Source organism: Bidens hawaiensis, unplaced genomic scaffold (genome assembly GCF_021521415.1).
Source record: "Bidens hawaiensis isolate Kalapana, Puna unplaced genomic scaffold, B.hawaiensis_p1.1 tig00019447_1, whole genome shotgun sequence".
NCBI lineage: Eukaryota > Viridiplantae > Streptophyta > Magnoliopsida > Asterales > Asteraceae > Bidens > Bidens hawaiensis.
The window spans coordinates 158,563-230,651 of NW_027492955.1; the positions used below are offsets into that span (position 1 = coordinate 158,563).

General features: G+C 36.1%; 2 protein-coding genes across 6 annotated transcripts; one reads left to right on the forward strand and one right to left on the reverse strand.

The window, feature by feature from the left end:
• Nucleotides 1–21,585: 21,585 nt before the first annotated feature.
• On the forward strand, nt 21,586–31,336 carry LOC143558384 (E3 ubiquitin-protein ligase PRT6-like). 5 transcript variants are annotated; one of them, XM_077047232.1, is made up of 19 exons: nt 21,586–21,715; nt 22,261–23,349; nt 23,432–24,002; nt 24,102–24,489; nt 24,568–24,708; nt 24,792–25,035; nt 25,238–25,948; nt 26,023–26,217; nt 26,317–26,945; nt 27,035–27,086; nt 27,163–27,772; nt 27,850–28,058; nt 28,147–28,670; nt 28,752–28,856; nt 28,942–29,008; nt 29,186–29,263; nt 29,396–29,464; nt 29,576–29,682; nt 30,749–31,053. In XM_077047232.1, the coding sequence occupies exons 1-18, from the start codon at nt 21,632–21,634 to the stop codon at nt 29,648–29,650; spliced, it is 5,841 nt and encodes a 1,946-aa protein (XP_076903347.1). In that variant the 5' UTR covers nt 21,586–21,631; the 3' UTR covers nt 29,651–29,682; nt 30,749–31,053. The 5 variants fall into 5 exon arrangements, with proteins under 5 accessions (XP_076903347.1, XP_076903348.1, XP_076903346.1 ...); XM_077047233.1 differs by having other exon boundaries at nt 23,432–23,999; XM_077047231.1 differs by lacking the exon at nt 30,749–31,053 and adding an exon at nt 31,105–31,336 and having other exon boundaries at nt 23,432–24,489.
• Nucleotides 31,337–34,399: 3,063 nt separating this feature from the next.
• LOC143558379 (putative glutathione S-transferase) lies at nt 34,400–36,077 on the reverse strand. The gene is made up of 2 exons (XM_077047226.1): nt 35,581–36,077; nt 34,400–35,197 (listed from the first exon to the last, which is right to left on the reverse strand). Exons 1-2 carry the CDS (start codon nt 35,923–35,925, stop codon nt 34,856–34,858), a joined length of 687 nt encoding a protein of 228 aa, XP_076903341.1. The 5' UTR covers nt 35,926–36,077; the 3' UTR covers nt 34,400–34,855.
• Nucleotides 36,078–72,089: the final 36,012 nt, after the last annotated feature.

The window sequence follows — 72,089 nt, forward strand, 5'->3', positions numbered from 1 at the left end:
AGAAACTTCCATATTCTTTGGAAGGGAATTCTTCTTCTTCAAAATGAAACTCTAGAAACATGATATGTTGCTGTAGAAGGCTCTACTTCCTCATGGAAGGAACTTCTCAAATACTTCCTTCATCGGAAGGGGTTATTCTTCTTGAAAAATATGGAGGAGGTTCCTTTCCTTTGCCAAGAACTCCTGCCCAAATGATATTTTTCCTTCCTGGGAGGAATTTTCAAACAGCCAGTTAAATAACTAGAGGAGATTTTCCTTTGAAAAAGATTCTTGTAATATGGTATGGGGTTTTGTTGGGTCAAGAAATTGACCTAAAAGGGGGATTGCTAAGTCAAAGACTTGTTCTATGTGACATATGGAAGATTGGAATCTTCTCAACCTCCTCAGAATTCGCTAAGTATGGATCCGGGCACACCTTAGACCTCCGAGCAAGCTTTTACTTAGCCGGGCACGATATTTTGTCTTTCGGGCAAGGTTATCTTCTGGAAGTCTTCTTTTGTGAATATCCGAGCAGGGTTTGCAAACTTGGGTATTACCGGGAAAGGTTCACTAGTTTATGCAGATCCGAGCAAGGTTCACTTTATCAAGCAGGTTTGTTCTTCATAGCCAAGTAAAGTTCACTTCCGAGTAAGCTTTAGGCTAACCAAGCTCATGAAGCCAAGTAATTGGAAGACCGGGCAAGGTATTCATTAATAAGTATGGTCCAAGTAGGCTTGATAATTTAATGATATATCTCAAGTATGATCGGGCAAGGTTCAACTCAAGCAAGGAACAGTCCTACCAAGCACACTTTGCAAATAAGCTATTCTCTAGCAAAGGGTTGAATGGACCATTGAAGAACAAGGTTGCTCGTAAGGGTTTGTCTGGAAAAGTCTGACAAAGTCAAGAAGATTGAAGTCTACCCGATGAGTATTTTACTTGGTAAAATTCTCTTCAAGAAAAGTCTACCCGGAAACTGATCCCGAGCACACTTCTATATTACCAAGTCCTAAAGGATGGCAGAGCATACTTGGAAATAGAAGATTGATGCGAAGCCTACCCGGAAGATTTGTTTTACACTTAGGATTATTTCTGAATATTTAACTTGAATATGTCTTATCATTTAGGGTTTCTAGAAGGAATGACAGCTGTCATAGGGTGGCAGGCCTATAAATAGAATGTTTTAGGGCACGCCGCCCAAGGCAGACAGACACATTAATTGAGAGAGAATATTGTGTGTGACGGCTGTCTTAATATAGTACGAATAAAACCTTCCTTCAAGAAACCCTAAATCGATTGTCCACTTTGTATGATTTATATTATATAAATGGAAATCTTTTGAGTGAATCTTGTTTTGTGTTAGTTACCTTTGAATACTGATTAAGCAACCATATGTTTGTTATTGATTCCGCCTTTAACAAACGGTAATCTTTCTAAATATAGCAACCCATCATCAACTCCCTTGTCGACACATCTATTTGTGTGAGTTATGGCATGATTTGAGTAAGATCCAGCTGAAAATCGGGAAACCTGACAAGTGGTATCAGAGCTTGTTGCTGCTATTTTGGAAAGATTATTGTTGCTGATTGAAGATTTGAAGAAAGATGACGTAAGCAGACCACTGTTCCATTGATTCGTGACGTCAGCAGCTCTGTTCTTCATTTTTCTTCCAGATCTACAATCTACCGGTGTTTTCTCTTCCTTATTTCAGTCAAAGCTTTAATCTTTATATATAAATCTTGCTCTAATCATATCAGACACATCAGATCTGAACAACTTGTTTTCAGATCTGATTTTTTTAAAACTTTGCTTTTTACAAAGAAACTGATTTTAAGTCTTTGAAAATGTCTGGATATGAGGAACAAGAGGTGTCTACTAACAAGATACCAAGATTGTATGGACAGAAAAACTTTACCAAGTGGAAAGTGCTTTTTGAAGCAGCCGTATGCTACAATGATGTTGATATGTGGAATTCCATCAAGAATGGTCCACAAGCTGCAGTTGAAGAAGGTGCAAACACAGCTGGAACTGCTGCTGTAAGAAAAAGAATGAGAAAGGTGGATGACATGGCCTTAGCTATGATTAAGCTAGGACTGTCTTGGGAGATTTTAACCAAGGTGGCACATCATATAACTGCCAAACAGATGTATGATTCCATACTTGAGATGTATGAAGGGAATACTGAGATGAAGAACATTAAGAAACAAAGATTGAAGCAACAGTTGGAAAGGTTCAAATATAAGGAGGGAGAAAGGTTAAAATCAATACTAGAATGTTTTCTAGCTATTGTGAATGAGTTGAGGACAACTGATATGTAATGACTGACTTTGATTTAAATACAAAGTTACTCAACTCAATGCCAGAGGAATGGTATACTGCTTGCAAGTTCATTCTTCAGAAGCATAATTTCAATGAATTAAAATTGGATGATGTAGTATGCTTTCTTCAGGCTGCAGAACTTGAAATGATAGAGAATGAAATGATTAAGGAAGAAAGACCCTGTTTCAATGTTTCAAATGCATTGATTGCACCAATGGGTAACTTGACTACCAAGAATCAACAGCAAATTCCCATTATTGAAGAACTAGTTGAGCATAATGCTGATACTCCAAAATCATTCATTGGAGGTAGCACAAGTAATCAAGGAAATCAGCAAAGGTTCAATGTGCAACTGATTGATTACACTGATTCTGCTTCTATGGCAAGTGGGAATTTACCTCATTCTGGTGGTGGAAATTGATAAGGAAATGAAACACAGGCCTTACTTTCTATGTTCACTGAGTCATATAATGCCTTTGTTGCAAAGAACTTGATTCACACAAGTGTGGTACAAGATGACTTAGAGCAAATTGATGCAGATGATTTGGAAGACATGGATTTGAAATGGCAAGCTGCCATGTTGGCTTTGAGAAGTAAAAGGCTGTATAACAGAACTGGTAGGTCTCTGGTTTCTGGTCCTAATGATAGGATTGGATTTGACAAGTCAAAAGCAATTTGCTACAACTGTCAGCAACCTGGTCATTTTGCAGGGGAATTCAATCAACCAAGGAACTTTCAGATGAATCAATTCCAGAATCAACAGCCAAGAGGTCAGCAGCAATACCAACAAAATCAGCCAAGATTCAACAATAACAACTTCAATCCCAACAACAATTACAACCCCAACTTCAACAACTTTCAGCCTCATATGAACAATCAACAACAAAGTATGCAACAGACTCAAGGTTTTCAAATGAACAGCAATAAAAACCTTCAAGCAGCTCAAAATGTTCCAAACAACACTGTTCCAGCAAACCAAAATCAGAGTAGAAATCAAGGAAATGTGACAGTGACTACACAACATGAAGGAAATTTTGATTGGAGCAATCATGAAGAGGACATTGCAGATGACATCAAGAAAGCAAATGTGGCATTCATGGCCATAATTGAGAAAGAAAAAGGATCATCATCTCAGGTACACTTTGCTCCCACTGTTGATTTAAATGAAATTATCAATGAATTGAAAACAAAAGTAGGCAAGCTGGAAAGTGAGTGTTTTAGGAAACAAAGTATCATCAATGGGTATAAGGCTAGTGAGCTGATCAGTGAAGAAAAGATTAAAAGCCTAGAAGATGACTGTATGATCAGTTACAGAGCTCAAACCAGATACATCACTGAGATAGATGGATTAAAGAAGATGTTAGTTGAAGAAAAGGTGCAGAACACAAAACTGAAGGTTGAAACTGAATTTTTGAAGAATTTGGTCTCAACAGGCAACATATGTGGTATTCTGAACCAAGTAAAGGACCAAGACAAATACAAAGCACTTCCACCTCCATTCAACAACAACTTCATGCCAAAAGTTGACAAAGAGAAAAGAGATGCATACTTGCAATAATTCAGAGATGTCTTTCAAGACAAAGAAGAATTTATTGATTTATACAAGAAGGTAGAAGTTAATGAAGAAGGATAGTTTGTGATTAAGGAAGAAGTAAAAGATGATAAGTCAATTGGAGTTCAAGTCTCTGAGGATGACTTTGATCCTGTTGAATTGGATCAAGATGATTTGACTGATCTAAGTGATCAAATCACTGATGAAGAAATCAAATCTGCTGAAAGAGGAAGAAAATACAACAAACCAGAATCAGTTGATAAACTTCCAAAGTATCCAGCAGTCACACCAAGAATGAAGAAACAACATGAAAAAATAAAAGGAGAACATGTTTCCTTTGACATTTGTGAAAGGAAGAAGATAAGCTACAATGCAGTCAGGCCACCAAACAAGGCTGTATTAGAAAGGATAAAACAAAACAAAAAGAAGATGGTGACTGAAGAAGTTGATACAGAAAATTTTATCCCAGTTTATCCAATATTTTCTAGTCATGAGGTGTTGGATGTTGGAGAAGTAGAAACTATGGAAGAGTATGAGAAGAGACAGTCAAGGTTTAAAGAAAGTATTGATGAAGAACCTATGATTATGGAGAAAGTTGTCTTTGTCAAAAGCAAACTTGAAAGACAAGACATCAAGATTGGGGAGTTTGTGCCATTCTCAATTAACTTTGACAGTTTAAAGAATCAGAAGACTCTAGGAGTCAAGTCACCTAAGCCAAGTGAAAGATTCAAGAAACCAAAAGAACATGAAATATTCAAAGGCAAGGTATGGTGCAAGAAGTGTGATGAATATGCTCACCGCACAGACTCATGCAATGAAAGATTGAAATTTCAACCATTTCATGTCCCAGATGGAACAAAGTATGGCCAAGACTTTGTCCTGTATAAACAGAAGTATGATGTATATCTGGGAAAAGGAAAGGTGTGTGGAAATGAAACCATGAAAAGAGAGAAAACAAATCTGCTAAGGAGACAAGAATTGAAAAGAAAGCTGATATCAAAACAAAGAAGCAAGGGACTAAATCAGCAAGAAGAAGTATATCTCCTAAGAAGCATGAAAATGTTACCAAAAAGAACTCTCAGCCTTTGAGAATTAAACAAGATACGCAATCAGTTAAATCTGATGAATCTTAAGGATCACCTAGAAGTGAAAAGATAAGAAACAAAGGTGTATTTTCAAGAAAGAAATCAACAGAACTGACAGGTGATGAGAAGTTCTTATTGAAACATGGATATGAACCACAAGGTTTTCTTTGGAAACCTAAGACTGAGATTAAGGTTGAGATAGTTGCTGATGTGAGAGACTACTCAGAAAAGAAGGACTATGTGATTAAGGAGTATGCCACTGACTCAGCTGAGTACCAGAACTCAACCTCACTTGTTAAAACCCCAAGAGAGTGTGGTTATGAAATCGATAATTCAGACAACTTAGAAGTCACTCATGAAGATCCTGAACCAACAACACTCATTTCCCAAGCTGTCACAGAAACTGAAAATGATGAGTGGCAAGCTGTAGAAGCCTGCACTTCATCACTCAACTAATCAAACTCTTTCTTTTGTGCAGGAACAGTCCACTCCTCTGAATGACATATGGTATATGGATAGTGGTTGTTCTAGGCTCATGACTTGTGACAAAAGATCACTTGTCAATTATGAAGGCCCTGTAGCCTTTGGGAGTGATGAAAATGGTGGAAAGATTGTGGGGAAAGGAATCTTAACAAATGGAAAGGTTTCTTTTGATAATGTGTTTCATGTTGAAGGTCTTCAGTATAATCTACTGAGCATATCACAAATGTGTGATAAGGGATACAAAGTCAGTTTTGATGATTCCCACTGTTTCATCTTAAAACCTGAGTTTGTAATTCCACCTGAAATGATTATGATGATGGCACCAAGAAATGGCAACTTGTATGAATTGAATATGAAAGAAGCTGTTTCAAGAGGGGGTGCATGTTTTGTTTCCAAAGCCACTGAAAATGAATCCAAATTGTGGCATAGGAAACTATGTCATGTGAACTTGAAGAACATGAACAGACTTGTGAAAGGCGAGCATGTGATTGGCTTACCTACAAGAGAATTCAAATCGGAAGATCATTGTAGTTCATGTCAGAAAGGAAAACAACACAAATCTTCTCATAAGCCAAAGCTCATCAACTCAATTGATCAAGTACTTGAATTACTTCACATGGATCTTTTTGGTCCTGTGAGTGTGCCAAGTATAGGTAAGACAAGATACTGCCTTGTGATCATTGATGACTATTCAAGATATACTTGGGTTTATTTCCTAAGTACCAAAGATGAGACTGCAGAGTTAATTAAGGGTTGTGTAACAATGATTGAGAACAAGTTGAATAAGAAGGTTAAAATGATGAGAAGTGACAATGGTACTAAGTTCAAGAATGGAGTTATGCAAGAATTTTGTGCAGAAAAGGGAATACTTCAACAATTCTCAGCTCCTAGAACTCCTGAACAAAATGGTGTTGCAGAAAGAAGAAATAGAACTTTGATTGAAGCTGCAAGAACCATGTTAGCAGATGCTAACCTGTCTGTTACTTTTTGGGCTGAAGCCATAAACACTGCTTGCTATGTTCAGAACAGGGTGCTTGTAAACAAAAGGCATAACAAGACTCCATATAAAATATTCCACAACAGAAAACCTTATATCAAGTTTTTCAAGCCTTTTGGATGCAAATGTTTTCTTTTGAACACTAGGGATTATTTGAACAAGTTTCAAACAAAATCTCTAGATTGTTTCTTTGTTGGATATTCTACACACTCAAAAGCATACAGAGTATATGTCAAAGACCATTTGAGTGTTATAGAATCTTCTGACATCATCTTTAATGAGAATCAATTCAATACAGTTGATGGTGCAGCATGGCTGTTTGATCATGAAAAGTTAATAAGGTCTTTCAAGATTTATCTTGAAGACTTTGATGACTCATTCTACAAGACCAGTGTAATTGAAGAGAAAAAGAAGAAACCACTGGACTTAGAAGAATTGTGGAAAAAGGTTTCTAGAAAAGAAAAGGAATACACTTTTGTGAAAAATTCCTCATGTGATGTTGTTGAGCAAGTTTAAGAAAATATACAAGAAAACAATCACAGTTCTGAAAATGATCACACTGAGATCAATCAAGATAATCAAGATGTACACGATGTTCAAATTCAGAATGAGGGAAACACAAACAACCAATCAAATGAAGATGAAGCTGCATCTACTGCAAGGTTTCAAAACTTGTTTCAAAGATTGAACTTAGAAAACAATGGTGCATCTACTTCAGGACAAAATAATGAACAAGCACCAGAATTTCATGATGCAGAGACTGATTTGATCATTGAAGAGCCAGAACTCAATGAGTCAAATCTTGACACAACTGTGTCTACAGATATGATTGTTCAAACTCCTTATGTGGAAAAGAATCATCCTTCTGAAAACATCATTGGATATTTGCATGAAAGAGTCACAAGAAGTCACTCAGAAATTGCAAACATCTGTCTTTACTCATGTTTTCTATCCCAAATAGAGCCTAAGAACATTGCTCAAGCACTGAAAGACAATAGTTGGGTGGAAGCAATGCAGGAAGAATTGGCACAGTTCAGAGACCTACATATGTGTGATCTTGTTGATAAGACATTTGACAGATATGCAATAGGAACCAAATGGGTTTTTAGAAACAAAAGGGATGAGAGGGGTTTGGTGATTAAGAATAAAGCTAGGCTTGTAGCACTGGGATGCCTTCAAGAGGAAGGAATAGACTTTGAGGAAGTCTTTGCTCCTGTGGCAAGACTTGAAGCTATCAGGATCTTTCTTGCATATGCTGCCTCAAAGAACATTAAGGTGTTCCAGCTTGATGTTAAGTCTGCATTCCTAAATGGAAATATTAATGAAGAGGTGTATGTAGCTCAACCTCCAGGTTTTGAGGATCCAATGTATCCAAACAGGGTGTATAAGCTAAACAAAGCCCTTTATGGATTGCATCAGGCTCCTAGAGCATGGTATGATGAGCTGTCAAATCATCTTATTGAAAATGGTTTTCAGAGGGGAGCCATTGACAAGACACTCTTCTACAAAAGAAAGGGATAAGACTTGCTGCTGCTACAAGTATATGTTGTTGATATCATCTTTGGTTCAACCAATGAACAAATGTGTTTGGAGTTTGAAGGGGTGATGAAGTCCAAATATAGCATGAGCTCTATGGGAGAAATGAACTTCTTTCTTGGACTGCAAGTTCAGCAAAAGGCTGAAGGGATCTTCATTCACCAAACTAAATATGTGCAGGACATCTTGAACAAGTTCAACTGTCATGAGTACAAAACTGCTTCAACTCCAATGGACACCAAGGAAAAGATGTTTGCAGATGAAAAGGGGGAACCTGTGGATGACCATGAATACAGAGCCAAAATTGGATCTCTGATGTATCTAACTGCTACAAGACCAGATATCATGTTTGCTGTGTGTCCAAAAGTCTCCCACATGAATGCTGTTAAAAGAATATTCAGATATTTGAAGGGAAGACCAGATTTGGGGATTTGGTATCCAAAGAACAAATCTTTTGATCTGATTGCCTACACAGATAGTGATTATGATGGCTGTAACATGAGCAGAAAGTCAACCTCAGGTGGATGTCAATTCTTGGGAGAAAGGCTAGTGTCATGGCAATGCAAGAAGCAAACAACTGTCTCAATATCAACTGCAGAAGCTGAATATGTTGCTGCATCTGCCTGCTGTGCACAAGTTCTATGGATTCAGAACCAGATGCTGGATTATGGTTTGAATTTTCTGAACACCCCTATTCTTATTGACAATACTGCTGCATATTTTACTGTTAAGAATCCAGTCCAACATTCTAAGACTAAGCACATTGAAATCAGACATCACTTCATCAGAGATTGTAGTGAAAAAGGTTTGATTGAAATGCAAAGAATTGATACAAGTGACAATTTGGCTGACCTATTCACCAAACCACTTGATAGAACCAGGTTCAACTTTCTTTTGAAAGCCCTGGGAATGATCAACTCTGATGAGATCTGATTAAGGATGTGTGCTTGGTTGTATACCTCTATATGCCATCTGTTTACTTTATTTAGAGGTTTCACAAATTGAATGTTATGTGAATTTGCTTGAGTAAAATTCTGAGTATGTTACTGAATATGTTGACTGTTATGTGCTTTGACTGATTAATCTTGCAAAGAATGACATAAGTGATTTGATTAATATGTTTGCATGTTTATCAGTTAATGTGTGTTTGTGATGATAAGATAAGTTGTCTTGTTATTAATTATCTGCTAAAATACTTATCTGACATCACTGCTTAATTGGTTGAATATGTACTTTATCTGATCTTCTGATGTTATTAAGATAGGATAGACATTGAATGTTAGTGTTGTCTGCTTGTCTTGATGATGTTATGTTTGATTAAGATTTGATTATGTGCTGCAACTGTTTATGTCAAAATTAAGTGATAAAATGAATTTTCTAATGAATTTTGCATAAATACTATATTTTGAATCAAAACATGAGCATGTTGTTAACGGTGTTGAGACATGATAATACTATTCAGTTCAAGCTTTAAAGAAGCTTAAAAGGAGGATTTTTCAATGAAAAGTCTCAGGCTATCTTTGCTGAAAATTATGTCATTTGCCCAGTTGAAAGGACATGCACCTGTGTATGTTTGGTCCTTCAATCTGCAAAGATTAAAAGGGTAGCCATTAACCAGAAAAACTAAAAGCATTTGGGGCAATTATAACTTGTTTTCTATCCCCTCACTTAAAACTATGTCAATAGCTCTGAATTTGAAAGGACATATACTTACAATGTATGTTTGGTCCTGTTGACCACCTGTAGTCAAACAGAATAGCCATTTACCTGACAATTAAGAGACATTGGGGTGATTGAATATTAAACTGAATATATAGGGAAATGATAGTACATTGACTACTTAGCCAATCATATGGATTTATTTGGCTAAAAGGACTCTTAGTAAAGTCATTAACATGTATGGTTGCTTTCTCATGATATGTAAAATCTAAGGTGATATAAACATAAAGAAAAATGCTAAGATTTAGTGGAGTTACATTGTTGTCTATGCATGTTCCTAGATAAATCTTTTCAAATGATAGGCAGAAAAGTGATAAATCTAAGGTGATATAAACAAGCCTGTTGGTCTTTGGTTACCCAAAATGAAACATCTTTTAAAAGGAATGACAAAGAACAGTTGTGAACTAATTTAATTTCAAATGTTTATTCAACCAAAAGTTGATACATGTACACAAATTTTTATTAAGAAAATACAAACATGAGGGTTAATAACAGAACTACAAGGGTGGAGGCAATCATATAAGTCCTTTAAACATCCTGAATGAAAGGCCTGTAAGTCCGACTTGCGTGGCATGTAAGTCCAACGTTCAACCTCACATATGTTTGTAGATTTGAAAATAAATATCTAATAAATTTTCAAAAATATGTTCTGTCATTGACGTTTTTAACCAAAACCAGGGGGTCAAAGTTAAATTGAGGTGATCTGGAGAAAGCCAAATAAGCCTTGAGGATAGATAAGGAGCATCAGAAAACAATATGTGTTATCCATTAAATTTTCTGCAACTTAATTGAAACTTAATCATATCACCAAAGAGATGAAAATCATGTTAAGTCTAGACCTGCTGTTGACCTGTCTTTGTAGTCATAATAATGTTGAGAATGAAGTATTGAGAAAGCTACTTAGTCAATATGATCCCAAACCTGAGATCTTTTCAGTTTACAAAAGAAATTGTTTTGAATTGAAACATAACTGAAATTTGATCTTCAAATGCACCATTTGCTCTTAAACTATGATCTGAAATGATACATAACTTAGAAATGTCTCTGACAAGTGGTTTAAGTCAAACAGTGTTGCATTTTGCCTTTAATAGGTTAAATATGTAAGTTCGGGTAAGGTTTGATGTTCTCAAATCTTTCCGGGCACAAAAACAGTTGAATATGTATTTTCGGGTAAGGTTTTGTTTTATAACCTTTCCGGGTACACTTAGATGTTTTATCTAAGTTTACTATTTTCGGGCATGTTTTGAAGTATTTGATACTTTTCGGGTAGAGATACTATTTTAGTCACTTTCCAGGAAAGCCTGATTGTTTATAATTGCATACGTATTTTCGGGTAAGGTTTGATGCTTTATAACCTTTCCGGGTACACATAGGTACTCTTATCTAAGTTTGTCTTTTTCGGGTATGATTTGATGATTTGAATTTTCTCGGGTAGACTAAACTGCTTAATTTAGTTCCCAGGCATACCTGATGTTTGAATATGATTGTCCTAGCAAGCTTAGTGCTAACATAGGACTGTTGGGCAAGCTCTTTAAATTTTTAAACTATAGTACACTTAGGTGTTTTATGTTTAATCTATTTCCGAGCATGCTATGTGTTATTTGTGATTATGATTTCTTTGATATTACAAGTGTTTTCGGGCAGACTTTGTCTTCCGGGCACACTTTATATTCCGGGTACACTATTGTTCCCTCAATATACTTGGTAATTTCAAAATTTGACTTTCCGAGTACACTGTCTGCTAGATATTATTTCGGGCACACTTTATACTCTAGGAAGGTTATTCGGGTATACTTTGCATGGAAAGCCTGTTCGGGCATACTTTGTACTCTTATGAAGGTTGCTCGGGCACACTGTTCATCAAAGTGTGTTTGATTGAATCTGTTTCTAATTTTGATAGGGTTTATGCTAGATTGAGTTACTAGATTTATATTTGAGAAATTTATTTGGGTATCTTAATTGATTCCTAGCAAGAATGGTTATTTGATATTTTATACTTGATTATTTAACTTGTGATTATTTTCTCAAGAAATCAGATATTTCGGGTAAACTTTCTTCATAATATCTTGATTTTAAATTATCTAGCTTGACCAAGCAATGTTTGTGAGTAACAAGGAATCGGGTAAACCTTATAAGATTACGAGAAAATGTTATCAAGCAAGGTTTATTATTCAATCGGGTAAGCTTTGTGTAAGTGGAAGTATACCAAGTAGACTTTGCAAAGGTTTACTTTTCCGAGTAAGGTTTGCTAAGCCTAAAATGATAAAGAATTATATGTTTTAAAATTGATTTAAAATATCAAGTGGATAATGTTACTATTTGACAGCTAATAATTCACAAAATGAAAAAAAACATTTAAAACCCACTTTCAAAATGTATATAAGAGGGAGTTAGGCAAAATTTTCAACATTACAATTCCCTCTCTCTCTCTCTCTCTCTTTCCAGTGCAACTGCTTACTCACAAAGAAACCCAAACCGACCTCTCGCATTCATTAGTAATCCAAACCCTAACTTGAATCAGCCCTCTAATTCCGACTCGGTAAGCAATAATAATGTGTTTTCCGATCACGATTAGACTATAATGGGCTTTGATTATGTATTTGATTACTAATATTTTGTTTATGTGTTTAAGTTATAAACTTGTCGAATAACATATATGGCAGAAGAAGAACAACCCAAGTATGTTTTTGAAAAGAAGCATAACATGTGTGCACTATTGCAAGTCACACCTGACAACAAGCCGGTGGCGCCAATGATTACATGGATGGCTCGATTAAATGTCAGTTTTGCTTTCACTGAAAGCCCTGTCATCTACAGAAATCATTCACTGGATTTCTGGAGATCTGCAAGACTGGTTGATGATATTAATGGCGGAGAATCGAAGCAACAGTTGCAAGACAAGAAATACAGGTCACTGAAAGAATGATCAGACGATGCTTGCAGTTACACGATGATGACCATAATCATATAAACTTCAATACAACACACCTGATGAGAATATTTGAAGAGACGATGGGTTATCAGGGAACTGTACATGATGGGCAGTTTCAAAAGGGGATGTTTCCAATGCTGTATAGATTTCTCATTCATCATGTGATACAGGGATTTGCTCCAAGAAAGGGATCATGGACTCTGATGAGTTGTGATCTAGCAAATGCCACTGTGGGGATTATATATGATTTGCCATTCAATTTCTCAAAAATGATTTTTGATGGATTGGTATCAAACTTGAAGAAGGCTGAGGTAGATAGATTTTTGCAGTACCCAAGGTTCCTACAGATAATCTTCAACCGTGAATTGCAAAATCTACCCACTATTGGCACTACACACCTACTGCAGAACCTAGACACTTACAGAAGAATCAGAAATCCAGGTGTGGCCAATAGATTTGACTCAAATGTTCCATTTGAGATCTTGCCATGGCTGTTGGACCATGACTTGAATGTGATGCCAGTGCCTGAGTTAAGCTCAGAGGAGGAAGGAGGAGATGATGTTGAGAGTGATGATGATGGTTCTGATGATGAAGATGATAATAATGATGGAGATGAAGGAGGGGATGGAGGAGCCATGATTGATGATGCAGTGAATCAGGGGGAGAATCAACCTATTCCAACTCCACCACAATCACCATTACACATCGACCAACCCATTATACCATCCCCACCACAAACTCCACCACATCAAACCACTCAATCCCCACCCCAAACCCTAACCATTAGCCAACCTGCAACTTCAACACAAACACCACCAACATTTAGCCCAAGTTATTCTGATCCATTTATCCCAAACCAACCACATACACAATCACCACACCAATCCATTTTCCAAACTCATACCACAACCCAAGAACAAACTGAAAATGAACCATTTTCTACATCACCGCCCACAACACCACCCACTGACAATGACTTATTGACCTTGTTAAAAGAAAATGCTGAGTTGAAGAGAAGGAATGAGGAGTTCACTATGGAGAATGTCTTCGTTATTAGATCAGTTGGTAAGGGCAAGAGTAAGAATTCAAGCCCCAGAGCAGGAGGTTGAGAAGACCTCAGCTGCCCCAAAACAGGGGGAGAATGAGAATATGCCAACTGTCTCTAGTATAAACGTTGCTGAAACTGTAACAGTTGTGGAGACTGCAGACAGTTTGAAATTAATTATGATTGATTATGATGATGGAGAGGAAAGTAGTGAGGAGAGGAGGATTGAGGATGATGAATATGAAGGTGATAGATCAGATGTTGGAGAGCAGGATTATGATTACAATGAAGAAAGAAATGATGAAATGAGAAATGTGGAAAGGGATGAAGAGAATGATGAAGAGAATGTTGAAGAGAATGTTGATGAGATTGAAAAGACAGATGTTGAGGAGAATGTAGCTGCCACTGACATAGCTATTGATGTTTTAACTGACATAGCAACTGATGTCTCAACTGACATACAGACTGATGAAGAAACTGAAGTAATGAATGAAGACGATGCTGCTACCGAGGAGTTGTTACTCACTGAACCAGAAGTTGAACACACTGAAACCTCCAAGAATGTAGAGCATGATGAAGAGATGGATAGACTAGATAGAGATATTGATGAAACTGAGCCTGAAACGGAAGAAGAGATCCAGAGAAGGTTGAGTAAAGGGAAGGCTAAAGTGACTGAAAAGAGTCTGTTAAGGCATATCCAGAAAAGGATATTTTGTTCAGAGAAGATGATGAAGCTGCTGCTGCTGCTCTAAGGGAACAAGAAAATATTTTGAGAGAAACAAGGGACAGAGAGATACTGGCTCAAACCATGGACCCTGTAGAGTTGGCAGAGCAGGAAACTTTGATCAATCAAGCCAATCTTTCTAAAGAAATTATTAAAGAAATGGCTGATCAAGATGTGATTGAGGCTCTGATAGATCTGAAGAGAAATGAGGAAGTTGACAATTCCTTAGCTATGGTGGTTAGCATGTTTAAAACCCAAAGTCAACAAGAAACAAAGTCAAAAGAAACTACTGAACCAATGAATCTGAATTCTGATATGATGGTTGAAGAGGAAATTGGTGAGTCCATGGCCTCAATGGCTGCAAAGAAATGGGCTCAACAGATTAAAGATGACATTAGACAAAATCCGGATGAATGGGAGTATGTGGATAATCCCAAATATGGAAAGAAATACTCAAGAAAAAGGGATAGACCAGAAACATTTATGCCAGCTGAAGGTACTGAGTCGGCAAAGAAAGGAAGATGGGATGACAAGAACAAGTACTTTGTTGAAACTCCAGGTGAAGATGCTAGTCCTATCAGGGCAGTCCCACTGCAAACCTTGCAACCAGGTGAAAAGGTTCAAGGTGTCCCTGATGTACCTGTTCAAACTGAATCAAACCCAGAGCATCCAACCTCAGATGAACCAAAGATAGATGCAGTTAATGTATCAACTGAAGAGGATGATGAAACTGATAATTCTGATGAAAACAATGATGATCAAGGGAAAGGAGGTGAAGCTGTTAATTTTGAATCTCCACAAGTTGAAATGACTAATGAGTAGAGAGCCAATATTGAGTTAAGTATGAGAGAAGCTAAGAGAATCATCCATTGGTTGTAAAGTTGAGGAGGTATGGCATAAGTTTTGAAACTTTGGCTGATCTTGATGATGATCAGTTGCAAAAGAGACTTGACAAGGAGATGGAACAAAAGAACAGAGACAGCCAGAAATTCAGAGAATATCTCAGAAGGCGCAATTATTCAGAGAAAGATTTGTCTCACTTCAACTTTGATCAATTACAAGATCTGTATAACAGTGAAAGAGAAAAGTGATTGAAAAGTGTGTAAGAGAAAATGAGAAACTTGAAAAGATTGAAGATTTGAAGAAAAAGTATGGAGGCATGTGTAGTTATTTGCTAGAAAAAGGTTTGAAGCCAGAAATTGTTGAGAACCTATCTAGAGAATCAGTATTGGACCAGTACGATAAACTGAAAAGAAAAGAAAAACTGAAGAGGGTCCAAAATGAGAGCTCTACCAAACAAGTTGAACCATCTGATGAACATCAGGCTAAAAGAAGAAGAATTCAGACTTTGAGGGAGAAGATGAAAGAACAAGTAAGAACAGATGAAACCCCAATCCCTCAAGAAGTGAAGCCTGAACCTGAAGATGAACCTTTTGTCCCTTGAGAGAATGAAGAGATGATCAACATTCTGAGGAACATAATGATTACTCAAAGGGGAATAGATGAAGCCTATATTAATGCCTTGGAAAATGAGGATTTGAAATACCTCTTCTATACCCAAAAGGCTGAATGGGAGAAAGCTCTAACGGAAGGTGAGAACCCCAGATACTATGCAGATGGAAGGTTTGTACCTGCTGGATTGGCAAACACTCCTGGCATGGCAAAAATGTTGCTCCGTCTGAAAGAACAAGGAGAAAATATTGTTGAACTTGCCAACCTTCCAACAGAAATGGTGGAGGCCATCTACATTAGAATTTTCAACTTAAGGCCTGGAAAACCAAAGAAGTCTATTCCCTTTAGGCCTCCAATCTCAAGAAGATATCCAAGAGGAGGAAGAGGTGAATCAAGTAGTTCTGCACAACAAAGAACAACAAGACCACAGTCAAATGTGGATCTTCCAAGAGAACTTTACTATGATTCTGTATCTGAATGCTTGAGAGTGATTATGGAAAGCAGAAAGCTAAGAGAGATAGTTGTGAGAAGTGACTTTTATGATTATACTCAAGAACAACTAGAAAGAATGGCAACACTTGACCTGTATGATTATAGAGAAGGAAACAAGATGGCAGGTAGGCAAATGAATGATCTCTCAAAGTTTTTGAAGAAAGAAACTGAACAGGGATTCCGGTTCTTAAAAGAAAAGAGAAGTTGGAGAATGATTCAACTTCACAGATCAAAAAGGTCAGAGAAGTTGATAAAAATGGACCAAGTTGAATTGTACTACCAAATGAATGTCAGAGACAGGAATCCAGTGTCAAACTTGAATGCATGCTTAAGCCTTGGAAGAAGAATGACACGCACCAACTATATAGTTCAAAGAAATGGCATCATAACTGAAGTGGAATACAAAGAAGATGTTGACCATTATTTGCTGAGAAACTCTGATGGAAAAATACTAGGGATTATCAAGAAGGATGAAGACTTGAATTGCTTACATGATGAAGATCTAATGGATATAAGGGACTTGGTTATACCAGAAGGTCACACTCATTACCAAGCCCTTAATATTTTTAAAATGAGAGTTGCATCAGTACTAACAAACAGAAAGCAAGCCGCCTACAATGAATGGAAGAGACAAAATTCCTAGATTAGGCTGTAATGTCTTCGGACAACCTTTTGAATATGTAATTTGTTTATGTTAATTGATTATGTAATTTGATTTTGATTTGATGTGTATTTCGACTAAGTGTAAGTAACCATAGAAATGTTTTGGGTCAGCTGAGGTGTTCCAATCTAGGGGAGATTGTTGGGTCAAGAAATTGACCTAAAAGGGGGATTGCTAAGTCAAAGACTTGTTCTATGTGACATATGGAAGATTGGAATCTTCTCAACCTCCTTATAATTCGCTAAGTATGGATCCGGGCACACCTTAGACCTCCGAGCAAGCTTTTACTTAGCCGGGCATGATATTTTGTCTTTCGGGCAAGGTTATCTTCTGGAAGTCTTCTTTTGTGAATATCCGAGCAGGGTTTGCAAACTTGTGTATTACCGGGCAAGGTTCACTAGTTTATGCAGATGCGAGAAAGGTTCACTTTATCAAGCAAGTTTGTTCTTCATAGCCAAGTAAAGTTCACTTCCGAGTAAGCTTTAGGCTAACCAAGCTCATGAAGCCAAGTAATTGGAAGACCAGGCAAGGTATTCATTAATAAGTATTGTCCAAGTAAGCTTGATGATTTAATGATATATCTCAAGTATGATCGGGCAAAGTTCAACTCAAGCAATGAACAGTGCTACCAAGCACACTTTGCAAATAAGCTATTCTCTAGCAAAGGGTTGAAGGGACCATTGAAGAACAAGGTTGCTCGTAAGGGTTTGTCGGGCAAAGTCTGACAAAGTCAAGAAGATTGAAGTCTACCCGGTGAGTATTTTACTTGGTAAAATTCTCTTCAAGAAAAGTTTACCCGGAAACTGATCCCGAGCACACTTCTATATTAACAAGTCCTAAAGGATGGCAGAGCATACTCGGAAATAGAATATTGATGCAAAGCCTACCCGGAAGACTTGTTTTACACTTAGGATTATTTCTGAATATGTAACATGAATATGTCTTATCATTTAAGGTTTCTAGAAGGAATGACAGCTGTCATAGGGTGGCATGCCTATAAATAGAATGTTTTATGGCACGCCGCCCAAGGCAGACATACACATTAATTGAGAGAGAATATTGTGTGTGACGGCTGTCTTAATATAGTACGAATAAAACCTTCCTTCAAGAAACCCTAAATCAATTGTCCACTTTGTATGATTTATATTATAAAATGGAAATCTTTTGAGTGAATCTTGTTTTGTGTTGGTTACCTTTGAATACTGATTAAGCAACCATATGTTTGTTATTGATTCCGCCTTTAACAAACGGTAATCTTTCTAAATATAGCAACCCGTCATCAACTCCTTTGTCGACACATCTATTTGTGTGAGTTATGGCATGATTTGAGTAAGATCCAGCTGAAATCGGGGACCTGACAGGTTTTAATATGGATTTTCTGGGGGAAGTGTTTATGATGAGGGATTGTTTTGGATGAAACATCATTATGCGGAGATGGGGACCTAGTTCTGGGGAAATTATTTTGTAAGGGGGTTGGTTCCGGAGCAATTGTTCAGTAGGGGGCTTTAGAAATGCAAAGTGTTGCTGATGGAGGCTCTTCCTCTCTTTATGGAATGGACCTTTCTTAACCACCCTATCCCCTAAAAGGAGCTTCTTCTTCTTTAGATGAGTTCTTGCGATATGATGTTTGCGAAGCTTGTTTCTTTAAAATCTTGCGGTTATGGCACTAATAAAATAACACTTTTTGAAGTTACTTTCCATATCTGAAACCTCCTTCATTGCTTATGGGTCTTATATTATGCCAGATAATTTGGTTCTTGTCCTGTTTACCCAAGTTGGTCAACGAAGAATAATGATACGACTTCCTTCTTCAGGGAAGGGACTTTCCATATCCCTTGTCGTTTGGATGGGGTTTGTTCCCAACCTTAGGAGAAAAATTGCGGTTCCTCATGAGGGATTCTTCCTTCTTGAAAAAAAATACAATCGAATCTGTATAGGTTGTTTCTCAAATTCGTCTCAAGATTTCCTGTGCAACAAACTCAAGAATTGTCTCCCGTATGAGGGGTTTGAGTATGCAATATAAGTCATATAACATGCAAAAGTTGGTACGACTTTATAACCTTTAAACAGAAAATGATTATTAATTCGACAATTGTTTCTAATCATCTTGTATCATTAGCTTGTTTTTAATATCCAATATATAATTTCCTTTAGCATCAACATTTTTATTTGTTTATTTACCATTTCTTTTAAGACATGGTTATAAATCAAATATGTTAAAAACTTGTAATGTAAAGTGGGTAGTAGGGGTTTGACCCTAGTTTTATTCCTATGAGTTGTCATGTCACTTTCTTACTTTCTGAATACCCATGTGGTCATGCTTTTCAACCCTTTTATTATTATCATTTTTTTCTATTTTACCATACGTACTTTTATAGTTCCACAATAGATAATAATATAATATTAATAATTTTAAAACTTCTGTAAAGGATGTTCGAACATTGAGTCTAACACCCGAAACCCTAATTTTATGAAAAAAGAACTTATAATAAGCTTTACCTGGGTTTTAATTTTACTTTCGCATATTTCTAAGCACTATTGATAATAAATTAAAAATATGCTATATGATACTTGAAGCTCTTTGTAGAGCCCCAGGTAGACACTCATATTTTCTCTTTTGTTAAAAGATTTTTTTTCGGACTTATCGATATTCTATCATCACTTAATTTTTTCCTTTGTTTGCAAAGAAACCTGGATGAAGCTTGCTTCCTTTCATATTTCCCTTTTGACTTATTTTGACTCTTTAAAAGAAATTTTTTTTGATGTGGATTAGGTTCAAAGCTTCAACGGTGACTTTGAACAGTTTTTTATTACTCATATAAGATATTAAAGTAAAACAAATATTATTATAACAAGTATGCGACTAGCATAACATGCTTTAAAGATTTAGGATATTTGAAACCTTAACATGTGTAGATCCGAAGCTCGTGTAGATTACATGAAAAGAAACAAATTTGATTATTTGCAATTTTCTTTCCGCTTTTGCTCTTTGGTGCATGCTCTCCTGGCGTCTTCATATGTTCGTATGAACTTCGGGGTTAACTTTTCAATACTCGCCGGAGAATATTTCAAAATTCTTGAATTTAAAGAATATTCCGAATAGCCGGAAAAATATTCCGGCGATGGAGATAACATCGGGTTAATGCTTGTCTACGGAAACCATGGACTGACAGTTTCTTGAAACCTTTTTCCGGCAAGACAGCGACAGAGGTGTCTTCAAAATTTGACGATTGTCGACCATTCTTTAGAGTCTGGGGGTGGAAACCTTTCACCGGAGCTTAAGGTCCCACGGATGGCGCCGCCGTTGAAACCCTAATTGAACCGGATATGATTGTGTGAGAGTTCGATGATGGGTTTTAGTGAGAATGATGAAGAAGATAAGAATGACCATTTTTTTATTATTGAAGGTTCTTAGTTGATTATGTTATGAGATCACAGTGAGAGTCAAGTATCGTGTTTTATTCATGTTGTGCATGAGTGTTACAAAAGGGAATGTGTAGATTTATAGAGCCTCCGGGGAATCTTTCCCTGGACCATTACAACTAAGGTTTAGCCTATTATCCGGCGGTCTTTTCTTCCTTCTGACTTTGGCTGGGAGCTCACTATTATCCGCTGGACATCTCTTGGTTTCCTCAGAGTACGTATGTTTTAGGTCTGCCCCCCCCCCCTCTTCAGTCCTCCAGTCTGGCTTTGTCGTTGACTCAGTCTTGTGTCTGAATATGCTCTGGGCCTCCTTGGGCCGGTCTCTGTCTTGGGCTTTGTTGGGCCAACTCTGGGGTATCCTCTTCACGTATCAACCTATCATCTTCTCCACATAACTCTACAGGCCTCCATTTTTACTCATGCAACTCTTTCCACAACGAGGCTTTAAGATTAAAGTCTCCATTACATATGTGACAGTGATATGACATTTTAACATAGTATTTAAAGTCTTTTCACAACAAATAACCTTAATACACATAGAATATTATACAATACTATTCACTTAAAATTAGAATAAAAGTATAATTCAACGTAATAACACACCAAAATAAAACATAATCCATAAGAACCATAACACATAACTTTAATTAATAAAAATACATTAGGATATGTTTAGAGAAAGTTAATTCAACCAGGCAAAACTTCATTAAAAAAACAAAACATTAAAAGAGATGATAGAAAAAATGACTTCCATTTGTAGCAAACATACCTAAAAGAATAGTTCAAAGGCAAAGGGTGAAACTTGTGAAAATTACCGAAACAAGTTGTGGCGGTGACATGATTTAACTTTTTTAACAGCGGAAAGCAAGCATACAAATAATATTACATACGTAGTACGTAAAACAGGAAAAAAGACACCATTAGACGCAACTAGTCATTTCAGCACATCTAGCCTAGCCAGCCAGCACTCTCTTGTTGGTTGGAGAGTGAGTTCGTTTGTTCATTACTATCTCTATATCTATATATCTTGTACCCCAAGATAATAATAATAATAATAATAATAATAATAATAATAATAATAATAATAATAATAAAACTAACACTCAAATCTCCAACCGAAGATTACGATTGATTGATAGTCAGTCCTGTGGCCTGATATCGGCAACTGCTGCTATTGCGCCGATTGATTCAGGAATAATAATAATAATAATAATAATAATAATAATAATAATATGGAGATTGATTCATCTTCATCGTCTTCATCTGAACAACTCAAAAACACTCCTCTTCTTTCTCCTACAGATCGTATACTTAAGGTACTACTCTTTAGCCCTAGTTTTCACCGCTATTTGAAATGAATGTATCTCGTTTTCTGATTGTTGCTTCACTATATGATTAGATTACTTTGCAATTTGTTGAATTTGATTCATTTTTGCTCTAAATTTCACGGTCAATTTTGCACAAATTCACCTTTTGGTGACTACTGGCTGTGAAATTAAAATTAAAATCTCTCTAGTTGGTTTTCGGTTTAGATGTATTAGAAATAAAAATAGAGTGAGTTAGGTTATCTTATTATGTTAGATCTTTTCACTCTAATGTTCAATTTTTTGTTTCTGTATTGTAGTTTGTGGTTACAGTGGTACATGATGAGTTAGCTTTCACTGGTTGTATCATATTAATGAACGGATCTCTGGTTATCTTTTTAGGGCTAAACGTTAATATTGCGATTTTAGTTCTAAGTATACACTTAAAGCATACTTTACATGAAAAAAAAAGGAATTTTTAGATTCTGTTTGATTTTATGAGAAAAAAAGGTTTTGAATGTAATCATGTTAAATTTTTTTTTTTTTTTTGGTATCAGAGGTTAGCTCTAATAGACGTTCCTGAAGAGAGCCTTGAGCATCTGCAATCTGGATTAATCACATATGTTAAAAGAAACAATTCCAGATTACAAGAAGTATTCAATGCAATCTTACCAACTGACGAAGAAATTGAGACTGCCATTGAAGCACAATCAGACTCCAACGTTGAAGATTTGCTTCACGAAAGCATGGTATGGTTGCAGTGGTTGATGTTTGAAGGGGATCCTGTTGACATGCTACAACGACTGGCTGTGATGAATGCTGGCAAACGTGGCGTTTGTGGGTCCGTGTGGGGCCAGAATGACATTGCGTATCGTTGCAGAACATGTGAACATGATCCCACGTGTGCAATTTGCGTCCCGTGTTTCCAAAACGGTAACCATAAAGATCATGATTACTCTATTATATACACTGGTGGCGGATGCTGTGATTGTGGAGATGTGACAGCATGGAAACGTAGTGGATTTTGTTCTAAACATAAAGGAGCTGAACAGATACAACCGCTCCAAGAAGATATTGCAAGAACTTTAGGTCCCGTTTTGGATTATCTTCTTTTTTACTGGAAAAACAAATTGAAATCTGCAGAAAGTAACCACCAAAACAAGCCTACTGGTGACGATAATGCTACGGAACCAAAAAAGGTAGGAGATGTGCTAACATCGGCAGTGGTGGGGTTACTTTTAGAGTTTTGTAAGTGCAGTGAAAGTTTGCTTAGTTTTGTTTCGGGAAGATTATGCTCTGAGGTCGATATGTTGGATGTTATTGTAAGGGCGGAGATGTTTCTAAGTACAGAAGTTGTTCGGAAGCTTCAAGAATTACTTTTGAAATTGCTGAGTGATCCTTTTTTTAAATATGAATTCGCAAAGGCGTTTCTAAAGTATTATCCCACAGTTGTTAATGAAGCTGTGAAAGAGTGTAAAGATTCTGTTTTTAGAAAGTATCAACTGTTACCGACGTTTTCTGTTCAAATATTCACTGTCCCGACTTTGACCCCACGTCTCGCTAAGGAAATGGATCTTTTGACCATGCTTTTGGAATGTCTGACCAACATATTCAGTTCTTGTTCTCGTGAGGATCATCGCTTGCAGGTAAAGTAGTCTTCTTTTTATATTCGCGTAACTTTAAACTTCCAGTATTTGTGTTTAATTAATAATTTGTTCACTTTTTCAGGTATCCAAATGGGGAAATTTGTATGAAACAACACACCGTGTTGTTGAAGATATCAGATTTGTTATGAGCCATTCGTCAATACCAAAATACATGACGTGTGAGAGGCGTGACATATCAAGAACATGGATGAAATTGTTGGCTTTTGTGCAGGGAATTAGCCCTCAAAAAAGAGAAACCAATATTCACATAGAAGAAGAAAATGAAAACATGCATATACCTTTCGTTTTAGGCTTTTCCATTGCAAATATCCATGCATTATTAGTGGCTGGTGCATTTGCCACTGAAGATGAATCAGCCTTCACTACTAATAAGCAGGATATTGATGAACAAGACACGTTAAGACACGCAAAAGTCGGAAGACTTTCACAAGAAAGCTCGGTTTCTAGTTTGACTGCACGGGGCACACCATTGGATTCTGAACCGAAAGCTGAAAGTATTCCAGTTTTAACTTCAATTTCATGGTTAATGTTCGAGTGTTTACGTGCCATTGAAAACTGGTTGAAATCTGACAATACCGCCAACACGTCCACTCTCAGTCTCTTAACTTCAAGAACAAGCAATGCTTCTGGTGGTAATTTCTTTCAGTTAAAGAGAACATTATCTAAGTTTAGAAAGGGAAAAACTATTTCTGCACGTTTTGGTGCTCATCAGCATGACACCATTTCTGCAGGTTTTGGAGCTCATGCGGTGGATGGAGATTACACAAACGAATTAGAGGCTTTGAGTTTAGCAGATTGGCCTGAAATTGAATATGATGTTAGTTCACAGGAGATTTCTGTACACATACCGTTGCACCGCTTGCTCTCGTTGGTTTTACAGAGAGCATTAAAGAGGTGTTATGGTGAATCTGAATCTGAATCATCTGCTGACTCATCAATTGTATCTGGTGATTTCTTTGGTCACGTGCTAGGTGGCTGCCACCCGTATGGGTTCTCTGCTTTTGTAATGGAACATCCTCTGCGTATTAGAGTTTTTTGTAGTGAAGTTCATGCTGGGATGTGGAGGAAGAATGGGGATGCTGCAATATTATCTTTCGAGTGGTACCGTTCGGTTCGCTGGTAGGAAAATAACAGTTAATTATCTAGTGGAAAGTTTGTTAGAAACTAATTTATAGTTTTTATTTTGTTTAATTACAGGTCTGAGCGGGGTTTGGAACTTGATTTATTTCTTCTACAGTGTTGTGCTGCATTAGCTCCAGCTGATCTGTATATTGCTAGAATTTTAAATCGATTTGGTCTATCAACTTATCTTTCTTTGGAGTTGGAAAGATCAAATGAGTATGTTTCGACTTGATTTGGTCAAATTTAACGTCTCTAATGCCATAGATTATGATGTAACACACATTATTTGATATTTTCAGGTATGAACCAGTTTTAGTGCAGGAGATGTTGAATCTTATTATACAAATAGTAAAAGAAAGGAGATTCTGTGGATTAACAACTGCTCAATGTCTTCAACGTGAGTTAATCTATAAGTTATCCACTGGAAACGCCACTCATAGTCAACTGGTCAAATCCCTTCCTCGTGACCTTTCCAGACTTGACCAGTTTCGACAAATTTTGGATACAGTTGCTGAGTACTCGCATCCATCTGGAATCAAACAGGTAACGGTTCATAAAATATCCAGTATCATGAACAAAACCATTTCTTTTTACGTATTGCATTATTATTATAACAAACAACAATCGTACCCGATAAATCCCACAAATAGCAAAAGCTATCGCTAGGGTCTTGGGAGGGTGTGATGTAGGCTGACCTTACATCTATCAATGGGTATATTACAATAATATTATATGTTTTGTTTAGGGGATGTACAAGTTACGTTTAGAATACTGGAAAGAACTAGATTTGTATCATCCTCGTTGGAGTTCACGGGACTTACAAGTGGCAGAAGAAAGATACTTGCGGTTTTGCAATGTTTCTGCATTGACCAATCAGCTTCCAAAATGGTCAAAGGTTTATCCTCCTCTTAATGGGTTAGCCAAAGTTGCTACATGTAAAACAGTTCTACAAATCATTCGAGCTGTTCTCTTTTATGCACTTTTTACTGATAAGTTGGCGGCATCGCGGGCCCCTGATGGAGTTCTTATAACAGCATTGCACTTGTTATCACTAGCTTTAGATATTTCTCAGGTGCAGATCCAATCTGCTGATGTGGGTTTTTCTATTCCACTTTTAGCCTTTGCTGGTGAAGAAATATCTACTGGGTTTAACGGTGGATATGATAATCAGAGCTTATTGTCACTTCTTGTGTCATTAATGAGGATAAATCAAAGAGAAAATGCGTACAGTTTTGTGGAGTCTGGTGGGTTTGACCTTTCTTCTTTGATCAAGAATCTTCTTCAGAAATTTGCTGAGCTGGATTCTGGATGCCTTAATAAGTTGCAAATGTTAGCACCTGAAGTTGTTAATCAGCTCTCTTATTCTAAGCCTAGTGGTGATGCAAGTAACAGCGATTCAATGTCAGATAGTGATAAACGGAAGGCAAAAGCACGTGAGAGACAAGCTGCAATAATGGTCAGTTCTTATTCACTTACAATTTTATATTTGTTTTTAAACCCTGAGTTTGAGTTCAACTATGTTACACACAGAAAAAAATGAAGGCACAACAGTCAAAGTTCATGGAGAACATGAATTCAACATCAGGAGGCTTAAATGATGCGAATGAAGCCGAAGAAAGTATTTCTGATGTTGCGAATGATTCAGATAAACACGAGCAAGTAATTTGTTCTCTTTGTCATGATGCAAGTTCCAAGTCTCCTGTGTCTTTTTTGGTTCTTCTACAGGTTGGTAACCCATTTTTTATTCCTTTTGTTTATGTTCATTTTTATTATATTGACATTGACTTCTCATTCTTATTATATGGTTTGAATTCCTTGTTAAAGAAATCTAGGGTTGTGAGTTTACTTGACAAAGGTCCTCCGTCATTGGAAAAAGAAATTCAAAGATCTGGAAAGGAGCAAGTTTCATACAGTGATGAAGATTTGAACACTCAAACTTCAAGCAGTTCAGAAACAATGATATCTTCTGAATTAATGAATTTAGTTCAGAATGCAGTTAATGAATTTGCTTCTACTGGTGAGCCGCAAGAGGTTGATACTTTTCTGGAGTTTATAAAAACCCGCTTCCCGTCTTTAAAGGATATTAAATGTTCTCACACATCACATGATAATAGTGGTCAACCGACCACATCTGCGGGTGATGCGTTTGAGGAAAATATGTACACGGAGATTCTGCATGCTATGGAAAATGATATGATAAAGGCTGGGGATTTTTCAGCTGATGGATGTAGTTCAAACGAATCTCTTTTACTTGCAAAGTACATTGCATCTTTATCTGATGAGTTATTAAATAATCCGTCACCTTCAGTTGGTGGGTCCCATAGTAAGGCACGACCAAGTTCAGTGACTTCAGGTTTTGGACCATCAGATTGCAATGGAGTTTATGTTTCTTCTTGTGGGCATGCTGTGCATCAGGAGTGCCTTGATCGTTATCTACGGTCACTAAAGGAAAGGTGGAAACCTTTTAAAAATGTTTTAATTTGCTAAAATGTTTTAATTATTATTATACAAGAACTTCAATGCAAAATGTTATTCTTTGTAGATACACAAGAAGAATTGATTTCGAAGGAGGTCATATTGTAGATCCAGATCAGGTGTGTTTTGTTTGATTTTTTTTATTTATAATTTCTGATGCCAATATTTTCTTATTGTTTACTATTTAATGTTTAGGGGGAGTTTTTATGTCCTGTTTGTCGAGGACTTGCAAATTCTGTGTTACCTGATTTATCTAGAGAAGGAGAAAAGGACAACAGTCAATTAAAAAGCCAATTTTTGTTCTCTTCGGATGCTAATGATGCTTTTCTCCTTAAACAATCACTCTCTCTTTTGCAAGCTGCATCTGATGTTTCTAGAAGGAATGAATTTCTCAAATCATTTCCAGTGCGATACAAACGAGGATCAAGCACCAATCTTGATTCTGTGATTCGTTTATTACATGAAATGTATTTCCTTGGAGATGGTAAAGTTCCGGGATCGAATCGGTTAAGTGACTCCGTCATCATGTGGGACACCCTCAAATATTCGCTTATATCTACAGAAATTGCTGCTAGGTCTGAAAGGACTTCCTCAGTTACCAATTTTAGCGTTGGTGCTTTATACGAGGAGTTAAAGTCTTCGAGTGGATTTATTTTCTCATTATTGCTTAAAATTGTAAACCGTACCCGAGTTCAAAATTCACTTGATGTCCTCTTAAGATTCATGTTTGTTAATAAATTTGCAAAAACTATATGTTGTGCTGATACTTTAAATGAGCAACCTGGTGACACCTGCAAAGTTGAAGGTATGTTTTCACGGATTATACAAAGTGAGTTACCTTATATTTTTTATAATATTAATCATGGTAAAGTTGTTTTTCAGAAAGTATAATGAGTATGTTAGAAAATGCTGACATGGGCAAACGAATCCCAGATATTCAATTTTGGGCAATGGCGTCATCCCCTGTGCTCGCATCTGATGCTTTTTCAACTTTAATGTGGATTCTATTTTGTCTTCCAGTTCCTTTTATGTCTTCCGAGAAAGCATTTTTTCCTCTTGTTCATATGTGCTATGTGGTCTCCATAACTCAGGTTGATTTACCAACTTTCTTTTTCTTTATTATATAAGTTGTCTATATCTTGCTTAGGTTTTGTTACTTGTTTTATTTCTCTCTCACAGGCTGTGATAACGTATTTTGGAAGAAATGAATCTATGACTGATACGGGCGGCCACGATTCTCTTATCACCGACATATATAAATTTGTGGGTGAACATGGATTCCTAAGCCAGTATTTTGTTTCCAACTATATGGATAATTCTCGTGATATTAACGAGACAATTCGTAGTCTTAGCTTTCCGTTTCTCCGAAGGTGTGCGATATTATGGAAGTTAATTAACTCTTCGACTTCAACACCTTTTGGTGGGACCCTTAGGCCATCACAAACATTTGGAGATAGAATGGATTATGCTTTTGGCATTCCAGAAGAATCTTCCGAAATTAATGAGCTGGAGAGGATGTTTAAGATTCCCACATTGGACGACATCGTTAATGATGAACTGTCACGATCCTTGGTTAAAAAATGGTTGCAGCACATCGCTAGGGACTTTGAAGTTAGTACTCCTTCAGGGGTTTTGCACTTAACCCCTGTAGTCCCATTTAAGTTAATGGTTTTGCCATACTTATACCAGGATCTCTTGCAAAGGTTCTTATTATTTTTACAGGATTTTTAACTTCTACTTTTATTTCAATTTCGGTTCATTTACCAGTGATTATGTATCATTAGGTACATAAAACGAAAGTGTGTTGACTGCGGAGCTGTTCAGGATGAACCTGCGTTATGCTTGTTGTGTGGTAAACTGTGCTCGCCAAGCTGGAAAACTTGTTGCAGGTTTGTTATGTGATTATTTAACAATGCAACCAAATTTTCTCTTCTGAATACGACCTTAAAATTCACGCGACTTGTTGCTCTTTAGGAATAATAAGTGCCAAACTCATGCGATGTCTTGTGGTGCTGGTACTGGAGTATTTCTCTTGATTAGGGTAAGCCTTAACACATTTTTTCTTCTGAACATATTTGTTCATTAACGTGCATCAACTGAAATGTGTTCAATTTGCACCTATCACATAAATGAAGTGTAAGCACAAAGTGGCCCATGCAAATAGGTCTAGTTTAAAAATTGAATTCTGAAATCAGATATCGGAACTTCATTTGTCTAGAAAACTACAATATTACTCCAAAGATCTGCACGCCAGGCACGCTGGCCATCTCCTTACCTGGATGCATTTGGTGAAGAGGTAACACGAAGTTCCACTCGTTACCTTTTTTAAAATTGTTTTTGTTTTAATATTTTATTTCATTTCTATAAATGGGCATCGTATAAAGTTATCTAATATTTATTCATTATCGTTAACTATATACTTATGCAGGACATTGAAATGCATAGGGGAAAGCCATTATATTTGAATGAGGAACGCTATGCAGCTTTAAGTCATATGGTATCATGAGTTCCTCTTCCTAGATCTCTAATTTTTCTGTCATAAAGTAATAAACTACCTTAATACCTTTTAGTTTTCAACAAACATGTCATTTATACTGTTTCTTGCCAGGTGGCTTCTCATGGACTTGATCGGAGTTCAAAAGTGCTGCATCAAACATCAATTGGTGCTTTCTTAATGCTTTAGATTGGATTCAGTGCATTTGAATTCTACCCAAGGTCTGTTCCTCACAAATTGCTCTTGTAGCTTCATATTCTTTTTCATATTTTCTCCTTATATGAAGTTTATGATTGCTAGAAACAGTTTCTGTTTTTGATATTTAAAACCTCAAAACTATGCAAGTGGAAATGCTTTCAGAGTTGGCTTTTGCTATTTTTCTTCTAGAATGGTCTTATGCATTAAAAGAAGTTTTAATAATTTATAGAGCATCATTTGGTTAGTTAACAGAAGGAAAATTCATTAAGTTATGAACATTACAGAATATGGCGAATGCAACAGTTTAGTTCCACGCTCCACAGTCTTAGTAGAATTCCTTTGGTTAAATACTTAAATATGTCATGGGGCTCAAGGAAATGTCTAGGCCCTCAATTTGCATCTTGTTTTTGCGCCTATGCGATTTGTATTTTATTTATTTATTTTTTATTTTCTTGAAAGAAAACTCACAAATTTACTTTCTTTTTACTGATCTTTTCTTTAGTAGGTCTAGGCATTGCAACACAGTACTGATAAGAGTGGCAGTGTTGGTGTAAACAACTGCATCTACCATTTTTGACACCGGATGCATCGTTATTTTCTAACTCTTATCTAGATTTAATCATTTGTGATTATAATGACAAAAGACAGAAAAAAGGGGGGGGGGGGGGGACTTGCTCAATGATTTTTGTTGCGTTGTTACACATTTATTAACAGCTTTTTTTAAAAATTAAAATAAATCTTATGCTTATATTTTTTAAAATCTAGGTAAAATAACAAAATGCATGTTTTTTTGCTTTATAAAGAGGAATATTTAGTTTTCTTAATTCTAGCTACTTCTTTTAGAACCCGGATATTTTTCCGTAAATTTAGAGATCTGTTAACAGTGCTCTTGTAGCTTTTGAGAAACTTACTGATATTTATAGTTAAAAGAATTATAAAAAAGAACTCCCCTTGTTAATTGAGAACCTATGTATTTGTTATTGGCAGAAATTTGAGACTCAGCTTTTGGTTTTTTGTTTTTTGTTTTTTGTTTTTCTTCAAGGTTTTCATTTTGGTCTTGTTCATTGGTTTTATGCATTTTTGATCCAGTTTTATGCTTTTTGTTATTTGGTGTGGTGGTGATGGTATATTATCGGCGAGCTGCTGTCGGTTCAGTCATAGTAAGTGGCGGTCGTGGTGGCAGTAACGGTGGTCAAAAGGTGGCACTAAAGTCATGGTGGTTGCTTTGGTTGGTAAGTGGCAATCCCACCATTCTGCTTTAACTCATTCTTCAGTGGGTCATTCGACCCATTGATTTATGTCTTACCCAAACCAACCCACCAGTTTGAACCAAGCTGGCCTTCTTTTGATTAGCAATATTAGATAAATGGAAACATCTTAAGAGTATATCAAAGATAAATATTATTTGATTTGGTTAGAATGACTTGTGATTTGATATTTTGTAGCATTTTGGGCAGGCAGAGGATTTGATAGTGATATTTCATCGTATGCAAGACCGGCCGACCTGGTGTGGCATGTTTTCTATCCACCAGAACTTATTTGTACAGTTATTGTAAATATTTATGAAATACCTATGCCTGAAATCGTGGAACGTTCAACTATGAAACGGACCGATATATAGTGACCACAATATCCTATGGTGGTGTAAGCGTTTGCAAATCTTTGATGTTTTCTTTATATCTTGTAGTGCGATTTTTTTTTGGTTGTGTTTGAAGTAGCGTATTGCAATTTTTGGCTTTTTGCAATAGTGATGGTGAAATTGATGGTTGTGTTAAAAGCAAAATAAGCATCTTGTAATCTCTTTAGTAGTAAAAAGGTAAACAAATTTTTAACTTTGGATTATGTGAGAATATGGCGAAGCATGAATTTGGAGGAATCTATATTGATATGGGGTAGAGCCGTAGAGGTGCACAAAATACCCGGTTCCGGACTAGACTTGAAACCGGTTCCTACCCGTACCCGATCTACAGGTACAACTTGGTATTGGGCTTTTCCTCTAACCAATACTTGGAATAAACTTGGAACCGGACCTGTTGGAAATCGTTTCAACTTTACCCGGTCAAAACTTGACCCTACACGAAACCTGGAAAACCTGGTCAAATACCTGACTATATCTAGAACCGTTTCCTACTCGACATGGTTTTGACTTTCGCTGGCGGTACCTGGAACCAGTTCTTTAATAATACCCGGTTTGTGAATCTCTATGGCACGCATAAATTTGATGCCACCAAATAAAGTGAATTCTTATATTTGTAGTAATCTCATTAACCCAAACCTAGCATGACTCACATGTTATTAAACAAGTATACAAATCAAACTCGATAACCCTGACCAATAAATTAAACATTCAAATTCAAGCTGTACTTGGCAGTACTTGACTTTAATTCTTATGCGAGCCGTTTCACACGTGAACTAACTCTGAATTATTATAACGAGTGTTGGTGAAAACAAGCATCGAGCATTTTTGATACCGAAGGCATCATTATTTCCTAACTCTATACATACTTATTCATCTGTGATGTATAATGACGAAATGGGTGTCAAGTTGCCTAATGATAACAAATATTTTGAAACGTTCCAACCAGTGGCGGAGTTTGGACTGAGGCACCGGGAGGGCCGGACTCAAAATGTATACAAAATCACAAACGAGTGGAGGAGGGGGGGGGGGACCAAAATGCCCTTGGTAAAATAAAAATAATAATAAAGAAATTAAGGAATACATACATACATGCGTAAACGGTAAACCAAATACAATGACACGTCTATACCCATTTGTTTGCTTAACAAACGCATATATTGTCACCCTAAGATACACGTATGGCATCAACATCAGTATACTTGTACACATTCACACCGAAAAACCATTTTCTAAATAACCGACCTATAAAACACAATCAAAATATGCCTTTTTTATATAATTGATATGGAAAGCTTTAAAACAATAGTCAAACAATATAAGCCAAGAAGAGCTTATTATTAATGAGAGTAAAGAAGGTTATGTATCTTGACATTTAAAAATATTGATTTATTGCCTTTTCTCTATATGCTATAGTATAGAATGCCACTAGTTAAACATTTTAAATAGTTGGTTAGCTCTAAACTATATATATGTAAGGTCATTTGCACACCACATTTAAACTTTTGTTCCGAAGAATGTCGTCTCCTACAAATGACAATTTGTTTAACCCCAGGAGATCGAAGAAAAAAATGGGTGTTGTTGATTTAAATGAATCTGTAAGAACCCTTTAATTTATTTTTCAGTTCATTACTTACAGTGTCATGTCAATTGTTTTAGTAATTAGTCGTGACATTGCTTTATGGTTTTAGCCACTGGTGTTATCACACGAAAAAGATCACACGTTGAGTGAAAACGTTATTCCAGAAAGCTCTTCAAATTGTTCGAATGGACTGCAAGCAAATGTCAACATGGTTGAGGTACGTATGTCTCTTCAAATTAAATGCTTACCTCTCTTCACTGCATTTACCTATGTAGGGGAGCAATTTATGTATGTAGTAGACCTTTATATTTTGGAAACACTTGGAATAAAATAAAAAATCATTCATTTTTCTATTTTTAAGGAATATAAAAATAAATGAAAAAATATGCATGTCTATGTATATTTATACACACATGTAATTAATCATACTTTTTTATCACTCATATTTCTAGAAACTCGAAAAAAATGAACTTTATGTAAATAACCTATCTTACATACACATACTTATACATGATGTGTACGTAAATAAGTGTGCAATACAAAATTTAGAAATATATGAACAAATTAGTTTAATGGTTTATTATGTATATAATATATGAATTTGTAATTCTGTGTATAATAATAAGTTTTAAAAATGATTCATTAATTATAAAGTAAATGGTTGAGATTTATATTATCACGAAAAACTAGCATTATGTAAGTGTCATTTTCTTATATGTGTCTTTATTTATGTATTTTAATACTTATTTGGTTATAACTGATAAACAAGGAAGCATTAGCAACCATCCCATTATCATTTAAGAGGCAAGAGACTTCAAACAGTAGATTAGTTGTGGAGAAGGTAAACATGGTTTTCAGCTTTTGAGAATTAATTTAATATCTTATTTATAAACACACACACACACACATATATATATATATATATATATATAAGTGCACTTTCAGTTAAGGAAAGTTACATATTTAATATTTAATTAGACTTGTTATATCCTTGTAAAATAAAGTCATCTTTATATAATTATAATAATAGGGAATCCTAACGTTAGTTCAAAACCAAGGACATGATGAAGAACATGTTGAAAGTCCACAAAAAGGAATGCCTAAAAGAGGCTTAAGAACATCATGGACTGTCCATTATGTTGATGGAGACTTTGATCTTCCAACTGAATGTGTCAACTATATTCTTGTAAGGGATAAGGTAACTTCTCTTTCTCTTTGAAGTCCTTTGGTTTGTAAAAAATTTTTCTTAAAAAAATTGAAAGTTGAGAGAACCAAACATGATTTATGGTAAAATATTTTTGTACAGTATCGTCGGCTATCAAGATGTGCTGGTAAAAGGGTCCCAAACGTCGATACTCGAAGCTGTCATCTATCTGTGTATAATCGGCTAGAGGGTTGGCGAGTCGAGACCAGAAAGAGGCCCAACAAAACTCATGACAAGGTTCGGTCTCCAGACTTAACGTCTAGTGATTTTAATTTACAATATCATTAGATTAGGAAAAAAAATTAATGAGTTACATCATTATTTACAAAGAATGGACAAGCAACATATATACACATAATGAAATGAAACTATTTTGGATGCAGTTTTACCATCACAGGCCATCTGGAAGGATGTTTCGGTCATTGGTCGAGGTCGAGAAGTTCATCAAATACGAGATGTTACCGCCTAAACCACGTCGACTCAACAAGAAACGCAAAAGCACAAATTGATTTGTAATAAATTTTATAGTATCTATATTTCTTTGACATTTAGAAGAGAACATTTTGGTTTATGTGATTTTATCGTAAAACTACTAGTAACATGGATTGTTTTAAGTACCGAGCTTTCCTTGCATTAAATCATGAACCATGTATTGATATAGTGAAAATCTGTTATGTTCGTTATAATTATTTGCCACGCGGTCGTTTTTAACTAGCAAAATATGCTACACAATCAAGAAAACGACACACTATAGCGGCAATCGACATAAAATAACTAGATCTTATTAAACCGTTTCTTGTAATAGGCAAGCATGATTTCTCTTGGAGGTAAAACTTCCTTGACAGTTTGACAATTAACAAATTCCTCAGCCCATTCAGTTATTTTTGGAAACTTACTTCTTGTCACAAGTTTAATATTAGTTGCTTCTTCCAATAATTCAAGCCAGTAGGCTATAAAAGCAGCAGCAATATCAACAATGTTAATGCTATCACCTCCAAAGAACTCGTTGCCTTTGACCGTGAGTTCATCCTCTAGTATTTGCAGTTTCTCACAAGCTTCTGCAATAACCTGCTCCCCATCGTTGCGGTCAAAAACCTTGTACAATGCAGGAATACACTGAAGAAACGTGCAAATAAAATAATAAGCCGTTATTTAAAAAAAAATCACAACAGTATCCGGACGGCCGTTCTAACCAAAAAATCAAGCTTTGTAAAGTATTGGTCACAACGGCCGTAAAAACAATATCCAGAAGGTGTTCTGAACATAAGGGGGTCAAACTTAGAAAATTATTGGTTAGAATATCCGTTTGGCCAATATTCAGACGACCGTTCTGACAATAGACGATCAAACTTTAAAAAGTTTTAGTCGAATAGCCGTCTGACCTCTATCTAGACAGCCATTTAAAACATCGGGAGATTAGATATCAGACGGTGTATTTATAGCGGACCCCAGAAGAATATAAACTCTAATTAACAAATTTCTTGGAAGAAAATTAGTACCTGATCATCAATGAATTTCGCCAAGAATCGAGCAGCAGCCTTCTCATACGGATCATCAGGCAAAATGGAAACCTGTTTCCAGACATCATCTATGTACTCAACGATCACTAGAGACTCCAGGACCGGATTTCCATTGTGCACTAGCACTGGTACTTTTTTATGCACAGGATTGTAGTTGAGAAGGTTGGCACTCTTGTTTTCAAGATCTTCTTCCATGTTTTTGTACTTGATTCCCTTTATATTTAAAGCAATCTTTACTCTGCAAACAAACGGACTTCGTCCATCTGCATACAACGTCACTACATCCGCCATTTTTCGATAATTTGAGGGTGTTAGGCTATTCATATAAATACTACAGAATACCAAGAATTGTTTGTAGCAGGACAACTATAGAGAAATATGCATGTGAGCACTTGTCAACCATATTCAAATATTCAAAGACAAATACAAGTTGGATTCAAATTTGATATCTTGGAGTTATTTCAAAGAAAGCAGAGGGTAAAGAAAATTAAAAGCCAATTTACATTGAATTTGAACAAACTATGGATATATATTTAATTATTAATTCATTATGCTGTATTTTACTTAGTATCCCGTGTATGTTTTTTTTGAACGGATGATTTTTGTCTCATGTGAGACTTGAACCCAAAACCTCCCAAAACCTTGTGTATGTGTTGTACAAGTATGACTATCTTTGAGATCGATTGTGTTTTGGCTATGATCAGAGTTGTATTACTATATTCACGGTGCCTATCTCGATTCTTGAGCAACCTCTACCGTCCGGTCGAGTCAGCTTCGCTCCTTTATTCGTACATCTCTTTCTCGAATGGAAATTTCCCAATAGTCAAGGTAAGTTAAGTACGGTTTTAGTCTTCATTCCTGTTTTACTCAAGATTTCTTTTGTCTTTTAAAGTTCAATAGTTTCATTTTTATATCACTTTTAAGTTCAACCCACTAACTCCATTAAATAGTTATGTTATATAAAAGGGCATTTTGGTCTTTTGGGATTTAGGCAATAATACAAAAATACAAGTAAAAGAAATATATAAGTGAGAACTATCTGCAATTATTAATCTTTGTCATCATATTCTTATTTTGACCAAAATAATATTCTAAAACATGCATTGTTTTGGGGCAGGTTGCATATGCATACTGATCGACAAATATGCAGCCCTAGGCGAAAAACATGATGAATCATGCGCATACGCGACGATGTAGAATGTGGCGTAGACAAATAAGGATTTAATTTACCCATGGTGGAGAAGGAGGTTTAAGGAAGCTTGCACCAATGATTACTAAAGGTACAATAGAATAAGCATTAATACCATATCAAATGCCATAATCATATCGTTAAAATTTACTTAATATAATATAATAATAGTAGTATATCAAATGTACGTTATGATCATATTATTTAAATGTACTTAATACATTGATACCATACCAGTGTCATCAATACCTCTCTGTCTATATATTAATATATACATATAACATATTCTTAGTATTGCCATTATCAAATACATTTTTCAACTAATCATCTTTGCTATGACAAAACTCACCTTATTTTACATCATTTTCATTCTTCTCGGCATCTCAGGTACGATTTAAATTATTCAAAACCACTCATTATTACAACATTTTAAGTTTTATTTTTAAGTTATTTTCAAAAGATCGAAATATATACTCAGTTTAACTAAAACATAAATCTATCTATAGGAGTAATGGTGATGGCTGCAATGGAAGAATCTGCCATCGAAGGCCAAGTGCATCCATCTGGAACGTGTAATATGTCATTGGGGCCTTGTTCAATTAAGCACTGTTGGTCAACTTGTTGTGCTGCCAAATGTAGAGAACAAAAGAACGGATCAGGGATGTGTACTAGCATCGGAAGGGGCGTTTCATTATGCCAATGCTCATATCCGTGTTGATGGATGTTTACGTTTTTTATATTCCTGCAAATCAATAAAATTTCCTCATTTCATTTAGAATTGTAATCACGGTTATAGAAGAAAATGTTACAAGTAATAAAAACAAATTGTCACACTTGTTGGGGTCTCGGATGCATGTTAAATTGATTAATTAAAGATAAATGATCCTTATGTTTTAATGATTAGTGTTTGTGCGTTTTTTTAGGCAATTATGATACTAGTTTTGTAAGAAAAATGCTTCATCAACCATGAGTGGACTCATCAAGATAGACTAATGCTTGTTAATAAATAAATAAAAATTGGATTTAAATAATTTAAATTATGGACTGTAAATAACAATTCTAAGTTTTCAATTAATGGGTTGGCCGTTAACGGTCCCATCTTATAACATATTTGTTCCCAACGAGCCACGACTCATAGAAGCGTAACCCCGTTAATCTCCAGTAGTCAAAAAAACATTTTTTCCAAAAAAAATCAACCTTTTTTACCGAAAAACTCAACCCGAACACCACCACCACCACCATCACCACTTGAACACCGCCATTGACCACCACCACCATCACCCCACCTGAACACTGCCACCACCTGCTAACATCCACCGCTACCACTGTCGCATGATACCTTCGGTGTGTTAGGGATGTGCATGATTCTCACCTTATCAAGCCAATGTATAGGTGCTCGTCCTCATGTTAGAGCCCTAGTTTGCCGTCTAAGTTGTTGGGTGCTAGCTGGATTTGCCTCAAACCGCCACCCAACACTATCATAGAGCTAGCACGGCCCTCTTTTTCTACCGTTTTTGACTCCGAGGGTGGTTTTGGGTTTCCGGCAAGCTCAACAATTGGGGCTTTTACTAATAAAAGATTTCTAAAGGTCTGACATAAGGTTATAAGGAGTTTTAGGACGAAAATGTTGAGTATTCTTGAAAAAAAAAGTTTTCCGGCCAAATAGTTTTTTTCGGCGACCGAAGACAAACGGATTTGAGCTTCTGTTAGTCGCGGCTTCGTTGGGAACAAATATGTCAAAAGATAACCGTCAGCAACCAACTTTTTAGTTGGAACATATTATTTGCCAATAATCCATAGATGCGATTATTTAAATCTAATTTTCAATAAATAAAAAGATACTTAGTATCACACATAATAATGTTATGTGACATGATTTCATGGCATGGCATGTAATGTCATATTTATGCTCATTATGTTATGTTGTTTTAAGCTATGATATTATATTTTATTATAGCATATCATCTCATCACATCCCATTATAATGTCATATTATAAACGAGTCAGTTAGTCAAATTAATGTAACCAACGATGAAGGGTGGTATGAAGATATACAACCGAATGATTTTTCTCATTAAACTAATTACAAATATATGCAAAGTACAAACAATAATCATGACTATGAATCAGGGATTGATTACAACAAATAAGGAAAATGTATAACTGATGATATATGGTCAAATATAGATCAACAATATGATATTCAAAATATTTTATTCAGTTGGCGGGAAACCGATTGTAGTGTTAATAGGTGGAACACAAAAATAATGTTTTATTTTTCAAACTTTTTCAATTCTAATTCTATACTAGTTGACATGTTAATCATTTTGTTTTTAATACAACCGAAACATATATAATTGATTAAACGTGTCAACATAAACACATAATGTTAAACTAATAAACCCTAAAATATGATTATCCTTTTGTTGTGATCAAGATGGTGCCACAATACATGGTAATAGTTTCAAAAACAGACTAAAACAAAATACTAAACATAAGATACAAAAGACTACAACCCGACTCATTTAAACAAATACAAATGTAAAATACACTTTGATTTGCAGTAAAACACTAAAACTTATATTGGAATGTATAGCCAAGGTCACGTAATTCATCCAGAACCACTACTTTGGAGTTTCCCCAGCCAATTAGCCATTGTCGTGGACCACACTAGAGCGATGCAGTGTTCAACTCATGGCTTTTGATCACATCATCCACACACCAACGCCAACTTCTCCCACACTATATGACCTGAGTGATACATCTCCTCTATATTTTTCTATATCTATGTAGGAAATATTTTACTAATCACGTGAAAATAACGTTAAAAGTGGCGGAAGGTTAATCAGGCATCATGTGGTGGCGTTGATAGCCGAAAGACAAGGGCACATGCACCAATCAGCCGGTGTCCCGATGATTGAGTGTTATGTGTCTTATGTCCAAGGCTTGATTCAAAACTACTATCGAGCCGGGGGTCTCACCGGAAGCAGCCTCTCTATCCCTATGGGATAGAGGTAAGGCTGTCTACATCTTACCCTTCTCAGACCCTACCATAGCATTGCTATTGGTGGGATATACTGAGTACGATGATGATGATGATGATGATATGTAGGAAATATTTGTATTAAGCATACTAAGTGATATAGATTATAGATGCACCATTGATTATGAGACCACATTTTACAAGTCGCGACAATGCGTCTAGGCTATGTATTTACAATGGCGCGCCTAACTTAACAAAGATATCCATGATGATTAGCACGGATAACTTGTGCGGTTATAATGATGCGTCCAGAATAGGATGAAGTGTTATCTGTACCAATACCGAACCAATACTAAGTTTTTAAGAAAATAAAGATCATAAAATTCGGGATCAGTACTCGTCGGTACTGACAGTGTTGCAAAAATCTTGACTAGGCGCCGATCAATCCCAAACTTGTCTCTGATTAATCCTTATTCTAAAACATGCATTGTTTTGGGGCAGGTTGCATATGCATACTGATCGACAAATATGCAGCCCTAGGCGAAAAACATGATGAATCATGCGCATACGCGACAATGTAGAATGTGGCGTAGACGAATAAGGATTTAATTTACCCATGGTGGAGAAGGAGGTTTAAGGAAGCTTGCACCAATGATTACTAAAGGTACAATAGAATAAGCATTAATACCATATCAAATGCCATAATCATATCGTTAAAATTTACTTAATATAATATAATAATAGTAGTATATCAAATGTACGTTATGATCATATTATTTAAATGTACTTAATACATTGATACCATACCAGTGTCATCAATACCTCTCTGTCTATATATTAATATATATATATATAACATATTCTTAGTATTGCCATTATCAAATACATTTTTCAACTAATCATCTTTGCTATGACAAAACTCACCTTATTTTCATTGGCGGATCCAGCTACAAAATGGGTGGTTCCCCGGAACCACCCGAGTTTCGAAATAATAGTGTACGGATATATAGAAATACTAGAGGAACCACCTTATATATTAAGAGGGAACCACCTAAAAAAAATTCCTGGATCCGCCACTGCTTATTTTACATCATTTTCATTCTTCTCGGCATCTCAGGTACGATTTAAATTATTCAAAACCACTCATTATTACAACATTTTAAGTTTTATTTTTAAGTTATTTTCAAAAGATCGAAATATATACTCAGTTTAACTAAAACATAAATCTATCTATAGGAGTAATGGTGATGGCTGCAATGGAAGAATCTGCCATCGAAGGCCAAGTGCATCCATCTGGAACGTGTAATATGTCATTGGGGCCTTGTTCAATTAAGCACTGTTGGTCAACTTGTTGTGCTGCCAAATGTAGAGAACAAAAGAACGGATCAGGGATGTGTACTAGCATCGGAAGGGGCGTTTCATTATGCCAATGCTCATATCCGTGTTGATGGATGTTTACGTTTTTTATATTCCTGCAAATCAATAAAATTTCCTCATTTCATTTAGAATTGTAATCACGGTTATAGAAGAAAATGTTACAAGTAATAAAAACAAATTGTCACACTTGTTGGGGTCTCGGATGCATGTTAAATTGATTAATTAAAGATAAATGATCCTTATGTTTTAATGATTAGTGTTTGTGCGTTTTTTTAGGCAATTATGATACTAGTTTTGTAAGAAAAATGCTTCATCAACCATGAGTGGACTCATCAAGATAGACTAATGCTTGTTAATAAATAAATAAAAATTGGATTTAAATAATTTAAATTATGGACTATTGGTAAATAACAATTCTAAGTTTTCAATTAATGGGTTGGCCGTTAACGGTCCCATCTTATAACATATTTGTTCCCAACGAGCCACGACTCATAGAAGCGTAACCCCGTTAATCTCCAGTAGTCAAAAAAACATTTTTTCCAAAAAAAATCAACCTTTTTTACCGAAAAACTCAACCCGAACACCACCACCACCACCATCACCACTTGAACACCGCCATTGACCACCACCACCATCACCCCACCTGAACACTGCCACCACCTGCTAACATCCACCGCTACCACTGTCGCATGATACCTTCGGTGTGTTAGGGATGTGCATGATTCTCACCTTATCAAGCCAATGTATAGGTGCTCGTCCTCATGTTAGAGCCCTAGTTTGCCGTCTAAGTTGTTGGGTGCTAGCTGGATTTGCCTCAAACCGCCACCCAACACTATCATAGAGCTAGCACGGCCCTCTTTTTCTACCGTTTTTGACTCCGAGGGTGGTTTTGGGTTTCCGGCAAGCTCAACAATTGGGGCTTTTACTAATAAAAGATTTCTAAAGGTCTGACATAAGGTTATAAGGAGTTTTAGGACGAAAATGTTGAGTATTCTTGAAAAAAAAAGTTTTCCGGCCAAATAGTTTTTTTCGGCGACCGAAGACAAACGGATTTGAGCTTCTGTTAGTCGCGGCTTCGTTGGGAACAAATATGTCAAAAGATAACCGTCAGCAACCAACTTTTTAGTTGGAACATATTATTTGCCAATAATCCATAGATGCGATTATTTAAATCTAATTTTCAATAAATAAAAAGATACTTAGTATCACACATAATAATGTTATGTGACATGATTTCATGGCATGGCATGTAATGTCATATTTATGCTCATTATGTTATGTTGTTTTAAGCTATGATATTATATTTTATTATAGCATATCATCTCATCACATCCCATTATAATGTCATATTATAAACGAGTCAGTTAGTCAAATTAATGTAACCAACGATGAAGGGTGGTATGAAGATATACAACCGAATGATTTTTCTCATTAAACTAATTACAAATATATGCAAAGTACAAACAATAATCATGACTATGAATCAGGGATTGATTACAACAAATAAGGAAAATGTATAACTGATGATATATGGTCAAATATAGATCAACAATATGATATTCAAAATATTTTATTCAGTTGGCGGGAAACCGATTGTAGTGTTAATAGGTGGAACACAAAAATAATGTTTTATTTTTCAAACTTTTTCAATTCTAATTCTATACTAGTTGACATGTTAATCATTTTGTTTTTAATACAACCGAAACATATATAATTGATTAAACGTGTCAACATAAACACATAATGTTAAACTAATAAACCCTAAAATATGATTATCCTTTTGTTGTGATCAAGATGGTGCCACAATACATGGTAATAGTTTCAAAAACAGACTAAAACAAAATACTAAACATAAGATACAAAAGACTACAACCCGACTCATTTAAACAAATACAAATGTAAAATACACTTTGATTTGCAGTAAAACACTAAAACTTATATTGGAATGTATAGCCAAGGTCACGTAATTCATCCAGAACCACTACTTTGGAGTTTCCCCAGCCAATTAGCCATTGTCGTGGACCACACTAGAGCGATGCAGTGTTCAACTCATGGCTTTTGATCACATCATCCACACACCAACGCCAACTTCTCCCACACTATATGACCTGAGTGATACATCTCCTCTATATTTTTCTATATCTATGTAGGAAATATTTTACTAATCACGTGAAAATAACGTTAAAAGTGGCGGAAGGTTAATCAGGCATCATGTGGTGGCGTTGATAGCCGAAAGACAAGGGCACATGCACCAATCAACCGGTGTCCCGATGATTGAGTGTTATGTGTCTTATGTCCAAGGCTTGATTCAAAACTACTATCGAGCCGGGGGTCTCACCGGAAGCAGCCTCTCTATCCCTATGGGATAGAGGTAAGGCTGTCTACATCTTACCCTTCTCAGACCCTACCATAGCATTGCTATTGGTGGGATATACTGAGTACGATGATGATGATGATGATGATGATGATGATATGTAGGAAATATTTGTATTAAGCATACTAAGTGATATAGATTATAGATGCACCATTGATTATGAGACCACATTTTACAAGTCGCGACAATGCGTCTAGGCTATGTATTTACAATGGCGCGCCTAACTTAACAAAGATATCCATGATGATTAGCACGGATAACTTGTGCGGTTATAATGATGCGTCCAGAATAGGATGAAGTGTTATCTGTACCAATACCGAACCAATACTAAGTTTTTAAGAAAATAAAGATCATAAAATTCGGGATCAGTACTCGTCGGTACTGACAGTGTTGCAAAAATCTTGACTAGGCGCCGATCAATCCCAAACTTGTCTCTGATTAATCCTTATTCTAAAACATGCATTGTTTTGGGGCAGGTTGCATATGCATACTGATCGACAAATATGCAGCCCTAGGCGAAAAACATGATGAATCATGCGCATACGCGACAATGTAGAATGTGGCGTAGACGAATAAGGATTTAATTTACCCATGGTGGAGAAGGAGGTTTAAGGAAGCTTGCACCAATGATTACTAAAGGTACAATAGAATAAGCATTAATACCATATCAAATGCCATAATCATATCGTTAAAATTTACTTAATATAATATAATAATAGTAGTATATCAAATGTACGTTATGATCATATTATTTAAATGTACTTAATACATTGATACCATACCAGTGTCATCAATACCTCTCTGTCTATATATTAATATATATATATATAACATATTCTTAGTATTGCCATTATCAAATACATTTTTCAACTAATCATCTTTGCTATGACAAAACTCACCTTATTTTCATTGGCGGATCCAGCTACAAAATGGGTGGTTCCCCGGAACCACCCGAGTTTCGAAATAATAGTGTACGGATATATAGAAATACTAGAGGAACCACCTTATATATTAAGAGGGAACCACCTAAAAAAAATTCCTGGATCCGCCACTGCTTATTTTACATCATTTTCATTCTTCTCGGCATCTCAGGTACGATTTAAATTATTCAAAACCACTCATTATTACAACATTTTAAGTTTTATTTTTAAGTTATTTTCAAAAGATCGAAATATATACTCAGTTTAACTAAAACATAAATCTATCTATAGGAGTAATGGTGATGGCTGCAATGGAAGAATCTGCCATCGAAGGCCAAGTGCATCCATCTGGAACGTGTAATATGTCATTGGGGCCTTGTTCAATTAAGCACTGTTGGTCAACTTGTTGTGCTGCCAAATGTAGAGAACAAAAGAACGGATCAGGGATGTGTACTAGCATCGGAAGGGGCGTTTCATTATGCCAATGCTCATATCCGTGTTGATGGATGTTTACGTTTTTTATATTCCTGCAAATCAATAAAATTTCCTCATTTCATTTAGAATTGTAATCACGGTTATAGAAGAAAATGTTACAAGTAATAAAAACAAATTGTCACACTTGTTGGGGTCTCGGATGCATGTTAAATTGATTAATTAAAGATAAATGATCCTTATGTTTTAATGATTAGTGTTTGTGCGTTTTTTTAGGCAATTATGATACTAGTTTTGTAAGAAAAATGCTTCATCAACCATGAGTGGACTCATCAAGATAGACTAATGCTTGTTAATAAATAAATAAAAATTGGATTTAAATAATTTAAATTATGGACTATTGGTAAATAACAATTCTAAGTTTTCAATTAATGGGTTGGCCGTTAACGGTCCCATCTTATAACATATTTGTTCCCAACGAGCCACGACTCATAGAAGCGTAACCCCGTTAATCTCCAGTAGTCAAAAAAACATTTTTTCCAAAAAAAATCAACCTTTTTTACCGAAAAACTCAACCCGAACACCACCACCACCACCATCACCACTTGAACACCGCCATTGACCACCACCACCATCACCCCACCTGAACACTGCCACCACCTGCTAACATCCACCGCTACCACTGTCGCATGATACCTTCGGTGTGTTAGGGATGTGCATGATTCTCACCTTATCAAGCCAATGTATAGGTGCTCGTCCTCATGTTAGAGCCCTAGTTTGCCGTCTAAGTTGTTGGGTGCTAGCTGGATTTGCCTCAAACCGCCACCCAACACTATCATAGAGCTAGCACGGCCCTCTTTTTCTACCGTTTTTGACTCCGAGGGTGGTTTTGGGTTTCCGGCAAGCTCAACAATTGGGGCTTTTACTAATAAAAGATTTCTAAAGGTCTGACATAAGGTTATAAGGAGTTTTAGGACGAAAATGTTGAGTATTCTTGAAAAAAAAAGTTTTCCGGCCAAATAGTTTTTTTCGGCGACCGAAGACAAACGGATTTGAGCTTCTGTTAGTCGCGGCTTCGTTGGGAACAAATATGTCAAAAGATAACCGTCAGCAACCAACTTTTTAGTTGGAACATATTATTTGCCAATAATCCATAGATGCGATTATTTAAATCTAATTTTCAATAAATAAAAAGATACTTAGTATCACACATAATAATGTTATGTGACATGATTTCATGGCATGGCATGTAATGTCATATTTATGCTCATTATGTTATGTTGTTTTAAGCTATGATATTATATTTTATTATAGCATATCATCTCATCACATCCCATTATAATGTCATATTATAAACGAGTCAGTTAGTCAAATTAATGTAACCAACGATGAAGGGTGGTATGAAGATATACAACCGAATGATTTTTCTCATTAAACTAATTACAAATATATACAAAGTACAAACAATAATCATGACTATGAATCAGGGATTGATTACAACAAATAAGGAAAATGTATAACTGATGATATATGGTCAAATATAGATCAACAATATGATATTCAAAATATTTTATTCAGTTGGCGGGAAACCGATTGTAGTGTTAATAGGTGGAACACAAAAATAATGTTTTATTTTTCAAACTTTTTCAATTCTAATTCTATACTAGTTGACATGTTAATCATTTTGTTTTTAATACAACCGAAACATATATAATTGATTAAACGTGTCAACATAAACACATAATGTTAAACTAATAAACCCTAAAATATGATTATCCTTTTGTTGTGATCAAGATGGTGCCACAATACATGGTAATAGTTTCAAAAACAGACTAAAACAAAATACTAAACATAAGATACAAAAGACTACAACCCGACTCATTTAAACAAATACAAATGTAAAATACACTTTGATTTGCAGTAAAACACTAAAACTTATATTGGAATGTATAGCCAAGGTCACGTAATTCATCCAGAACCACTACTTTGGAGTTTCCCCAGCCAATTAGCCATTGTCGTGGACCACACTAGAGCGATGCAGTGTTCAACTCATGGCTTTTGATCACATCATCCACACACCAACGCCAACTTCTCCCACACTATATGACCTGAGTGATACATCTCCTCTATATTTTTCTATATCTATGTAGGAAATATTTTACTAATCACGTGAAAATAACGTTAAAAGTGGCGGAAGGTTAATCAGGCATCATGTGGTGGCGTTGATAGCCGAAAGACAAGGGCACATGCACCAATCAGCCGGTGTCCCGATGATTGAGTGTTATGTGTCTTATGTCCAAGGCTTGATTCAAAACTACTATCGAGCCGGGGGTCTCACCGGAAGCAGCCTCTCTATCCCTATGGGATAGAGGTAAGGCTGTCTACATCTTACCCTTCTCAGACCCTACCATAGCATTGCTATTGGTGGGATATACTGAGTACGATGATGATGATGATGATGATGATGTAGGAAATATTTGTATTAAGCATACTAAGTGATATAGATTATAGATGCACCATTGATTATGAGACCACATTTTACAAGTCGCGACAATGCGTCTAGGCTATGTATTTACAATGGCGCGCCTAACTTAACAAAGATATCCATGATGATTAGCACGGATAACTTGTGCGGTTATAATGATGCGTCCAGAATAGGATGAAGTGTTATCTGTACCAATACCGAACCAATACTAAGTTTTTAAGAAAATAAAGATCATAAAATTCGGGATCAGTACTCGTCGGTACTGACAGTGTTGCAAAAATCTTGACTAGGCGCCGATCAATCCCAAACTTGTCTTTGATTAATCCTTATTGTCGAAAGTTGGTCAAACTTGAAAACTTTATGTATAAATTTTGATTTATATATGTATATTGAACAAAATTATATTAATGCTTATTAAATCAAAACTACGTAGTTTTGGTGGGTTTTTCATTTAACGTTAGACGGCTAACAACATCGTATTCATAAATGAATGAACCGAACGGACGCGGACAATTAATCGAACACATATTTTGTGTTCATGTTCTTTTATTTAAAAAATGAACATGTTCGTGTTTGTTCGTTTAAAATCTAAACGATCACAAACATAAATGAACACAACTGAACAAAGATAAACAAAAGTAAATGAGCATATATGAACAAATGTAAATGAACGCAAACAATAATGAACAGACGTATATAAACGCACTTAAATGAACGAATATAAAACCATTAAGTAGATAACTTTTCCGTTAATGTTTAATTATTTGTTATTAATATGTAAACGAATATATTTTTCCTCATGTTCGTTTGTTTATTAAATATGCGAACAAACAAACATAAACAAACTTATCACCAAACAATTCATGAACTGTTCACCAAACTTTTGATTTGTTTACGGGTTAAATATAAGAATACGATTTAGAAACACAAAACTTATATCACTCTTTCATTTCAAACCTACAAAAGTTGAGAGAACTGCTATTATCGGTGAAACATGTCGGATGAAGTGAAGTTGTACGCCACTGCAGGAAGCCCATTCGTTAGCAGAGTTGAAGTTGCTTTGAATCTCAAGGGCATCAGCTACGACATCATCCAAGAAGACATCAAAAACAAGAGCACCCAACTCCTCATCTATAATCCTGTTCGCAAGGAAGTCCCGGTGCTTGTACACAACGGCAAACCCGTCTCAGAGTCTCTTGTTATTTGTAATTTGTTTTTTCTAGCTTATTGTATAAATTTTTAAATACCTTAATATTTTGAACGGTTTTGACCGATTTGGGCTGGCTTTCAAGATCAACGACTAATTTGTTGATCTGAATAGGTGAAATCGAATCAGTAGCATACCGATTAAGCGTTAAGTTAGTGACTAATTCATGATATTTACAACATTAATTTTTAGCATATTTGTAGAAGATTCGTACTTAGCTAAGTCAAAATGTCAAATGACAATTCAAAGTTAATTTGGCTTGATTTAATCTATTTTCCTGAATTATTTGATTTAATTTGAGTTATTACTTTTGGTATGATTTGATCAGTGTTTCCCCATTTAATTGATTTCTGTTGGCTAATTAACTCTGCCTAATAATAGTATATCGAATGTACGTTATGATCATATAATTTAAATGTATACATTGATACAATACCAAAATCATCAATACCCCTCTGCCTATATATATATATATAACATATTTTTAGTATTGCCATTATCAAATATAGTTTTCAACTGATCATCTTGGCTATGACAAAACTCACCTTATTTTGCATCATCTTCATTCTTCTGAGCATCTCAGGTACGATTTAAATTATTCAAAATCACTCATTATTACAACATTTTAAGTTTTATTTCTAAGTTATTTTCAAAAGATCGAAATACTCAGTTTAACTAAAACACAAATATATCTATATATAGGAGTAATGGTGATGGCTGCAATGGAAGAATCTGCTATCGAAGACCAGGTGCATTCGTCTGGAACGTGTAATATGTCATTGGGGCCTTGTTCAATTAAGCATTGTTGGTCAACTTGTTGTGCCGCCAAATGTAGAGAACAAAAGAACGGATCAGGGATGTGTACTAGCATCAGAAGAGGCGTTTCATTATGCCAATGCTCATATCCATGCTGATGGATGTTTATGTTTTTTATATTCCTGCAAATTAATAAAACGTCCTCATTTCATTTAGGATTGCAATCGCGATTATAAAAGAAAATGTTACAAGTAATAAAAACAAATTGTCACACTTGTTGGGGGTCTCGGATGCATGTTAAATTGATTAAAGATAAATGATCCTAATGTTTTAGTGATTAGTGTTTGTGCGTTTTTTTTAGGCAATTATGATACTAGTTTTGTAAGAAAAATGCTTCATCAACCATGAGTGGACTCATCAAGTTAGACTAATTTGACTTGAATATTTAGATTGTAGCTATGCTTGTTAATAAATAAATAAAAATTGAATTTAAATAATTTAAATTATGGACTATTGGCAAATAACAATTCTAAATTTTGAATTAATGGGTTGGCTGTTAACGGTCCCATCTTATAACATATTTGTTCCCAACGAGCCGCGACTCATAGAAGCGTAACCCCCGTTAATCTCCGGTAGTAACAAAAAACATTTTTTTCCAAAAAAAACAACTGTTTTTACCGAAAAACTCAACCCGAACACCACCACCACCATCACCACTTGAACACCGCCATTGACCACCACCACCATCACCCCACCTGAACACCGCCACCATCCGCTAACTTCTACCGCTACCACTGTCGCATGATACCTTCGGGGTGTTAGGGATGTGCCTGATTCTCAACTTATCAAGCCAATGTATAGGTGCTCGTCTTCATGTTGGAGCCCTAGTTTGTCGTCTAAGTTATTTGGTGCTAGCTGGATTTGCCTCAAACTGCCGCCCAACACTATCATAGAGCTAGCACGACCCTCTTTTTCTACCGTCTTTGACTCCGAGGGTGGTTCTGGGTTTCCGGCAAGCTCAACAATTGGGGCTTTTACTAATAAAAGATTTCTAAAGATCCGATCTAAGGTTATAAGGAGGTTTAGGACGAAAATGTTGAGTATTCTTGAAAAAAAAAAGTTTTCCAGCTAAATAGTTTTTTTCAGCGACCGAAGACAAACGGAGTTGAGCTTCAGTTAGTCGCAGCTTCGTTGGGAACAAATATGTCAAAAGATAACTGTCAGCAACCAACTTTTTAGTTGGAACATTATTTGCCAATAACCATAGATGCGATTATTTAAATCTAATTTTCGATAAATAAAAAGATACTTAGCATCACACGTAATGTTATGTGATATGATTTCATGGCATGGCATGTAAATGTCATATATGCTCAATATGTTATGTTGTTTTAAGCTATAATATTATATTTCATTATAGCATATCATCTCATCACATCCCATTATAATGTCATATTATAAATGAGTCAATTAGTCAAATTAATGTAACCATCGATGACGGGTGGAACACAAAAATAATATTTTATTTTTCAAACTTTTGTAATTCAGATTCTAAACGAGTTGACATGTCAATCATTTTGTTTTTAATACAACCGAAACATATGTAATTAGTTAAACATGTCAACCTAAACACATAATGGTAAACTAACCAACCCCAAAATATGATTATCTTTTTGTTGTGATCAAGATGGTGCCACAATACATGGTAATAGTTTCAAAAACAAACAAACTTTAAAAAAAAATATTAAACATAAGATGCAAAAGGCTACAAGCCGACTCGTTTAAAAGTATTCAAACGTAAAATACAATTCGATTTCAATAAAATTTATATTGGACAGTACAACCAAGGTCACGTAATTCAACCATAATCGCCACTGTGGAATTTTCCCAACAATTAGCCATTGTCGTGGACCACACCAGAGCGATGATGTGTTCAACCCATGGCTTTTGGTCACATCATCCACACGCCAACGCCAACTTCTCCCACACTATAGGACCTAAGTGATACATCTTCTCGATCTCTCTATTTTTCTATATATGTGTAGGGAATATCTGTATTCAGTGGTGGATCTAGACATAAATATCAGGTGTAACGTTCAATTTTTTTATTAGCGCAATTCATAAAATGTAAACAAACCAAAGTAGAAACACGATAATAAATATAATTAAACACATGAGTGTAAATTTCTCTTCTTCGGTTTTTGAAAGCTTGAAATTGAGCCATTACACCTGCTTTTTTTATTTTATCAGGCGTTTATTTTTCGACTGCACAAATTAGAAAAATGTTCAAATACTCATAACCTATTTGTTTGCGCAAACCCGCATTGATAAGCTTCATTTAAAAAAAAACATATTTCAACAGTTGCGGTTGCAATCGGTAAAACCAGCACTAGCGTCAATATTCGATAAATCAAGGGAAAAGTGGTGTGCTTTCCGGTTTTCACCGCTACATGAACACGATCACACATTCCATTCAATCTTGCAAATGTATCATCTTCCTTTAAAATGTGATAAAAGGTCGTACAATCACCTAAAATACACCATCTTTTCATTACTAAAATCATTCGGATTCATCTCCGAAAAGATCGATATCTTAGATATAACAAACTTGGAAAACGAATCTCATACATTTAAACCAGACTATTTTCTAACAAACTAGTTGATACCTTAGTGAATCTATATCCAAGTTCTTGAATTTGCATATCCAAAACCGTACTAAAAGCTTCAACCTCAAAATGATAATTTTGTTAAGCGCGTTTCCGCTTGATGTTTCTTGTTCAAACAAAAGAAAAAGTGGTTAATGGCTTTATTTGTTTTGGGCTATAATCTTTGTTTAGCCTTTATTTTATTTGAACTTTTAAAAAATGATGATTATGTTGAGCATATTTCTGTTTAATGTCTCTCGTTCAAATAAAGGAAGAAGAAGAAAAAAGTTAATGGTTTTTATTTTGCTTGGGGATATCAATTTTGTTTGGGCTTTATTTGATTTGAACTTTTAAAATGGTTGGGTTGTAAACAAATAGGGTTAACGTGATATTTTTTTCAAGGTTAACGATATACAAAAACCGACCCAAAATGAACACAATTTACACTGTCGATGAAAAGTTGAGGGGTAGCGCAGGCTATCTCTAGTTATACTGTAAATCCGCCACTATTTGTATTAAGCATAATAAGTGATATATATTATAGATGCACCGTTGATTGTGAGACTGCGTCTTACAATTTGCGACAATGCGTATAGGCTATGTAATTACAATGGCACGCCTAACTTAACAAAGATGCATCCATGATGATTAGCACAAATAACTTGTGCGGTTATAATGATGCGTCTAGAATAGGATGAACAAATGTTATGGGTACCGGTACCAAGTTTTAAGAAAATAAAGATCATAAAATTCAGGATCAGTGCTGGTCGATACTGACAGTGTTGTAAAAATCTTGATTGGGCGCCGATTAATCCCCGACTTGTCTCCGATTAATGCTTATTTGACGAAAATCGATCAAATGGAAACTTTATATATTAATTTTGATTTATATATGTATATTGGACAAAATTTATGTTAATGCTTATTAAAGCAAAACTCCATATTTTTTGTGGGTTTTCTATGTAAGGTTATACGGCTAACAACACCGTATTCTTAAATGAACGAACCGAACACATATTTTGTGTTCATGTTCTTTTATTTAAAAAATGAACATGCTCATGTTTGTTTGTTTAAATCTAAACGAACATAACTGAACAAGGATAAACAAACATAAATGAGCATATATGAACAAATGTAAATGAACACAAACAAACATGAACGAACATATATAAATACACTTAAATGAACACAAATGAACGAATATAAAACCATCAAGTATAAAACTCTTCCGTCAATGTTTAATTATTTGCTATTAATATGTAAAAGGACATAAACACACATAAATAAACAGACATAAATGAACATAAATAAACAAAAGATAAATGAACGAACGAAATATGTGCTCATGTTCGTTTGTTTAGTTAAACGAACTTAATTTGTTTATTAAATAAACTTCTTACCAAACAATTTGTTGGGAGCAGATTTTTTATCTTCAGGATTGATCATGATTTAAGGATTTCGACCTATCCTACCGATGCAAATATTCTGAGGATTATATTTGACTAATTCAATTGTCCTTTATCATTTTTGTTTGTTTTGCAGATAAGACCACGTGTTTAATGTGATTATAAGAACGTGGGTTTGTAATGGCTTCGTCAACTCGAACGTGGGCAACAACGGATCATGGGAGACTTAGTCTAGGGTTTATTCCAGATTTCTCGAAATTTCAGTTGTACTCTTTGGTTTATTTAAACGAGCTGATATGATCTGTTAGAACACACTTCACTTACTTAGCTATCAACACTCATTGTAACACTTAGTATACGATCGATTATCAGCTCCACCACTTGTAATCACCTTTTTTGTTATTAATAAATAGACGGTGATAGTTTTCACCGTCCGGGGGTTTTTTGTGCCGGAGATCCTCACGATCAAGGGTTTTTTTCCCTCGAAATCAAATCATTGTGTTCACTCTATTCTTGATCAAGCACTCTACATCACATACGAATTTGATCACAAAATTACTTTGTTAATTTTTGACCGAAACAATTTGGCGCCCACCGTGGGGCAAACGGTGCTTTGATCATTATTAACCCTTAGACTAAACCCCACTTTCAACATCCACAACATATCTTCCCAACCGAAGAATGTTTCCTCTTCTGCCGTAGCTTCAGAATCCTCTGTGAGGCCTTCTATGCCTCCTCCTCCTGCTGGTGGTATCCCGAAGAAACCTGACAACACTCAGAAGAAACCTGCTACTCCAGTGTTTTCAGGATCAAGACCGTCTCCCCAGGATCCCATTATGGTATCCAACAACGACCTTCTGTCTATGTATAGACGGTTACAGGAACAAATGGATCGCCAGAACAAGACCAACCAGATGCTTGTGAAGGAACTAGAAGATTTCAGGAAAGCCAAAAATCCGGTGGAAGAATTCACACCACTGATCCCGAGATCTCTGGATTTAACTCCTCCAGGATCTTCAGGATTGGTGCGTCCGGAGTCGACCATGGCGTAAAACCCTGGATCCTCATCTTTCCAGCACTCAGGGTCTACAGGATTTCACTCATCTGGATCCAAAGGATACTTGCATGCATCCACTGTTGGTCCTTTTCAACATGCAAGATCCTTAGGATTGTTTTAACAGTCCGGGTCCTCAGGATTGTTCCATCAGGCAGGATCCTCAGGTCCTTATCAGCAAGCGGTATCCTCAGGATATCAGCAACAAGCAAGATCCTCAAGATTGTTTCAACAGTCCGGGTCCTCAAGATTGTTCCGTTAGACAGGATCCTCAGGTCCTTATCAGCAGGCGGTATCCTCAGGATATTAGCAACAAACAGGATCCTCAGGAGTATAGTCATCAGGATTCTCTAATCCTCAGCAACCATTTGCTCAGACTCAACAGTTAGTAGGATCCTCTGAGGTGCACTAGGGAGACTTTATCCCGATGCAGGCTAATCCTTCTACCACTCCATTTGCTACTCTGGGAAATACTATGTTTGGGAATGCAAGCTACAACACCCAGACTGTTCCTCAGAATATTAATCAGGGTAACACTTTCGATACAATTCCCTTTAATGCTAATCAAGGATTTTTGCAGGATGCAGGCATAAGTTCAAGTTTAGCACGGGAATTACAGAAGCTTAAGGACATGATCTCAAATGTTCCTGGCGTAATCCGTCCCATAGCTGAAGTTCCCACTGACAGTCACAGAATATCCTGATTTGTACCATCAATTGGTGACGTACAGATCCCAAAACGGTTTCAAACCCCAAATATGAAACTATATGATGGTTCAACGGATCCTAAGGAACACGTTGCACAATATAGAGAGCGTATGGAGATCAACCCAATCCCTATGGAAATCAAGGAAGCATGTCTCTGCAAAGGATTTGGGTCTACTTTGACTGGAGCAGCCATGAAATGGCTACTGTGTATCCCTCCTAACACCATCACCTCCTTTTTCTTATTTAGTTAACTTGTTTAATAACCAGTCTTCTTGCAGTAGAACATTTGAGAAGATGACATGTGATTTTCATAGGGTTACCCAGAATCCTGGGGAATCCTTGAGAGATTTTATTACCAGGTTAGCAAGGAGTCATTGGAGATTCCAAATCTAAATCTTGCTTCGGCAGTGGAAGCTCTTAAGTTGGGGTTAGAGAAAGCCTTCTCTTTCTATGATGATCTTGTTATAACTCCATGCAGGTCTCTAGATGAAGCAAGAAGCAGAGCTCTGAGGTTTATCAGGCTAGAAGACGATATGAAAAACTTTAAAAGGATCGATATCCCAAAGTATGATCAGACAAACAGGAAAGCCGAATCATCGGGAAAATCATATCGATCAAAACCTTACTATAAGCTGATAACCCCAGGATTAATGTAGTAGATGATGAAGTTGATGAAGAATATCCTAAAATCTCTGAATATTGTTATTCTGTTGATATTGGTGGATTAATGTGTGCCATGCAGGACTTAGGTGAAAAAGCCAGGTGGCTAAAGAAAACGGAGAAACAAGGAACCTGGAAAGACAAGTCAAAATGGTGTGCCTTCCATGAGGATTTCGGGCACTTGACTGAGGATTGCATTGCACTCAGAAGGGAGATTAGCTATCTTCTCAGCAAGGGCCACTTGAAAGAGCTGCTTGGCCGGAAGAAGAGAAAAGAACAAGATCCTGAAAAAGTTCCTGAGAAGGCAACTCCTCCACCAACAGATGCAAAAACAATCTTGTTCATATCCGGAGGATCTGACATCTGCGGAACCTATTATTCTGCTGCAAAGAGATATGCTGATTAAAGGAAATTAGAAGTGGTTGACAGACCAACAAAGACATCCATTCTCACTCAAGAAAAGACCATATCCTTTGATGAAAGTGATAGACTCAATATTCAAGATCCTCATCATGATAGTTTGGTAATAACATTATATGCAGCTAACCATTATGTGCGCATGATTCTCATTGATGGTGGAAGCTCTGTCAACATTATTCAACTAGATGTGCTAAAAAAGATGAATATTGCTGAAGATGAGAATATTCCCAGTTCCTCAGTATTAGTTGGATTCAGTGGAGAGACTAAGAACACTATTGGGGATATCAAGCTCCCAGTATATGTTGAAGGGGTAAACAAAATGCAAAAATTTTGTGTTATTGACTGTTTATCTTGTTGCAATATTATATTAGGCAGGCCCTGGATACACGACATGGAAGCAGTCCCCTCCACTTATCACCAATGTGTAAAACTCCCAAGTCCGTGGGGACTTATCAAAATCATCAGTGATTAACAAGATGCAAAGAATCGCTACACCTCTTCTATGAAGTGTACTGCCAAATCCCAGAAGGCGTAGCAATTACAGAAGCCGACACGAGACGCAATGGAGGCTAGGGAACAAGAAGTTAAAGAAGTACTTCTTTATCCCGAGGATCCTGAAGTCAAAGTGCTGATAGGAACGTGTATTCCTGAGGATATCGAGTCAAAGTTGCTCTACTTACTCAAATCAAGACTGTCAACATTTGCATGGAAGCATGAAGATATGACAGGTATTTCCAAAGATATTATAACACATAAACTTGGAATTGATAACTCTTTCAGGCCAATCCATCAAAAGAGAAGAAAATTTGCACCTGAAAGAAATATAATCATCCAAGAATAAGTTGAAAGACTGTTGAAGGCGAATATGATTAGGGAAGTTCAATATCCCCGATGGTTAGCAAATGTGGTGGTTGTACAGAAAAAGAATGGCAAATGTAGATTTCACAGACTTGAATAAGGCCTGCCCTAAGGATCCATTCCCTCTACCACACATAGATTCAATGGTAGACGCTACAGCTGGCCACGAAATGCTGACATTTACACTATGTTCCAGAGTCTCATTTAACGAGGGGAGGGGAGGGGAAGGAAATTAGGAGAGAAAAGAAAGGAGACGAAAAGCTTATTTTTGTGTTCCCGAGTTTAATGAGAAGGAAAGGAAAATCAAGAAATCTACATATTTCATGTGTTCCCGAGTTGAGAGAAAAAGAAAAGAAAGTTGTAGTTTTACTATAATACCCTTTAAGTAAAACTAAAATAAAATAAGTTTTAAGGGTAATTTAGTAATTGAAAAGATTTTCTCTCCTAATCTCTCCAATTTGGGAGGATGAATATATGTTTAAATTTTCTATTATTTTCTAGTATTTTCCCTCCCCTCCCCTCCCGTTCTCTCCTTAAAAAATCTCTGGAACATGATATTTTAACATTTTGTCCTCCTTTCCTTCCCCTCCCCTCATTAAATGAGACTCGAGAACACACCGTTATGGATGCATCCTCAGGATTTTAGCAAATCCAAATGGAGCCTTCAGATCAAGAAGATACAGCCTTCATGACTCCCACAGGTATTTATTGTTATATTTCTATGCCCTTTGGACTTATAAATGCAGGTGCAACCTATCAGAGGTTAGTTAACATGATGTTCAAAGAGCAACTGGGGGACACGATGGATGTTTATATTGATGATATGGTGGTGAAGTTCAAGAAAGCTAAGGATCACCAACAGGATCTCAAGACTGCATTTGATATCCTCGACAAATATAACATGAAGCTAAATCCTGCAAAGTGCCATTTCGGAGTGAAGGCTGGCAAATTCTTGGGATGCATGGTCACCAAAAGGGGGATAGAGGCGAGTCCAGAGCAGATTCAAGCTATCCTAAATCCGAAATCCCCAGTATCAGTCAAGGATGTTCAAAGGCTAACTGGCAGGATAACGGCACTCAACAGAATCATATCCAAATCCTCAGAAAAGTGCAAAGAATTTTATGATATCCTGAGGAAAAACAAGAAGTTCGAATGGACTAGTAAGCATGAGGAAGCTTTAATATCCTTAAAAGCTTATCTTTCTTCTGCTCATCTACTGGTAAAATCCGAAGAAGGTGAACCTCTATCTCTATATCTAGCTGTATCAAATAATGCTGTAAGTGCAGTTTTAGCCAAGGATCTCGAATGTCAACAACATCCCATCTATTATGTAAGTAAAAGTCTCTTGGATGCTGAGACCAGGTATTCGTATCTTGAGAAATTAATTTTAGCACTTATTATGGCATCTACTAAACTTAGACACTATTTTGAAACTCACCCTATTTGTGTTAAAACTAATTACCCTATCAAGTCTGTTTTGAGAGAAACCAGAAATGTCAGGTAGAATGGAAAAATGGGCTGTAAAGCTAAGTGCATATGATATAGCATATGAACCTAGGACTACCATCACATCCCAGGCATTAGCAAACTTTGTGGCTGATTTCACCAGGGAACTTAAAGAAGAGGCAGACTTGGAAGTCCAACAACTTGAAGAAACCAAAGATAAATGGACTCTATACACTGATGGTGCTTCAAACATTAGAGGAACAGGTCTCGGGATCCTGCTGAAATCGCAACAAGGGGACATTATACCTCAATCCATATCCTGCGGATTTCAAGCCACAAATAATGAGGCAGAATATGAAGCTTTGATAGCAGGATTACAACTAGCAATCGACAAAAAAATTAGGTTTATTCAAGTACATGTTGATTCATTATTATTAGCTAATCATTTTAATGGTTCATATACTGTTAGAGGAGAAAAATTGATTAAATATTTAGAGGTAATCAAAAAACTAGCAAAGTGTTTCGAAATGTTTGATATTTAACAGGTACCTAGAGAAGAGAATGTTGAAGCAGATGCCCTAGCGTATTTAGGTTCATCCTTCAGGATGCCGGAAGGTGTCAAGATTCCTATCATACATATCCTGAACCCAGCAATAGGAGAGCAAGGTGTCAAGGAAATATCAGACGATGACGAAGATATGGGAGTCAAGAATCCTGAGGATAATGAAAATTCTTGGATTATCCCGATCAGGAGATATATTTAGGATGGAATTATCCCCAAGGATGAAAACCCAAGAGCTTTTCGCACAAACGTAATCCCATATACTATAATGAATGATATATTATATAGGAAATCTCTTGCAGGACCATAACTTAGGTGCTTGGAGAAGGCAGAAGCTCAAGAAGTTCTTCAGGATATCCATGAAGGAGATTGTGGGAATCACACTGGAGGTAGAGCACTATTCTCCAAAATCCTGAGGATAGGATACTTTTGGCCAACGATGAAGAGAGATGCTATTAATTATTCTCAGAAATGTGATGCATGCCAAAGACATAGCAACATTTTGCACCAGCCAGCAGAACCCTTGTATCCTATTATATCCCAATGGCCTTTCATGAAGTGGGGAATGGATATTGTCGAAAAGCTACCCAGAGATCCAGGAGGAAAAGTCTTTATGCTGGCTATGACAGATTATTTCTTGAAGTGGATTGAAGCGGAGGCTTTTGTTCAAGTCAGTGAGAAAGAAGTTATCTCATTCATCAAGTGCAATATCCTGACAAGATTTGGAGTCCCAGCAGAGATAGTGTGTGACAATGGCTCACAATTCATTAGCAAGAGAACAACTAACTTCTGTGCCAATTGGGGAATCAAGATGATCACCTCAACACCTGTCCATCCTCAGGCTAATGGTCAGGCCGAGTCAAGCAACAAAATCATTATCAATAACCTGAAGAAAAAGTTGGGGTCTAAGAAAGGAAAGTGGGCCGAGGAACTACCTTTTGTTCTTTGGGCGGATAGGACCACTTCAAAGAATGCTACTGGTTAGACTCCTTTCTCATTGGTATTTGGAGCTGAAGCAGTTATCCCTACAGAGATGGTTATCCCTACAGCTAGAATCAGTCATCAGAATCCCAAAGATAATACTCAAAGTCTAATTGAAGATCTAGATGCAGTAGAAGAACTCAGGGATTTAGCGAAGATCAGAATGGCCTCTTATCAGCAAAAGATAGCAAAGTCCTACAACAAGAATATCAGGGTTCGTAGATTTCAAGAAGGGGATTTAGTTCTTCGAAAAGCTTTTCAGAATACTACAAATCCTGCGGATGGAAAGCTTGCACCAAAGTGGGAAGGTCTTTACTTGATTGAGTCAGAAGCAGAAAAGGGGGCATACAGATTGTCTACTTTGGATGGTGACTTATTACTAAGGGCTTGGAACGTTATCCACCTTAAAAATTATTTTATGTAAGACTTCTATCCCGAGGATAATTGCTATCCTGAGAAATTTAACAGTGATATTAAACAACTAAGGTATGTATTCGAATTTATATTTTTATTCATTTTCAATATTATTATTCTTTTATCATGATACTGACTTAAGCATCGGAGGGGTGTTAGTAAGGCTAACACCCACCCCTCACCTAGGTTTGACTGTTTTGTAGCCTGAAGATATATGGTATTCCCACATGGAATGAAGTTAATAAGGGCCTTGTCGCCAGTTTATTCCTAAGGTTTAAGGGGTTTTCACCTATTCTAAGGGCCTTGTCGCTAGTTTCTTCAGGCCTTGCCGTCAGTTGAGGTATTATTCGATGCCTTCTAAGGTTTAAGGGGTTTTCACCTCTTCTTAAGATCGCCTGTAGCGCATGTTTATTCAGCCTCAGTTCGAGAGGCGGGGCGGGGGCCAGCACATGAAATATAGTGACTTATTACCTTGCTATTCTCAGCTATTGGTTTGAATCTTGAGTTAATGGTAGAGGTACCATCCCTAAGGATTAAGGAGTTTTCACCTCTTCTAAGGGCCTTGTCGCCAGTTTATTCCTAAGGTTTAAGGGGTTTTCACCTCTCCTAAGGGCCTTGTCGCCAGTTTGCTCCTAAGGTTGAAGGGGTTTTCACCTATTCTAAGGCCTTGTCGCCAATATATATAGGCCTTGTCACCAGTTTATTTAGGCCTTTTCGCTAGTTATTTGGGCCTAGTCGCCAGAATTTCTAAATTTATTTTCAGGATAATGTTAACATTGCAGGTCTATCAGTATATCCTTAAAATCGAAGGAACATCCTGAAAAACGATCTTATTACAAGGATGAAATGGTCAAGACATTATCAGAGTTAGTTGCTATATGATTCTGGTATGATTTCCTATTTGTGAATATTCTATATTACTTTTCTTATTTATAAGATGGATTTTATGACTTGGTGTTGGTTTATTAAATTAAACCTAAACTGTTATTAAAGAATTTTATTCTTAATAAACTCATTTTTTTCTCTAAAGATTTAATAATAGAAACAGGGATAAAATACCAACATAAGTCATAAAAAGTTGTTATACTAATATTTAACTGCAGGATAAGATGATTCAGGTTTCACTCAAAACAAGAGCCTATCCACCTGAACCATGTGATTGTTCAAAACATGAAATAAAACATAGTTTGGGCTTCATCCTGAACCAGGATCCCTCCACCCAAACCATTATCCTAGGCATATTATATTGTTCATACATAACCAAAACTGAAATTGTTCAAACAAACCACTACCGGAAACACATCAAATAACCTGAAAACCAGGCTCAAACCTTGTCACCATCACCCTGATCACCCTCCTTCTTTTCCGCTTCCGCCACCTCGGAAGTACCTGCAGCCTCAGCTTCTTCAACCTTCTCACCCCTCAACATCTTCAGCTTCTTTGCCCAAGCTGCGGAATTCCAGGAATCCATCACATAGCCCTTTGCTTGCACCTCCTCTGACATCTTGAGCATTGACTCCAGGATACTTGTAGCCGCAAACCTCTTGGCCTCTTCAATAAACTCGGCTTTCTCTAACTCGAATGAAGCTTTAAGATGCACAATCTCTTTTTCCTTCTTTTTATGAAGCTTGATCCTTGTGTCTGCTGCATGTTGAATATCTGCAATCTTGCCCTCAGCCTCTCTCAGAGCCAATTCAGCATCTTGGAGCCTTTGGTGGTAACTTTCAATTCCCTGTTATCCTCAGGTTAACATAAATTTTTTGCAGATTATTACTCTCAGAATAAATAAAGATACTTACTATTCCAAGAAGACTGGCTAGAGCTTGTAATTTCTCTCCGGCTTCAGCATTGCTCATGTCAGTGAAGGGTTCAGTCTCAGCTGATGTGGTAGCCTTCCTTTTCTTCTGGGCAACACTCTTTTGGCGAGTAGTTGGAATCCTCGGCTTTGGGGAGAGAGTCTTGGAATGCTCCTGCTTTACCACAGTTCTGTCCTCAATGAAGTCGTCCAGGTCGATCAGGCTGAAGGAAGATTTAGATTTCGCCATTTCTGTGCAACAATTTATCAAGTTATTTTCAAAGAAAGCAAAATCCTGAGGGTTCTATGAAATACTCAGGATACTTACCAGAAGACATACTTTCAGATGATCTCACGGTAGTTGTGCTAGTGTCACCTATTTCTCCTTCAAATCAAAATTCCCTTTCTTGTGCCGGGATTTTAAACAAAGCTTTGAGCCTTCGATTCGTATCTTTTCTATACCTTACTAATCATCAAAAACAATTGCAAAAGAGATGATGTATTAGCACAAACTGTTGCAAACAGAAACTCTATCCTAAGGATTTCCTACCCTTATGAACCCATTCAATAGGAAAGTTTACTCCATCGGGGATCGAGTCACGACGTACAAAGAAGAATTTATTCTTCCAATCGTGGTTGTTAGCAGACACTTTGGGGACCATGTAGAGGCGGCTGGTTTTGGATTGGAGGCAATAACGGTGAGACCCGTGTGTACGAAGGTTATAGGTTGCGGCTATATCAGGAATACCTATGTAGATAAAACATCAGGAATACGCATGTTCATGGGTTCTATTCAAGTGATCTATTGTAGATAAAACTCTCCACACCATTGGCATAACTAGGGAGTAGGAGAAGCCGGTAATATCGAAAAAATCCTTAATGAGCGGGGAAAATGGATACGAAAGGCCGATTGAAAAAGGGTAATAGAAAAAACAAACCCAAGTTTCAGACGAAAAATCAGCTTTGGCTTTAGGGTCATATGGTCTAACGACGACCTTAGCGGGTAACAAGCTAACATTTTTGAGAAATCTAATATCGAGATCGTTGAAGAGACACTGATCCTCATCAGTAGCAGGGATGTGACCCTGATCGATGAAATTCTCAGAGGTTGTGAAAGAGTAAGGGTTGAGCGATCGAGGGGTTCTTTTTCTCATTGTTGTTCAAATTAAACAAGAAGCTTCAGAAAACTAGAAGATGAGAGAGTGAAGAACTGACCTAGTTATGAAGCAATGAAGAGATAATTGTGATTTTGAGATTTGGTAATGGGTTAATTATAACCTAAAAGGACGGTTATAGGTTTTCCTGAATTCGTGCCGCCCTTTCAAGTCGCAGAGATATTTTCAAGTTTAAAATTTAAAATTTTTACAGCTGTCACACGCTAACTGTAAAAATTGGGGGCAATTGTTGGGAGCAGATTTTTTATCCTCATGATTGATCATGATTTAAGGATTTCGACCTATCCTGCCGATGCAAATATTCTGAGGATTATATTTGACTAATTCAATTGTCCTTTATTATTTTTGTTTGTTTTGCAGATAAGACCACATGTTTAATGTGATTATAAGAACGTGGGTTTGTAACGGCTTCGTCAACTCGAACGTGGGCAGCAACGGATCATGGGAGACTTAGTCTAGGGTTTATTCCGGATTTCTCGGAATTTCAGTTGTACCCTTTGGTTTATTTAAATGAGCTGATATGATAAATTAGAACACACTTCACTTACTTAGCTATCAACACTCATTGTAACACTTAGTATACGATCGATTATCAGCTCCACTACTTGTAATCACCTTTTTTGTTATTAATAAATAGACTGTGATAGTTTTCACCGTCCGGGGGTTTTTTGTGCCGGAGATCCTCACGATCAAGGGTTTTTTCCCTCGAAATCAAATCATTGTGTTCACTCTATTCTTGATCAAGCACTCTACCTCACATACGAATTTGATCACAAAATTACTTTGTTAATTTTTGACCGAAACACAATTCACAAACTGTTTTACCGAACATTTGATTCAATTACGGACCTAAATAGAAGAATACCATTTAGAAACCCCAAAATTAAATCAGTGAAACATGTCGGATGAAGTGAAGTTGTACGCCACTGTAGGAAGCCCATTTGTTTCTCGAGTTGAACTTGCTTTGAATCTCAAGGGCATCAACTACGACATCATCCAAGAAGACATCAAAAACAAGAGCACCCAACTCGTTAACTATAATCCTGTTCCCAGTATGAACTAAACTAGTTTTTGAGCAAAAAAAAAAAGAGTTTTAATTGGCCCGTTTTGACCTGAACTCATTTTCACTCGAACCAATTTTGACCCTTTCAATCCATGTCTCATTGATTCATATGGTAGAAAATACACCAGAAGCTCATTCCTTTTATGCTATGAACATCCAAAATCCTTTTACATTACATAATATGCAAACCTTATGCCATAATATCACATAAAGTCATACAAAGTCACAATTGTAACATGCTAGATAAAAAAAACTCTAATTCTCTAGAGAAAATTAGCATCTGCCTCCCTGGGTAATATCATCGTGAGATGGATTGACCACTAAAAAAGAATTTACGCATGTTGTGCCATTGTATTTCTCGGGCAGGTTTTTTGGCTCCTACCATTAGTCAAACAACCGTTGACCGCTAATGTTGAGGGGTAAAGTTGTCATTTTATATAATAATAATAATAGTAATAATAATAATAATAGTAAATTATCATCATCAGCTCATATGAACAAGAGCAGCTCATCATCATCATCAGCAGCTCATCTTCATCATCATCAACCTCAAACATACTTGATGTTCTTCATCATCATCAACCTTAAATCCTCAAACCCACCACTAAGTAATCCCTCTTAATCTCATCATCTTCATCATCAGTTTCATAACAAGTAATCGAATCTCTCAAATCCTCAAACCCTAGATTTCATCACTCGAATCCTCAAATCTCTCAAATCCCACCACCAATTGCTTCAATAATTCAACCACTACACCCATAAATCATTCCGATAAAAACCCCTACGCTCTGGGACCACATCGCCCCCATGGCAGCCACTGTCGCCATGGTTTCCAGTCATCTCGTTTTTCCAGTCATTAGTGCCATGGTAGCCACCGCCGCCATGACACCCACCGCCACTGCCATGGGTTTCGACATCATGGATAAAGAATTGTCTTTGGAATGAACACCAGAGGCAGGTCGATGCTGGATGGGACGGTTTCGGTGCCGGAGAGTTTTTCGACACGGCCGTGTTTGTATACCCGGATGGATCTTGGGATTTCTTATTCAATTTTATTAGGTGATGAGTCCATGCTTGGAATGGATGGATGGTGTATGGGTGGTGCGATTTTGGTTGTTTAATATTTGGATATGGATAGCAATGATATATTGGTATAGTGATTATTAGTGATGTTGATTTAGATCTTTGATAGGTGTTGATAATTTTCTGGAATTAAAAATTATTCATATTATTGTTCATATGAGCTGAACGACATTATTGTTTTTATTATATGAATATTATTTTAATTATTGTCCAGTTTTATAGAATTAAACCCTAATGATAGAAGGGTAATATAGTAAATTTGTCAAATTTTAACGAGTCAACGGTAGTTTGACTAACGGAAGGAGCCAAAAAATCCTGCCGGAGAAATACAATGGCACAACATGCGCAAATTCTTTTGCAGTGGTCAATCCATCTCGTGACGATATTACCTAGGGAGGCAAATGCTAATTTTTTGAATTCTCTATAACTGTTTTGTGGTAACAAACTTATCTCCAATCATCTCTACTGGTTCATACACTAAAAGTGATACATTTAATTCAAACATTAAACATATTACCCCATCAAAAAAGTTTATAAATTAAATATTCAAACCCACAAAACATGCATCAATTTCTTTAGAACAAAATGTTATACTTTAAAGCTCAAAACAACATTCACAAACGAAACATTGACAACCAAAAGTAAACTCAAATCTCAATGTTTTACTTATGATTACATAACCATCCTAAAATATCCGATCATCCCTTGACAACATTGATACGTATAACAAAATTGGTTTAATAATAATGTTATAAGTCTGCTAATTCAAGTCAATTTATCATCCCTTGACTACATTAATACAACATCCACATACGAAACATTGACAACCATAATAAACTCAAATATCAATGTTTTACTCAAGAATTCATAACCATCCAAAAATATCAGGTCATCCCTTGACAGCATTGATGCGTCTAACAAAATTGGTTTAATAATAATGTCATAAGTCTAGGATAATTTATGTCAATGTATCATCCCTTGACAACATTTTTACGTGTAAAAAAATATTTAGGTTTATGAATAACCGTGTAACCTCAAACAGAGTTATCTGCAAACTATAGAATATACACTATAAGCAGACTCTCACTTCTAACTGAATAATCGTGTAACCTCAAATAGTGTTTTACAAATTTCAAGATTATAAATATTGTACTTATTCAACAAAATTTGAAGTACACATATAACTATATATATATATATATATATATATATATATATATAAACATAGGTCATTAATTATTATACGATAATGGTTTACAAATCTTTATTGTAACTAATTTAATAATGTAATGTTTGATTTGAAACTTATAATAGATATTTAATAGTTTATATGTTTTTATTAAAAGTCATGGTCAAAATTTCTGTAGTTAATAGTAAAATTAAATGTAACTGGTTAGTAAAAGTTATTGTGATTTAAGTTACGTTAAATATGTTTTATTACATATCATACCACTTAAACCCATGAATAACATGATTTAATGAGAGTGAAGGTTAGAAAATAGGAGGGAAAATTAAACCTAAGATTGAATGTGGTTAAGACACATCATTTTTATTATTTTTGTTTATTAGTATAGGTAGATAGATAGATTAGACAAGATATTTGGACTGTGTTATGTAGATTTTTTTTATGTCAATGGTCCCAAAATTGGAGTGTAGTATATTCATGTATTTGAACAAAACTAGAAATAATGAAAATACCGGAAAACCATTAAAACAATTTATATAAACAACATTTGCGGCGACAGTTTGGGCTTTAGTGGCTACATTTTTCGCTGCTAGTACTTTGAAATGTTGGCGATGTGTGGCAATGCCGTCGAAGTATCGCCATTAGAAGTTTAAACTATTGGTGGTGATATGCGGACCTAGTGCTTAGGCACATGGGTCAGTTGACCCCTGTGAGGAAAAATATTGGTGCTATAAATACATATATTTTTAAATCTCGATTGACCACTATGAAATTTGGATGCCGACCCCTGTGAAATTTTGAAAAAGAAAATATAAGAGTTTGTCTTAGGAGATTTGTGGGTGATTTCCATTAAAGATTCTTTTTACTACTGTAATTCTTTATAAGAATTGAAGAAGTTGATGGAAAAACAGTTATTTAATAAATATGTGGTTAAAGTGAGATTTTCAGTGTGAAATGCCATTTATATTAATAAAATATTGAGTAACTTTTTAGATTTTACTAGTAATGCTCTGTCACCTCAGTTGCTCTCCTTATTCGACCTTTCATTAATTCAAGCATTACGAAAAGTGAAATATTATAAACAAATCGACACGAAGTCGGTTGGTATCGGTCACATATATACAATGATGGTTAACCCGAACGTCAAAACCCAAAAAATAAATTTGTCAAATTAACTTATAAAAAAATAAAAATTCTAAAACGATGTTTATTCGGTCGGTAAAATTCGGGCGTTGGTATACCTTATGCCTTGTCGTCCTCTTGCATTGGCATGGTTAGTCGACGCAAATTAGGTCGGTTTAGATCACGTTCGTTACGGTTCAAGAATTTAATAAAAATAAAAATAAAACAACATAAAATTTGATGTGAACCAATGGGTGGACTTCGTCGGTGAAACTCGGTCGCTGGTAAAACTCAAGCGTTGTCGGTCTCAAACGTTGAGATAGTAACTGGTAAGTTTGCACGGCCTTGATTGGTTTCAATTACGGTAGAAGAATTATAATGATAAAAGCAAATTAACGTGGCCCAATAAGAGAGTGTCACTTGAACATATAGAAGGCTTGTGAAACCAAATTTCTCTTTGTAGGGTCCCGTTTTGTATTGTAGTCTTTTGTATTTGCTAAAGTTATTCACGATGTATTTAGTTAGCTTGGCGGTTTCTTTTATTTATGTTAGGGCCCAAGGCCATGTATGTTGAGATTATTGGGCCGAAAATAATAGAATGAGGCATGGGATGCTTCTCCTATAAATAGGGAAGCATACCCATGCACTCAACAACCTTTTGTCAAAATCTAATATTATCCATTCACCAACTCCTCTCTACTCTTCCTTACTCTCTACTTGGGGGAATAACCACACTCAAACAAGATCCGAGATATCGGTTCTCTACTAGTGATTTTCGCTAGCTAGTAGTGAGATTGATCCAAGAACTTAGTTGTTTGATCCATTCTATAGGACCTACAATTGATATCAGAGCTTTCGGCTCTACTAGTTGTAGTTCTTGGGTCACAACCTTGGATTTTGGTCTTGTTTGCATGTTGAAGACTTGTGTTAAAGTGTTAAAGTGGGTCTACGGGTTCACTTGTTGTTGAAGTTGTGTCTATGTTGGGATGAGAAAATGCTTAAGGAAGATTGGAATCTTCTCAACCTTCTTGAAAAATGGCTAAGTATGGAAACCGAGCAAACTTAGGCATCCGAGCAAGCCTAAACTTAGTCAAGCAAGGTATTTTGCCCAAACCAGCAAGGTTATCTTCTTGAAGTCTTCAAAGTGTTAGTTCGAGCAAGCTACACTTCATCAAGCAAGGTTTTTCTTCTAGTCAAGCAAGATTGGTTTCAGAGCAAACCCTTTGACCAAGCTAAAACCAAGTATTTTGGTGGATCAAGCAAGGTTTGTTAATAAACAGTGGTCCAGCAAAATTGAAGGAAGTTAATGAAGAAATCCACTCAAAGGACTTCTAACGAGAAAGGTTCAATCCCGAGCAAGCTACAGTGTCACCAACACACTTGAACTTTTTCAAATAAGTTAAAGACAAAAGGTTGAAGGGATCCAAGAAGAACAAGTTTGATCGTAGGATATATATCGAGCAAATTTTGATATTATCATGAAGATTGAAGTCTGCTTGATGGATATTTTCTAAGGATAATATTCTATGTAAAGCTTACTCGGAAAACCATTTCCAAGCACACTTAATGGTTATCAGGTCTTCTCGACAAAAGACAAAAGCTTCAAGCTTACTCGAAGATCTGTTTACACTTAGAATATTTTGTAATACATTTGAATATGTTTAGTATCAATCATTAGGGTTTCTAGAAGGAATGTCAGGGTATGCCTATAAAATAAAACTTTAGGGCACGTCTATGTTAACGGAATCAGAGCGAATATTGTGATTTGACGGCGGTCTTTATCTTGTACAGAAAAGCTGCCAAAAATACAAACATTCCACCTAGAAACCTTAATCGATTTTCCTTGTATCCTTCACAATATAAATGGAAATCTTTTGAGTTACTTTGTGTGTGTGTGTGTGTTATATTTATGTCTGTTGAGCAAAAATTAGAGTGTTATTGATTCCTCCTTTAACACTCTATGGTTTTTCACAAAAACAGTATTTCGTAACCTTCTTGTCGACACGTTTGTGTGGGTTACGATAGTGATTATTGAGTAATTAAGTGAGGTAATATGGGACCGATAAGTGGTATCAGGGCTTGTTTCGTTGTATTTGTGAAGAATAGTTGCTAAAAACTGTTGATTTTGAAGATGAAGAATGACGTCACCTGACAACTGTTCCATTGATTTATGACGTCAGCTGCCATGTTTTTCATTTTTCTCAAATTACTGTTTTATTGAAGTTTAAATGTGCTTACTCAGATTTACCTCGATTTCTTTCCTTGTGTGTCTAGTTCTTGTTATTATCCATCCAGATTCGTCATATCTGAGGATTTATTTCACAAATCTGTTTATTTTCAAAGTTTCTTAAGTTTTAAGTTATATTTTGACTAAAATATTTTAAAACGCCAAAATAATGATTCTGGAACTATGGATGAACAAGAGGTGTCAAATAACAAAATTTCAAGATTGTTAGGACATGAAAACTATATAAAATGGAAAACTATGTTTGAGGCTGCCATGTGCTATAATGATGTGGAGGTGTGGAACTCCATAAAAAATTGTCCTTATGTTCCTGATGGTACTGGAAACAATCAAGATGTGGAAAGACAAACGAAGAAGAAAGATGATAGGGCACTGTCTATGCTGAAACTGGGTCTGTCTTGGAAAATTTTGACCGGTGTAGCTCATCACACTACTGCAAAGGCCATGTTTGATGCCTTTGTAGAAATGTTTGAGGGAAACACTGAGCTAAAAGACATCAAGAAGAACAGACTGAAGCAACAATTAGACATATTCAAATTCAAGGAAGGTGAAAGATTAAAATCTGTTATACAGAGGTTTGTTCCCATTGTGAACGAAATCAGAACCACAGACCTGGGAATAACATATTTTGATCTAAATAAAAAACTTATGTCATCTTTGTCTAGGGAATGGTACAGTGCAAGCAAGTTCATCAAGGAAAAAGCCAATTTCCCAACTTTCAAGCTTGATGATGTTATCTGCTTTTTGCAAGCTGCTGAGCATGAGATGATAGAGAATATGATGATTAAGGAAGACAAGCCAAGCTTTCAAGTGGCTAATGCTCTAAATGCACCAATGGAGAATCTAACAGTCAATAATCAACAACAAGTCTCCATAATTGAAGAAACAAGTGAATATGGTGGTGACACACCAAGAGTGTTTGTTGCTGGTCAATCTAGTAATCATGGTGGGCAGTCAAGATTCAATGTATAGCTAATTGATGACAATGATACATCATCAATGGCTAGTGGTCATGCTTCCTATGTTGTTGGAAATGTTAATCATAGAAATGATTACCAAGCTCTTTTCTCTATGTTCACAGGCTCTTAGAATGCATTTGTGTCCAAAAATCTGATTCACACAAGTGTAGTGCAAGATGATCTTGAACAAATTGATGCTGATGATTTAGAAAACATGGATATGAAGTGGCAAGCTGCAATGTTGACAGTAAGGAGTAAGAGAGTGTATAATAGGACTGGAAGGTCTTTAGTGTCTGGTCCAAATGATAGAATAGGTTTTGAAAAGTCAAAAGCAATTTGCTATAACTCTCAACAACCAGGACACTTTGCCAGAGAGTGCAACCAGCCTAGACAATACCAGAACAACAATCAACAAATTATAAGTTTCAATTCCAAAAACCAAAACCAAGGGCAACAAAGACAGTTTAACAACTTTCATCAACAAAATCATCATCAAAATCATCAACAAATCATCCCACAACAACAAAGAAACCAGCAATTCCCTCCAAAAAATCCTACCAATCAAAACAGAAACAATGCCAACCAGCCAAGAAACCAAGGAAATGTTGCTTTAGATCAAACACAACAAGATGGTGTGTTTTATTGGAGTAATCATGCTGAGAATATAGAGAAAGAAAATGTGGCATTCATGGCTATAATTGGAAGTGAAGCAGGGTCCTCTTCATCTCAAGTACATTCAAAACCCACAAATCTTGAATTACTTGAAATGAATGATTCTTTGAGAAAAACAATTGGCAAATTGCAAAGTGATTGCTTTAAGAAACAAAGCATGATAAATGAGTATGAAAAGTGTGCGTTGATTTATGAGAACCAAGTTAAAAGTTTAGAACAAGATTGTATGGATAGTTACAACATTCAATCACGATACATTACTGAAATTAAAGAATTAAAGAAAATGTATCTTGATGAAAAGCTAAATAACAC

Coding starts and splice junctions, on each gene's coding strand:
- LOC143558384 (XM_077047231.1), top strand. CDS start 21,632: ATGGAGATTGATTCATCTTCATCGTCTTCATCTGAACAACTCAAAAAC. Junction 25,949..26,022: donor AGAGACAAGCTGCAATAATG/GTCAGTTCTTAT, acceptor TGTTACACACAG/AAAAAAATGAAGGCACAACA. Junction 29,264..29,395: donor TGGATGCATTTGGTGAAGAG/GTAACACGAAGT, acceptor ATACTTATGCAG/GACATTGAAATGCATAGGGG.
- LOC143558379 (XM_077047226.1), bottom strand. CDS start 35,925: ATGAATAGCCTAACACCCTCAAATTATCGAAAAATGGCGGATGTAGTG. Junction 35,198..35,580: donor CGAAATTCATTGATGATCAG/GTACTAATTTTC, acceptor ACGTTTCTTCAG/TGTATTCCTGCATTGTACAA.